Raw genomic sequence first — 62779 nt, forward strand, 5'->3', positions numbered from 1 at the left:
TTAACCTAGTTATGTATAATTGAATATTGATTTATGAACATATACTTTTCGTGTTTGCTTATCAGTGTTTATTCTTATTTTGTGGTTTTATTAAGTTTGTACAGAGTAAAGTTTCATTTAAGCTCATACAAACTGTTGAAGACCGGATAAGTGAGTAATCACGTATTAAAATATTCTAAACACTTATATCCGATTGCAAATCAAACTAAACTGTTTTATTTCATCTTATGTATCGCAAATTTTCGAAGATAAAACAAATGTAGAAGTTTACCAACTTGTTTGGTTATACAAAATTAAACACTTTATATTGTTAAAAAACGTAACTTTATGATAAAAGTTTATAAGTTATACTTTTCACCTAAAAATAATCTGACCAAATATGCTTTATGAAAATATTTAAATCATTGTTAAGTTAAAATTACTCTACTTTTACGATTTTATTAACTTTTCAACAAAAATTGATAGACTTCAAGTAAAATACATTCCAATAAAAACAAAAATTCTACTGTTTAATGTTTATTGAAAATTTTTAATTATATTTTAATTGGATGACTGAGCTATTTCTTTTAATGATTGAGAATCTTTTCTAGCATCTATTCTGGAAAAATACCAGGCATGGTTGAAGTATTAAATTAATTTAAAATATTTAAATAATTTTAATTTATTCAAATTTGATCTAACAAAACAGACTGAGATCTATACTTAAATACATCTGTTCGTCTAGATTAAACGTGTAAACTATTGTACATAAACATTAATTATACTTTATATGATAATACTAAAAGTGTTAAAACAACTTTGTTATAAAATGTTTATTTTAATTACGAATGATTAAACACCTAAAATAAAAATTATCTAGGTTCATAAGCTACGATTATTTTACTACTAACAATTTAACTTACTTATAATCAAGCAAAGTTTTATAAAATTTGTAAATCGAAAATTTTCTAATGAAGTTAACAAAGGCTAAAAAAAGATTAGCAAAAACTTAATTCTATATAAGATCTTTAGTGTGTGTAGATAACTTATACTTTATAATCAAATATAATCAGTGTTTCTTTCAAAATTAAAATCAAAAAATAATCCTTACTTCTAATCAATTTTTTTGATTCAAAAGCTATAAAGTTTATTTATTCGAGATTATCATTCATCTTCATCTTCTGATGTTTCTGAAAATAAATCAAACTTTTGCTATGAATAGTTTTGAACAAATATTTCAGACAAATTAACTAAAAAGCTTTTAATTAAAAATTACAACTCTATAATAGGTATTAGTTTAAAAACACAAGTAATTAATTTATTTATACTTTTATTGGAAGATCAACTTATGGAATAACACTTTATTATTACAAATATATTCTAAGTTAATTTTGGGTAGTCTGGAATAAAAAAACGCAATTTTAATTTTGAAACATGAAGAAAACTTAAAAACAGAACAGTAAATGGTTTTAATACACTCTATATTTAAAATTGTATGGTTAAATTGTTTTTTTTTTTACAATTGAAAACTTTTTGTAAAAAAACAGTTTTAATTTATGTAAAGAAGAAACGCTTTGGTTTGAAAAACTATGTTCTATAAAATGTTAGATTAAAATTTTCCCTAAAAATTTAAAATGATTTCAAAACAAAAATAATAAAGCCTTTCTTTCAACCTCAATATAAAATATAATAATTCTATTTTATTACAGATTAGAACAAAACTTTATAAAGAATATTATAAATGAATACTAGTTACAACTGATAAAATTAACTGAATCCAGATTTTAGTAGATAAGTATCGAATATATAAATTAGAAAAATAATTTATTTATTCAGCATTTTTTGTTTTTGAACGTAAATATCTCAAAAATAAATGTTGAGTAATGAACTTATTTAAATAATTTTTTCCTTATTTAGAAAATAATCTGTTCTGTTTAATTTTTTAAGAAAAAAATAATAATTAGAGTTATTAAAACAAAAAAACTACAAAAATTAACAGTCAACCAAGTATGTTAAAGGGATATTTTGAATATTAATAGAGTTTATATTGAAAAAAAACTTACTAAAATAAGTTGCCTTTCACTTCTAATTTTTTATAAAACTAAGTAGTTTTAGAAAGAAAAAACATTAAAACATTGTATAGAAATTAAACTTAAACTGTATTAAAGTAACAATAGTACAAAATATAAGATGACTACGTTTTTTGTCAACACATGTTTTCAAATAATCACATAGAAATTAATTAAATACAAACTTCATTTGCTACGATAGAACAAATAAATTAAGTTGAAATAACCTGATAAACTCCAAAAGCTACCTTCAGAATCTTCTGAACTGGACTCATCGGACGAGTCGAAATTTTCGTTGATGTCTTCGGAATTTGAAGATTCGACCGAATAAACGTCGTCCTCTTCATCGTCCTCGTTGTTTTCTCCGTCCTCTTCGTCGTCGTCTTGGATTAAAAAAAAAAGTAAAAAAGTAAACAAAAGGTTAAAGATGTAAAACTCAAGCTTACGGAAAACAAAACAAAACTGACAAGCAAGGAATACTCTATATAATAACCCATTTTTTGCAATTTATTTGAAACGAAAATTGGTATAAATCAGTTAAATGGTCAATATATATATATAAATATATATATAATAAGAAACAAAAACAAGTTATAACCGTCACCTTTATCGCAGCCGACTTGCAAAACTCGACAGTAAGAAGGTTCTTGTTGTTCCAGATCCCTCTAAAGTTTTAATAATAAGTTTTAAACAAAAACTTTTGTACTCAAAGTTAAAACTTCTTATGTTTGACTAAATAAAACGTAATTATAATATTTATTTTGAATAAAACAACATGTCTAAAATTTATTTATTTAATAACAATAAAAATTTTATTAACATTTCTTTCAAGTATCCCGAAAATCCAAAAACTTATGTATAAAAATTCTCTATCTAGTTGTCTGAATAAACAGTGTATACTTGAAATTCTAAAATAGTATCATAACTTTAAGTTTCAAAAACTACAGAAAGATATACTTTTAAGACTAACATAAGCTTTATTTATAAACTACATTGTTTTTAATAAAAATTTGCACATAAAATTTAAATAAGATTGATGTAAATACTCTAATGGCAACATAAACCAATTTTTATTAATAAATTAATAAATAATTTATGTTGCCATTACAGTGTTTACACCAATTTTTTAATTAAATTTATTAAAAATTTTAAAATGTTTTATTTGTTGTTGCTTTGCTTTCTAACAGTAACATAAGAGTTTTGTTACCGAAATAGTTATATTAAGATTCACAAAAAACAAGTTTTTTGTCTCACATCATAGATGTTTGTATTCTGTTTTTGTTAAGATTAATAAAAAATCCAATTCAAAAGGATATTTAATAAAAAATCTACTCTTCATAGTTTTCTGATCATTTTTTTTACTAAAACTCTATAGGCTAAATTTTCGTATTATGTTAAACTTGCTTAAAGTGACTTAGACACTTTCATGGTTGCCACTGATCAAGCTGAGAAAAATTTCCTGACTTTTTCCTGACTTTTTATCAAAATTTTCCTGACTTTTCTAAATCAAACATTTAAATTAAACTTTATCTAAAATACATAATCTATTACTTGAAACTATATAAAGCTTTCAATCTAATTTTAATACAGGTTAAAAACAACAGTTTTTTACTGAATTCTATCATTAAACTTCCAGTACACCACTTGAACCATCTGTGAATGATTGATGTTTGTAATAAACAGTTCTATCAGCAATATACTTGTATTATTACCTTATAAACACAGCTTATCTGAAAAAAGACACAATTTTATAGCATTTCCTAGCATAAATGTATCTAGATACACAAATGACATATAAGGAGCTTTTACAATTAAAACCTTAAATTAATAAGGAACTTTTACAACTCAAACCTTAAAACAATAAAAAACTTAATCAAATACTGTTTTTTTAACGTATGTACTAAAATTCATTTTCTTCGTTTTTTTATTATCACTTCAACCTCTTCATCTAATAAAGATATGGTTTCCTTCATCTGAACTGCATTCCGCTTCATTTTCTTGACAGTTAAAATCATTTGCCTCATTTTATTTAAATCGCTTTCATCTGCTGCCCCTACACTTCTTGAAGAGAACCTTTTCTCTAAACCAAGCCACAACTTGTGGGCTTCATTTCTTTTTTTTTTGGCACTCATTAATTTTACTTTCATTTATAAAATATTTCCTCTTATCATTTGGTATAAAATTTGTAACAAATAAATATACTCTTATTTACTTTGAAAACTTAAGTTACTCTACAAAAAATACAAATAATAAGTAAACTTAATCTTAGCATTTACCTCTCTTACAACTTATTTTATAAATTTAAACAACTTTGAAAAAATTATAAAGAGGTAAAGTATACACATTAACTTGTTACATAAAATACTAAACTAACTGCTTTGTTATAAAGAACTCAATTATTTACTCTTAAACAAAAACACTATGGTTCTAAAATTATGCTAGATAAACTTTTGTGTATAAATCACAGTTTCACTATGGAAGTGTCCTTGCTACAGATCATCAATACTAAAAAGCTTACAAAATCTGCTTGTTCAAGTAGGGTACTTGTTCAATATGTTAATAGAAAATTTTTGCAGCTTTGTAAAGAATATTTTACTTATTTATACCAGATGAAGGCATTGGAAATAAAACTAAATACTTATGTAAATTTCTAGGAAAATTTTGGAACTTTTTTCTGACTTTGAAGGACTTTTAATTAATTTTTACCATTTGAAGGCATTGGAAAACTAGGAATTTTGTAAATTTAAACTGACAAAATCTGACTTTTTTTTTTTTACTATAAAATTTCCTGACTTTTTTTCAAAACCCCCCATTTTTTCCTGACTTTTGCCATTTTTTTAAATTTTTCCTGACTTTTCCTGACCGAGTGGCAACCCTGCACTTTGCTTGATTTAAATGAGCTCATCATACTCTTGTGAAAAATAAACTAAGTATGTACACGAAATCATTGCTTTTAAGCTAAAACTGAAACAAATGAAAAAGCAAATAACCTCTATGATGGCAAGGTGATTGTCTTGCATGTCGCAAGACAGATCAGTAACAAGGTGCTTGGTCTGATAGCTATTCATTAAATTGTAGTTGAACCCATCAACAACTTTAATGGAATGAATCGAACCTTCAGCTTGTGGTGATGGAGCTGCAATTATTCTAGTTTTATTATTATAAATCTATATTTTCGGTTTTCGGGTTTTACATTGAAGTCAACGCTTTAAATAAAACCTTTAACTATTACAAACTGTAAAACAAATGTATTTCTAAACTTTTGTATTTAAAATTAGATAAAGCTAAAATTTGATCTTGTATATAAAAAATTAAGTACACAAGCTTTTCTAGCTACTAGTGTTAAGTAGTGTTCTAATAAAATTGTAAGTAAATCAATCTGTAACATGTATCTGTAACGTTCGACTGTCAATAGTTGATTTAACGACATACCAAAGCATGAGTTTTATCTTTTTATAAACTAATAGTAGACTAATAGTAGTGTTAACAAAAAAAGTAGACTGTATGTTATACCAACTTTATTCTTTCTTTGCAAGGAAAGTAAAAAAATTCTGCCTTGTTAGAACAATATAAAAGTTATAATTAGAAATTTTTAAACTTCAAATCTTAACAAAAGGAAGTCACATTTGACTGAAGTTTGAAAACAGTGTGGTAGCACATTATGTTTATGATAAGAACTAATTAATCTTAAAACAGATAACTAGTTAAAAAAGCAGAAGAAAATGTTCGGGTAATTACTAACTTAGAATTACTGTTAAGTTGACTAAAATAATTATTAATAAATGAGAAAATATTTAAAATAATCTTCATCCAATACTTCTTCGAGTGCAAATGTTAAACTTAATTCAAGTGTTGAAAATATTTGATGTGTAACAAACACTAACCCTGACTTGCGGATTTTGTGTTTGTTATGAAACATGAACATTTCACGTGGCAATTTTAGTGCAGTCAAGCGTGACTAATAGACAAATACGTTGTAATTAGTGTTAGTATATATGTTGTTTTTTCCTAACAAAATATATATATTCTGATTGCTTTTTCAGTATCAGCTGCATTATTGAATTGTGATTGGCAGCTTATAATTCTTTAGTAAAATTAACTTAGTTTATCTATTGTGTTTTAGATAAACTATTCTATAAAGAGTTATACATTACAGTCTGACTCTTGTATTTTGTATTTGGTATTTCAAGTAGTTTAAATTATTGGGTGTTTATAAACATATTAACTACTTGTTCAGTTTGACACCTTCCAGGTGTTTTGTTAGTAAGTATATTTTTAAATAGTGTCGCAGTATTATTTGTGTGTTTTTATTTTGTATATAAATAGTACCATTTTCAACTTCCTGTCTGTTCTTATATTAAATAATTATGAGTAAAAATAAGCTATGCAGTAATAACGAGCCCCTTGTTAAGCTATCCCCCAAGCGCAAGCGGACTAGGGCCTCTGCACGTTTACAGCAGGTGCATGAGGAAAAAAGTCAGGTCGACAATACGCCCTCTGGCGGTCAACCTGATCTCTCTGAATCTTTGGGCCATGAGGCACCATCATCCACTGCTTACAGATGTTTTTATATACACAACTTTTATTCAAACATTGATAAAAGTAGAAACATTAAAAAAAATTGTGTGCCAACAACAATTATATTTTGAGTATTTTTATTTGAAAAAAAAGTCAATTTAGTTTCCATAAGTACATAAGCTTTAAGTTTTTTTAACCTGCAAACTTAAAGTGTACAGTTAAAGAGCCACAAGGGGGACCATGAGGTCATAATTTGATATTTACACTGAATATTCTGAAGGTGTTGATAAAGAGCAAAAAAAAAAAACTGTAGATGTTTTTAATAGTAGTTTTTAAACTTACACTAGATATTCTGGAGTTTTTGATGAAGAGCAAAAAAAAAGGTCTTAGGTGCTTTTAATTGTAGTTTTTTGACTAATCTTGTTGAAGAGAGCCATAGCTTTTTTAATTTCTTTAAAGGGGATCATTTGAAAAAAAAGTTTGGGAAACCCTGATCTAGAGTGAGTTAAAAATTTCTCATAAATTGTGTTAGAGAACTTTCTGCTCTTCCTTCAAATCCAAGAATATCTAGCGTAAGTTTCAAATTTTGTATAGCGGGCCACATTTACATGCTGGCGGGCTGGATTTCACTAAAATTTTGTTAACACCGGTGGGACAGTCATTTTCACAAATTGGAATCAAAAACTAAGTACTGCAAAATGAATAAAAGATAAAGAAGATAAATATGTGTGTGTTTTCTTAAATGAAAATCTTAAGTTTTATAAATTTATAACTAGTAGTAGATACAACGTTTATGACCTATAATAGTTATGACTTACGTTTAAGTAAACAAACGTATTCATACTCTTTCTTTTTTATTCTTTTTTGCACTACTTATTTTTTACAGATTTCAGTGGAACTGTGTTAATTGTTTTGCACAGATAAAAATATGTCATTTAATAAAGAAAAGCACTGTGCAAATTGTTGTTGTTATTGTATATTCCAACGAACTTGTTTTTGAAGATAAGTTTCACAAACACTTGATTATCAAAACACCCATTTTGAAAAATAGTTAATAAATATTGACCTTTACCGAACAATCAACAACAACAACAGCATCCGAGACAACCTACGACCGGTTTTGTCCTAGGACACAAAAATCCTAGGACATCAGGAAGAATGGACACAAAAATAATTAGAAAGCGATGTTAAGTACATCGAATTAGTGAAAAAACTAAAGATTTTAGGAAGGGATGAGATAAAGTTCTCTTGTACATTGCGTAACTGTAAGCTAAAAAAGTAAAATGCTGCACTAATGATAAGTATGTTTAAGTAAACAGCTTACTTGAATATACTGCAGAGCCACGGAAGTTAAATGCTAGGTTTGACTCTTTAAACTCTTTTACTGTATGTAAAAGTTTGAAAGTTCTCAGGTCCCACTTTAAATGAAATTGTTATAAGTGAAAATTGCTAAAATAAATTCTAACACACACAAAAAATTTAAGTAAGATTTTAAACTAAAATTTTTGGTAGAAAACAGCGTAAACCCGTGGTGTTCGATATTGCATTAAAACATATATAAATTTATAAAAAAAAAACTTTAGTTTTCACCGTTTTTTAAAGTACACATTTGCATTTGAAAATAATAAAACACTTGAATTTATATTTTAACAAAGTAAACTCATATATTGCTTTAACATATTTTAGTCCAAAAAATACTATTAAGACAATTTTAACTTTTATGATTTTAATATTAAGCCTTAAAAAATACGTAACAAAAAATTACAAACTATCTAGACAATATTTTTCACTCAAAAAGGTAACAATATACGGTTACATGACAATTCAAATTTGGACAACTGAAATTCCGACAGTTCAAATTCTTAAAAAATTATTTATAAGACTATATCTTAAAAAGTAATATAGATTTGAAAAAAATGAAAAGTACAAATGTATATCTAATTAAAATCTACAAGCCACTTTTTGTTTTTTTGTAAAATCTTAAATATTTTTTAAGATATTTAAAAATAACTAAAAATTACTATGTTTTTTACTTTATTTGAGCCATATCTCAAAAAGTATTTAATGTTTTATAAAAAAAAAAAAACGGCTTTGAGATATTAATAGGACCTACATATGTATTTTTATTATTCAAAAAAAATACATTAATTTTTTAGTTGGGGCCCTTTCATTTTTTTAAGAATTTGAATTGTCCGAATTTGAATAGTCGTGCACCCCAATTTACGAATTAAATTTTAACTTGGACAAAATTTAGAAGACAAACTAGTTATATTTAAACCCTCTTATTATCCTCGAAAGACGAATTAACAACTAAATTTCTTTAACTTTTCTACTCTCTTAGTATTTTAAAAATATTTTTTTTATAAGACCTTACTTGCATTGCAACTTGTTATTACAAAAGTTTTTTTGTGCACGAAAAACTTACAACGTACTGCCTTTTGATGTACTCGATGTTGTTGGGGTGAAAGCAAGCGGTTTCCGTGCTTCCGAAATCCATGAAGCTGTGCACTTTCTTGCTCGTTCTGGCGTCGTAAACGGACGAGTTCACAGCAATCAGCTTATCGTCGTGTGAAAAACTCGCCATGCCACTTTTGCGGTCGTCTTCGGTTGATATTTGTTGCACAACGGCTCCTCTATTCAAACTAAAAATCTAAAAAAACTATAAGATAAATTAAGTTGTTGTAACAAACACAAGTTTAAAGCCAAACTTTGTTTTTTAATTCAGACAGACTTCAAGTATTTTCTATTAAACTTCAGGTATTAAAAATTTTATTCCAGAGTTTAAACTAATAAGTGAATCTATTATTCAGCAAAATAGAAACACAAAAGGTATTGTTTAAACTTATCTTACTTTAATTTTTTCGTTGCTGGTATCAATACCTAAAAGCCTATCTTGCTGCAAATTTGAAAACTTTAAGTTATTTGCTTCATCGATAGACCATCTGTTAAAGGTCAGAAATATTGCCAAACAGTATTTTTTTTTGAACTAAACTTATAATAAAGTAAGAAAGTAATATCTTGACTAAATATAAACTTAACATGTAACCTGGTTGATTTTTTAACTTATCATTCAACTATATAATTTTTTTTTATTAATATTTGTACTTAAGTTGCAGAGAGTTAGAAAAACTACATTCTTAGTCTGCAAAAGGTAAAAAAAAACACTCTTAATGAATGTTACATAATAAAATACAACTATAACATACTTGCACACAAAATCGTGAAAAGTGTTGATAAGAAACGAGTCACTGTATTCGCTGTAAGGATCGTAACACTCGCACAGAAGAAACTGTTCATCTTTAGTGATGTTAACAAAATCAACGCTCAAATCGCATCCGGGAATTTTTATTTCTTTCACGTCTGAGTCGTCGAAAACGTTTCTTCGAATCACGTGAGGGTGCTCTCCTCCAATAAAAAAGTGAGTTCCATCATTCTAAATTAAATGTTGGTTTTACCTCGAGAAACTACAAAAAGTAACTTAAACTTACATTTTTTTACTATAAACAAGTATACTATTAATTTTAGTTAGCCTAAGTTATTAACTTTACTGATCTTTTTTGCAAGTTATGTGATTGATTTTATACTCATAGTTATATTTTACAACATTGACTCATAAAATAACAACTTTAATTTAACCTTCAAACCAAATTAACTTATAAATCTGCATCATAAACTACTTAAAGTTGTACTAAAAATTTAAACGAAATAATACATTTCTTTTTCTCTTAGTATAATAAACTTCTTTAAAGAATAAAATCATATGTCAAAAGTATCTATATGTAGTATTTTTCTTAACAAGATGCTAAAAAAAAACTTACTGTAAAAGTGACACAGTTAAAACACTGAAAGCTGTCTTCGGGAATAACAGTCATTACTGAACGCATCCTAAAATACATTTATGGTTAAACTTTTTTTTATTCGTTAAACATCTTAAGAAACGCCGGGCAAATCTCATGCAGATAATAACTTCTTAACACTTTCTATTAAATATATTTTATAATACAGTTTATTTTATAATACACTGTATTTAATAATTCAACATTATTTACCAATAAAGAAAAAAAAAATTTCACTATTTCTTTTAAATTACGTTACTTGAATGTAATCAGAACTTTATACGCAACTTTTAATTGTTTGAAAACTATATGCTTAATAATTCTAAACTAAGGCGAAACTGGTCATGATTGTCTCAGAAACTTATGTTGATGGTCGTGCGGTTTCTATTGTATGTAGGTAACTATATACAATAACTTTACAATATGCTGGACAGTATGTCAGTCTATTAAAAATTATAAAACTTAACTATTTTGAAAAAATAAGTGTCAGGTTTACGAAAATAAAATCAATTATAAATTTCTAACTTTTAGTAAAACTGAGCTTTGAAAAACAAATATCTATAAAGAAACAAATTTAGCAAAATAAAAACAATAACTATATAACAAGATTTAAAACAGTAAACTTGTTCAATTCTAAAGTATTTGTTTTTACAAGAAAAAAGTTTAATTAAATTTCAAAACTTGCATTTAAATTGTTTTTTACTAAAAACAATATAAAAACAACTAGCTTTAAACTTCACTTTAGTCGATGGTTAATATACAGCAAAAAACAAACTTTCCGAACATAAAATGCCTATCGAGCTCAAAACCTCTCAGTCCACAAAATTTAGGCATTAGATTACGATAGTATGCGCGTCTTGCAATGTTAAAAGAGGTATTTCTATTTTTAAAACTTGAACTTTGACACTTATGGTTTCTGTATTAAAAAAATAGTATTTCATTACATTAACTTATTTGTCTAGTTATATGTAACTCAACAAAAAAATATTTATTATTTTATTCAACTGTAAAATAGACCTGTATTTATATTCAACCTGAAGGTTATTAAAAAGTATTTTGTTTTTAGTATGACGAACGACCATTAGTGACTGATTTAAGTTGTTAAGTAAATAAACTAATTTACTCATACAATTAATACTTAATATAGCCATAAAAGTGTGTATAAAATTTAATGTATTAACCATAACTTTGTAATTTAATCTAGTGTTTTAAACACATTTTATTACTTCACCAGATAAAATTCATAAACTATTGTACTACAAACATATAACAAAAAGATATAATTTTTGCAAAGATTAAACACTAGAAATTAATGGTCGGCCAACTTTAATAGTAAAAATTATAAGTAGAGCTATTAAGATACATGAAAACTTAAATTTTAATTTAACTGTTCACTGTACAACAACAATGAAATATAAAGATAAAATAAAGATAAACAAGTATCAATGATCAACGTGTAATTTTATAATGGTTCTAGCTTATATTTTTTCTTAGTTAATATATTTGACAACTGAAATTAAAGCTAAAACATCAAATTTTTTATTTAAATTTTGACTTACTTATTAGTTCAACATTCTATTAATATAATTTACTAGTTAAGAATAATCACTAACTTGTACAGGGAAAATTGAGGTACAGTAACGACAGGGTTGGAGCATTTCATGTGCTGCTGACTACAAAAATCACTGACTATATGTCTCAAGGTAATACAATTATTGCTTTTACAATTATTTTCTCCAAATTCACATTTCATTTTTCGTTGATCAACTATTGTTCCATTGTGGGACAGTTTAAAAATGTCTTTTTTTATAACTTTTTCTTTTAGTGCACCAACACTTTTTTTCATATGCTTCTGTTGATTAACAAAGTAATTCCTATATAACATTAAAACAGCTGTTTAAAATACAAAAACAAAAAAAAATTAAACACCTTATTTTTATTGAACAACTATACTTACTTTCAGTCTGAAACCTCATCTCATCATTATAAAAATATATTTATACTTTATTCTAAAAAAAATTTTGTAAAATTTTCTTAACCTGAACAGGGTTGCCACTCTTTAAGTCAAAAAATCTTCCCAGAGTAACCTTTAACTTCCCTGAGTTTTTTTAAATCCTTAAATTTTTTATTATTTATTAAAAAATACAATGTTAATTCTAAGAATATTGAAGAACTAGATGCAAGGCTAAACAATTTCTAAATAAGCACTTAAAAATAAATAAAATTAACTTTTTTTAACAAAATATTGAAACTGGATTATCTAAATCTCATTCAATTAATTAGATCTAGAAAAAAATTTCCTTAACATTTTTTAAAAAATCTTAAGATTTCTGTAAAATTTTCAGAAAAAACAAAAGCTGCCGTGAGTTTCCCTGAGTTGAAAAAAAAAATCAAAATTCCCTGAGTTTTCCTGAGTGTGTGGCAACCCTGCCTAAAGAAAAATATTAAAAAATAGTTTATTCTAGTTCAAAATTTAGACGCTTGCAATCAATAGTATTAACTAGTTATCAAAATATTTTGAATTTATGTCTTTAGATGTATCTATAACGGTTATAGGGTTTTTACCATTAGACATAATTAAAAGCACTAAATATTTTATATCGCATTAAGTATATTTAAACCTTGAAAGTCGTAAATTGCCTTTATTATAACTGGCTTTAAAAACTTTGAGAAACCAGTATCTAAAGAATGAAAAACTTTTAAAATGTATATGATCAAAACGGTCAATAACAGTGTTGCTAAGGAGGTCATAACATTAAAGTTTCAACGTAAACTAAAAACATAAATGTATTTAAACTACATAAATTTAAGTTTATAATCTATTGAGCTATTTGTTGCTCTGATAATAAGCTTTAATATATAAGTTCTAAATAGCAATTGGTATCTAAAGAGCAAGAGTTGACGACCAGCTTAAGAATATATATATATATATGAACAGTGTGCAGTGTACATCATAATCTTTTCTTTTCTCTTTTTATACACTCTCTCTCTCTCTCTTCATGACGTCATAAAGCCGCACACGAACAATAGCATTCACAACATAAAATAAATATACAAGCAACATTTGACAGTCAGATCCTTCTACAAGGTGAACGGAAATGAAGACGGTTTGAACACATAACTTGATGTGTGAAACGTGTCTTGCCGAAATTCTTGTTACGCAGAAAGGCACGAAGCACAATCTGATTCGTCCCTCAAAGAAGGATCTCACCTGATGTATGCATCATATTTAAACACTCAAGACAACGTAATAAGTGCCTTTGTCTATCACATAACAGGAGTATTAGAATTGACTGCGCGATAGCTGTATGCTTCATTTTAAAACTCTACCTAATACATTACTTTTGAAAAGTATAACAAATTAAAAATATTGATAAATTAAGTAAATTTTTCATAACAGTAATCAATATTAGTTGGGAAATTTTTTTAAATATTTGTATATATAAATTAAATATATAAAAACAAAAACATCTACTTAAAAAAGAAAACTTGAAGTCTTTAAGAAAATATTGTTCATTTATAGATTTATAAAATACAAAAAAACAAATTAAATATATGTAGCTATTTTAAACAATTTAAACTTTTATATTATTTTACAAAGGTATATATTCCGTAAAATTTCATTGAACGTAGTACAAAAAATTACAAATATGTTTTTAAATTAATAAATAGCCCCTCAAGGCTGGTTGTTTATCACTCAGAAAGAGAGATTTCCCTCCACTGTCGCCTTAACAACAGTGGAACAGTCATTACGACACTCAGCAAGCTGAGGTCATTTTCCTGCTCAGAAAACCGCTCCACAATTCATCATCGTGAGAGGTTGACCGTCATTGTTAAATAACGTTCGTGAGACACATACTTTAGAAATGATCCCTAAAAGTATGATCTTAAACATTAAGGTGCAGGTTTTGATTATAGCTGTAACTGTGTAAGCTACAACTTAGGTGTTTACTATTGTGACATCACAAACGATAGAGCTACATTGTGACGTCATATCAGATAGAGAGAGAGCATTGTTAAATAAAAACTGTAACTTAATAAAGTTAAATAGTTTTTGATTTAAATGTTAAAGTTTTAATAAAACTCAAAAAATTTCAATTCTTACTACGATAAAAGCTCAACATAAATTGAAAAAAAGTTTGTTAATGTTAAACTCAAAGCTTTTTTGTTTTGATTAAAAAAAAACAGCAAAAATATTTCTTAAAGAATAAGTTTTCTTTTTATCGCTCTATAGTACATAAAATAAACAAAAAAAAATTATATCATTTTTCAAGTAATAAATAAAAAAGCTAAAAATTTTACATTAAATTTTTGTTTATATGCTTTGCTTTACAAATCTAATTGTACTTGAAACTTGGAGTTCAAAAATAAATAGCATTAAAACTTGTTTATCTAAATGCAAATTTACTTTAAAATTTGTAATTTTTTTAAATAATAGCTAATAATAAAATTAAAAACAATAAAAAATAAGCATCAGATGTTTCCAAATTTTGGAAAGGCTGCTTTTTTAATTTCTAAATGAAATAATGCAATGATTAGAAGTGACGAAAACAAGAAAAAAAAACTAATTCTGTAAATAATATAATTATAATTTTATTGCTCTTGATTTTTAAGTAAAATACAAAAAGAAGTTAAGAACTATTAAAACTTAGTAAAAATAAAAACTGTTTATTGGTTTTGTTAATTATAGACAAAAATTAAAAAACTAAATACGGTTTTATTCCTTTTTTTTTTTCAATTTATTTTACTATCAATAAGCTTTAATAGCTTTGTACAAATAATTTATATACTTACACAATATATTTAACACTTATCAATTTAGTTTAACTACTATTTCAAATACACAGTAGGTGTAAAAGATTATGTTGTAAATAACAGTTTGAAAACCGAATGTATTTGTTTACTTACGAAAATTTTTAAACTAATAAATAATTTTATTTTAAAAAAATATATATAAATATAATATTAATTATCTAATTTTTACATTTCTTAAATACCAAAATGGTTCACACCCAAATATTAATATTTTTAGATAAACGGCAGAAAAATTCCTTGTTAAAAAGTAATTATATACTTAAAATACTTCATCTTCATAACTTTTGGCAACTTTTTAGGTATAACTATAGAATGATAGTTATAAGTTTGATTTCAAGCAAAGTCTTTTAAAATAAAAAACACTAAATAACTAAATCTATACATACTAAAACACAATGTCTGCCTTTGGACAAAAAGTAATAAGTACTTAAAACACATAAGAATTTGCTTAACAACAAATAAAGAAACCTGTTTGGGCAATGATGTTTTTGCAAAATCTCCTTTTCTGAAACAGATTTTTGTTCTTTCTTGCTGTTTAACCTAAAAAATAAGTTATCGTGTACAAACTATTATTTGAAGTTGCAATATAAAATTCGTTATTTACTCAACAAAACAAATTTGCTTCTTTAAAATTTACCTCCGTTTGATGGTCTCCCTTATTGTCAATGGGCAAAGGTTCGCGTAAGTTTTCTTTAGGTAGCTTAGCTTCTTTTGCCAAGGTTGCTGCGGTCTCTGACAAGCCACTGTACTGCAAATGCTCGTGAATAATTTTAAGAAGTTCTTCGTTTTTAAAACTGATAGGCGTACGACTGACTATCCGTTCCTACAAAGTTTGTTCTCAAGAACTTTGCTTTAAAAATAAAATAAAAACTAAGTAAGTTTTGAAATGTTTAAAAAAAAGGGGTTAGCAGTATTTTATGGGCAAGCTTTACTACAAAAAGTTGTTTGCGAGCAGTACTGTATGGAAAAATTATTTTTGTGCCACAGCTAACTAGAATAATTGTAGCTGGGTTGCCAAATGTTTTGACAAATTTTCTTCAGGTTTTCAAAGTTTCCTCAAGGTTTTTAAAAGCACATATTTTTGGGTCTATTTTTAGTTTAAAGTTAAGTTTAAGGTAAGAAACTGTGTTAAATAGTACAAAAACATTGAAAAGATACTGTATAACTATTTTAAATGTGTTTGTTAGTAAAAAAATTCTATTGATAATGACAATTTTTTCTATCTATACGATAGAATTTTTGTGTCAAATCGAAATTTTACTACTGAACATGTTAAAATTGTTAAAATTCCAGGTTTTTTAGCCTAAATTGTCAAATTCCAGGTTTTTTGGCAACCCTGTTGTAGTAATGAATATAATAATACTATTTGTAACCTAATATGTGATGAAAAAAAAAAATTAAATACTACAACCATTGAATATTGAAATTAAAATTCTTATCACAGAAACTTTTTTGTAAAGTTGAAAAGTACATCGCAAACCCTGGTTTAATAGCTTAGTTTTTTATGAAGCATATTTAGTATTTTAAATATCTGTAAGATTTTATATTCTTTACAAAGGTAATACAATTTAGTTTATATAGTTAAGACTTTTTTCAATAACTAACAAACTAAATTAAGTCAACTATAATAACATATTTTATAACAAACAATTTGTTTAGTGAAGCTAGTAAACTTACAATATATAAGCTAATAATCTACTGGAAGTATATAAGCGATATGTATAAAAGGGGAATGGGTCAAAATTGCACGAAGACAAAATTGCACAAAGGGTCAATTTTACACGAAGATGCTTTTGCACGATGACAAATTTGCATGAAGACAGTTTTGCACCAAGGGTCAATTTTGCACCGAGGGTAATTTTTGCACGAAATAAAAAAAAACAGAAAAAAAAACTAAAAGATAAATTGATAAAAAAGAAAATGAAAAAAAAAAGTTACTGACTGAGGATAAGGGGTAACAGTGATAGTAAAAATAAAAATAACTAACAAAAATTATTGTTAAAAAAACAAGAAAAAAGAATAAATAAAAGTAATTAATTAAAAATAAAGGTTACTGACCGAGGGTAAGGGTTAGAGGTAACAGTAAAAAAAAATAATAGAAAAATTAAAAATAATAAAAAAACTCAACCATTGAAAAATGTCTCCATGCAAAAGTATCTTCGTGCAATTTTGTGCACTCGTGCAAATTTGACACCTACCCGTATAAAAGATAAAATTAATCGAAAAAAATGTTACCTTCTTTTGTGTTTCTAAGTCTTTTAGTAAACTGAATGAGTTTCCAGTGATTCTTTCTGGATAGGTATTTTTGTCAGTAAACAAATTACAAAACAAAGTTGTAAATAAAAATTTAAAAAGTTAAACACAACTTAGTTTTTCTCAACATTTAAGTAAAGAGCAGTGTTAAATTAATTCTGAGACATACAGCTTATAACATGTTTATAGACAAACATAGAAAAATATCTAATACTTTGAACATGTCATTTTAAGATCTTTTTAATATATTTTTGGTTTAAATGTACTACTTAGTATGTCTTGATGATAAATAGCGTATCAAATGTATTTCCATTAAAATTAAAATAAAAAAGAAACTTTTTTTTTTACAAACTGTAGAAAAGTACACAGACTTCAAATAACTTTTTGTAGTTTACACTTCAAGTTTGATATGCGTTAAGACTGTTATAATGTATTACTTTAAACTCTAAGCTTACTTAATAATTTATCATTGTTTAAATTTTAAAATGTTAGAATATAATCTATTGTAATTTAACGCAGTCTAGTCTGCTCAAAACTACAACAGAAAAATAAGGTTTAAAATGCTTTTAAAATCGTTTAATTCAAATGATAATTAAAACCAACTGTAAAGGAGATGAATGTATTGTAGAAAAAGTTTGAAATGAGGCGAGCACTTTGTATTGTCTTGCCTCCGAACAACTTTCTGTAGCTTTTCATAAGTCAGACACGGCAGCTTCGACAAAACTTGTCTGATCCTTTCATCGCACGAGAGTCCACACAAAAGCTAAATTAGTTGATAAAATTTCGTTCTGATTCATAGAAAAAAAACTAAATTGTTATTTATTTTTCAAGCCTTAATCTTTTCTAAATAAGTTAGTTAATACTTTTGATCAAATATTAAAAGCATTGAGTTAATTTTCAAACTTATCATAACTATAATTACCCTGTACAGGGTTTGCAAAAATTTTCAAAAAATAATTATAGGGAAATCCATATAATATAGAAAATTTATAAAGAAATTGCCAAAAAAAAAACAATAAATTTTAAACGTTACAAACATATTTTTAAAGTACATAAAGTAAAATATTTCATTAACCGTTTATAAGCACAGTCTTAGTAAGAAATTTACAAAAGTTCGAGGGCTTTTGAGCTCTGATTTTAGTTAAATAAGCAAACTTTAGATAACTTGTATTTTATATTAAATAAAAAAAAAATTATCGTCTAGGTGGTGCAGTAGAATCACAGTTTTGTGCTGAAATTGAATTTGAAAATAATAATAAATATTTCTATGTGTTTCTCACCACGCAGTGTTGCTGTTTTGGCTTTCAAATTTTAATTACGAAGTAAAAAACGTAATTTCTAGAGGTTTTCACATATTTTCAATTTTTCCTAGGAATTTATAGGGATTTTTCATAATATTGCAAGTTAAAAGGGATTTATAGGAAATTATAGGGAAATGGGAACCCTGCGTGTAGATAGAACTTCACAACCTTCTTAAAAAAATATTACAAAATACTATTGTCGTAACCTGCATATTAAGTTTTAACGCCTAAGCTTTCACACTGTAAATTAAAACATTTAAACTTTTATAAGGTAGTAAAAACTTTAGTTGTGATTATTTCTAAGTATAAAACTGCATTGTATAGATAAATATTCAACTACTTTAAAAATATATTGACTAAGTATTTATTTTTTTCAAAAACATATTATAATACAGTAGTTATCATTTATTACATATACACTACATTCTAGATAGTTCCCTTTTTTCAAACTTTGTGAACAGGACTTAGTAAACACTTAAAAACTACTTGAAAAAAAAAAAATTAAACATAAAACAACGAATCAAAATCCAAGTTAGACCTAAACCACTTTGCTTAAAACTTTTTATGTAAGTGTTTTAAAGATAAATCACAATATACACGTTAAATCAAAATCAGTAAATACTTAAAAATTAACAAAAACAAACATGGCAAGTAAGTTGTGAGATCTCATCTTGATCATCGGTGAACATAGTGCTTTTTGGCAGCATCAAGTTTAATAAGTCCTAAAAAACATTTTATAGTAAGACTAAAAAAATCTAAAATATTACAAATTAAAAACTCCTAACTTTTAGTTACCTACTTTACTGGTAATAAATTTTTGGACCTCAAGTACTTTTTGTTTTTAAGAAAATTTATTATTAAAAAAATACTCTATTTTAATTTATATTTGTACTTATTTTTACTCCAATAATAACAGACTACTCAACTCAAAAGCAAAAACTTAACTATGTAACAAAAAAAATCTATCTTTATTTGTATTGGCTCCTTTTCATAGTGTAGCTCTTTATAAACTACGTGTAATTTATTTTATTATTATTCAATAAACATATCTGTTTTTATCTAAAAAGTTTTTTTTATAAATAGTTTACCTCGATTTGAAAACAAAATAAGTATTAAAAATGTTAAGTAGTGTAACAATTTTCGTAAGAAACAAATGTTACTCAGAACTTTATATTGTTTCCTGTTTATTATAGTAGTAATTAAAATTTTAAGTAAAAAGTTATCTATTGAGATTTAGATATAAATAACATTTTCTAAGTCGAAAGTTTATAAAAAGTTAAAGGAAATTTCAAGAATCATTTAAAGCTGTAGTGAAATCATAAAATTATAATTAACGCCTACAAATCTAGTTGTAGTTATAGTGCTGTTTTTTAACTTTGACAGTTTCTTATTTTGTTTAAAAAAAACTTTATTTCTTTCAAAAATTTTCACTTTAATAACAACAGCCTTAATAAGACTGAGCTATGTAAACAAATACAATTAAATTGTTGATTTAAATGTACAATTTACCCAAACAGCTTTATAAATAAACACATCTATACTGTAAAATTACATTAACAAAATTAAAAGTTATTGTTTGTTATAAATAATAACCCAGTTCAGATACATTAGTAGAAATATAGTAAAGTTTTACTGTTTAATGACTGACCTAAAAAGAGTTTTCTAAAAATCTCACAAACTCAATTTATACGTTTCTATAAAAATAAAAACTAACATTTAAACCGCTACCACTGGTGATAACTTCCCAAAACAATTTTCTGTTGTTCACAAGTCTTTCCAACGAAGTATTTTCAAACGATTCCATGTTTTGTGTGTTTAGTAAACTATCTGGTAGCATTCCGTACTTTTTCTAGTCAAAAATAATTGATATAGTATATTTAAAAAGGTAGTAAGTTTTTGTGTATATCTAAAAAATAGTTACTTTATTATTCTTGATGAAAAAGTTTTAACATTAAACAAACATTAAGATAGATACATTACTCCTGTGAGTAAAAAATAAAAAAAATCCGGTCCAAGACTGAAAACATTAACTTTGTAGTTTAGTTACGAAACGTGCACTACTTGTTTGCACTACTTAAAACAAAGTTTTTGTTTATTTTTGAAATTATTTAAATCTTTGTATAATTTGGTTTTGGTACTGGTTTTTACTAAAAAATTTAAACATAAGTCACTCATTTTCAAAAAAAAAAATTTACTAATTAATTTCGTTTAGCGCATCCTCAGAATAATATTGCTAAAAACTATTAATATTATATTGTAATTTTAGTTATATACAATGAATTTGAAAAGTCTAGCTAAAATTACTTCGTCATAAAGTATAAAAGTTTGTTTATAAAGTTTAGATTAGAATTGAGTTGTATTAAGCTAATTTGAAGTAATTTATAAGACATAATTGCTAAAACAAAAACATTTAAAATAGTAGAATTTTTTTACCTGAAACTAAATTAAATAAAAAGAACATTACAATAAATCTTTGTAAAAACACTAACTGTATTAGCTGTAAAAACACTAACTAAGTTTCAAAAGAAAACATCGAAAATAGATAAAATACAAAAAGCATTTAGTCTAACCATTAGCTTTGGACAACAAACGCAGTTGATCAGTATCAACAGAGCATATTTACAATATTCAGTGCTACTTGGCTCTTCACTTTGAAAAATTATATTCACAAGTAATCTGTAAAAAACTCCAAAATAAATATTCTAATGAAATTTATATTAGTGCACATATTCGCATTATACCAAAACTAAAAAGAAAATATATTCAAAGCTAATTAAATGCAGAATTATTAACAAGCTCCTTTTGATTCGAAAAATTAAATTTCTTTTAATAACATCTTTTTTGAGTATTTATGTTTTTTTTTTCAAATGTTGTAAAAGTTTAATAAACTCATACTTAAAAAATCCTTTGGTGCTACTCTAATAAAAGTTTAAAAAGTAAACTTTGATTTACTTTGAAATTCATTTAATTTTTAATGAAATTACTCTTTTAATAAAATTATCTCAAAGAATAAATTAAATAAATAAAAATAGTTTTTTGTAAAGAAATTATACTTTTGTAAGACACCTGAAATAAGGTTATTTTCAGTAACCTTTGAAACTTTTTCATACTAAGCTAAAATTTAAAACGATTATAAAGTAAATCAGCAGTAAAAGTTTATTCAAAAACTAAACTTAAGTATATCACTTTAAACAACACCAATTGAAAAAACTTGTAACGAAAAATTAAGCTGCTACATTAACTTTCAAAACGAAATTGTGATTTACAAACAACTTACTTTACAATTTCTGCCAGAGTAACACCAACAGTATCTTTGATCTGGGTCGACATGAGAGTCGATCTTACTTGAGGTGCAACTGTAACAATGCTCAGACAATTAAGTAAATGAATTTGTTCAATATAAACATACTTCACTGAGGCCGTCAGTATCTTAAAAAAGTTGAAATCTTTTTTAAATATAAAATATGAACTTTCTCAAACTGTTTTTGTTTAAAGAAAGTACTTCATTCTAAAAAATATATATTAAGTTACGAAAAAAACATCTTATACAATATTTTATAAACTCTATAAAATAATTTTTAATCATAACGTAGATAAAATTGTAGTTGACAAATTTAAAAAAATACCTTTAAAAGCAACTGGGCCCCATCGTATTTGTCAAATTTTTTAATTGGACACCAGTTTTTCTCAAAGTTTGAGTATCTCATGACATCAAGAAGTTTTAGCAGTTCAAGTCTATCATTGACTAGAACAATCTGTTAAAGTAAAAAAAGCTTATAAACTTATTCTATTAAACTTGTATTTAATTATAACATTTTAAATAACAATTGTTAAATACAATAAAATATTTTTATACTTCAATTTTTATACGAAAGTTCTAATCAATAAACTAACTTTAGAGCAATTTAATGACCTGTTTGAAACTAGATATCCATAGTCCAATTTCATATGTGTACTAAAATACCTGAAAAATAATTCGAATAAAACCTTTAAACTTTTACTAGTAAAATTACTTTCAAGCAATATGTTTCAGTTTATGTTTTCTAAAGTTTAAAATGACTTTAGTACTTTTTATTGTCTCGTAAAAATTATTAAACAATTGTTATATTAGCATGAAAACCTCATGAGAGCTCGGCTACAGTATTCGGCAACACCTCTGTCATTGTCATTGATCAAACTGTGCAATTCTTTATCTCTATTGTTGATAAAAGGAAGCACACTTATAGCATTCAACAAGTAACGAATACCATTCTGTAAAAAAACCTACGCATTTGTATAGTTGAACATATTCACTTAATTCAACTCATAGGGTATTTAATTGAAGCAAACTGAAATACTTTGAAACTTAAACTTAATGTAATAAACAGTTATGAAGGAAAAAATAATACATTATTCTCACCACTAATTCAAAATAAATTATCTGAGATTCTACTTAACCTTCGCCAGATTTGAGAATCTTATACAAACCTATACTGTCTTTTTGTACGTTATACATAAGTGTACAAGCTAGTATGATTCAGCCAGATTTAATAGTTCATTAAAAAGACTACATAGTATTGGTATACACTTTACAAAGTATAAATTTTTCAAACAAACCACTTTGTAACATAATACTAAATTTTTTAGCTTTTTGTTTGTTAGACTTATAAATATTTTCATTAAAACAATATTGAAATATATAAAAGCAGTACTCAGTTTAAATTAAGGTTAAGGGTGAATGAATGTTTTTTACATAAACTAACGCTAGCCATCGCTTAAAAGCACGAAGTATAGCCTATTAAATAATTTTTGAAAAATTTAATAACTTCAATTAAATTTTGATGTGTAGTCTGTTGTGTGAAATTTTCAAACACAAACGAAAGAAAGATTCACTTTTGCAGAGTTAACTCAATCAGAAACCTAATACGAAAAGCATATCTCCATCTTGGTTTTCGAAGCTAGAAACCTCACAATTTTTGATATTTACTTTTCAGAACTAAAAAAGAAATTGTAAGGAGTTGCAAAATAGTCACTTAAAAAATAATCATTAAAACTTAAAAAAAATATTTTTGTCAAATAAAGTACTTGTAACTTTTTTAATTCTATACGATAATCTGTTTTTTAAATTACTAAAATTAGATTAAGAAAGCTTTAAAGCGATTGTATTAAAACTGCAGGAAAAGACACTTTTTATTGAGATATTATTTGTTGCTGCTTTTGTTTGTGATTTTAATGGGAGCTTATTAAACTCTTAAACTTTAATCTGCTATGTATAATTTTATATGAATTTAAAAACGGTGTTTAGCAACTCAAAGCTTAACTAAAATTTTTATAATCTGATGAAAAATAGTTTCACACTCCTATGATCTTATCAATAAACTGATTCAAATCAAAACAAACTCATCATATTTAATTGTTGGTTTGTACTTGTTTCAATTTGTAATCAGAGAAATGATAACTAAATTTATGAACACTACGTTAACTTAAGTTGTAATATTTTTAAACCTTTGAATGATGATTGAATTGATTCAAATACAAAATATATTAATAAACTATCATAGGCAAATAGAAAATTTAATAAATTTAATACTTAAACTCAGTTCATTTGTGAATGACTGTGCTTAAAAATCCAACTTTGAGAAGACAGATTGTTGGTGATACATGTTAATTTGAAGAAAGTCAATAACAACTACCTTCAAAAAGTATAAACAAAACTTTTTTTAAAAACTAAACTCAAAAGTTTAATGAAAACATTATAACATAATTTAAAAAAACTATAGACTATTATTAAGGTTATCATACAAGATCAAATACTAATCAAAAACAGAAACTTTAAAACATCCTACACTTTCAAAGTTTCTGTTAATCTGTTTCGCTTAAGTTTACAACAACAAAAAACAACTATTTTCAGTTAGTACATTTAATTTATTTTACTTTTATAGGTATTAATATTGTCATAAATTTACTGCATACACAGTTTTTATTTCTTCCATTTTAGATTTAACTATATTTTCATTTACTGCACTAACCGGCCATAATCAGATAAAGATCATACTGTACTTGATAAATAAACAACTTACCATTGAATCAAATATTTTGAGAATACTCTGGTACGTAAACGAATAGTACAAGAAAAGAGCACAATGCCATTTGGTACATTGTTTAGATGCTTCCAAAAGCCATAAAACATACTTCATCATTGATGTAAGCACCTAAAAAATTTTTTTAATCTGAAATATTTTTTTTTAAGTTCATTTGTTCAACTTTTTTTTATCTTCAACAAAACAAAAACTAAAATTATTCATATATATAAAGGAAAGTTAAAGTTTTCTTTATTTAGATACTGCAAACAAATAAGTAATCAAAAATATTAACTAAAAGCAAAATTTAAACATATTTTTTTTGAACGGATCTGAAAATACCAAAGCTATTTTTATTAGAAATAAGATCTTATTTGTTTAAGTTTTGTATTTAAGCCTATTTTAGCCTCCTTTTTCTATCTTGAAATTATAAATATAAAGATTAAATAATAATCTGTAAACTGTGGTTTTACACTATTCATATAACTTTAACAAATTAGTTCAAACATGAAATATGGTTTCTTAGCTCTTGTTAAGCAGCATCTTACATGGATACTTGTTATTTTGACTATTTTTTGACCTTTTCTTTATAGGTTAAAATTTTGCAGTATATTAATACATTAAAAAATAATAAATATTTAATCAAGTACAATAGCAGACTAATGTTCAAAATAAATTGATATTCATCAACAACTCAATAGTTATCAAAGGTTTTAAAGATTTTTTTCGTACTCAGTTATCTTAACATCTCTTTCCTTTTAACTTGTGAATCTTTATATATAATAGACTTAAGAGTAGATTAAAGTGTTTTATTCTAAATTTTAAATATTACACTTTTTATACGGGCATGTCTCTAAATCTATTTAGAATATACTGGCCTAATCAATGTAGAACTTTTCTTAAAAATCATTAGTTAATCATTTAGTCTTTTTATCAATCTTTATCAGACTTTTATTTAGATAAATTTAAAACAGTTTTGCTTAATAATCTATAAAATAATCTATAAACCTCAAGTATAACTGTTTTTTTGATACGTTCACATTATTAGTATTACAAAAAGAAAGCTCTCCAGTTTTTTGTTATATGTCCTTTAAACTTAGTAATTATAAAAAATTACATAATGGTTTCCTTACAACAAATTTTGATCATAAAAAACAAAAATAACCCTTAATATTGACTGTAAATACTAAATTTTAGAAATAGTTAAGCTATTTGAATACACTTAGTAAGAAGTAACTATAGATCTAAATTATCTTTTTTTTTTAAGCTTCAAAAAAACTTTTTTTTTTTTAAATTTTTTAACGCACAGTTTTACACATAAGTTTTGAACCAATAGTATGTGGTAACAAAAGTTTTTAGATATTTTTAAACTTAATTCATGCTTTTACATAAACTAAACAACAAATAAAATTCTTTATCGAAAGCACTAGAATCATTGCCTTACAAATACAACAGCTATATATAAAAAAAAGAACAAACAGCTTTGTTAGAAAATGCTATTAGTGCCATAGCTTCTTTATTGTATGCTAAGTAGTACAACACCAAAGAAACTCCTCCAGAGCCGAGTGACAACCTTGGGATTTTCAACAACTTTTCAATTCCTCTTTTTTCAACAAACGTAACTGCAACCTAAAGTTTGTTTTGCAATAAACCAACTTTTAATTTGAAATATACTAAAAGTTAAGTGAGCTTTTTTGTTAAAAAAATTACACAAACTCAGCCGCAACAACAGTTTTTATATTTTTTGAAATATAAGTTTAAAATTTTATCTATTTAATCATTTAAGCTTTTAGAATCATTTTTAGCTTCTTGCCTTTCCATGACATGAGAGTTCTGCAAGAAGTTTAGCTGCAATGAAAGTAATACGCCCATTATTTATAGAACTTTTTTTCAGAAAAGTTATCAGTAAGTCAACAGCATTTTCTTCTAAAAATGTTCCTAGCATATTTTCAAAGGGAGCTGAATTTTTTTTTAATTTGTTTATAGTTATTTGCATAAGACGTTAGATGAGTCATAAATCTTAGTTTTTAAAGTGTGCTGAAGAAAAAGTTTTGAACATTTTATGAAAAACTGAAAAAAATATGAGTTTAATTGTATTTGTTATCTAGTAAACGTTTTTAAATTTTATTTTCAATTGTATTTTCACAAAAAATTTATTAGTTTTCCTTTTTTTATAATAGGTTTAAGTAATTATTGACAAATAATTTAAATAAGTTATAAATTAAAAAACTCACCAATATCAACTAAAAATTCTAAGAGAATCATTTGTATAGTCGACTTATCTAACGGATCATCAAGATTGGTTTTTAATCCAACCATAAATGGTTTTAGATTTTTCCTGTAAAAAAATGTCTATTAATCAACCACAATAATAGCAATTATTGATCAAAATTAATCTAAGTGAAAAAATCTTATTTTTTTGAGTAGAAAACGATTGTTAGTATTGTATATTAAATGTTAATGAGACCAGCTGCTGTTGCTCAAATCACTTTCTTGCAATTCTATTGAAGGTGGATTTTTATTATAATCATTTTGAATATCACAAGTAGAAGACATTTTTAAAATTTTGTTATTTTTGTGTTCTGTTAAGTTCAAAGTTCTTTTTCTAGATAGTTTTTCATTTTTTTGCTCTTGACTGTTTTTCATTGGTTTTCTTGGTAATGTTTGACGATTCGATTTCTTTGCATTGGTTTTTACCCCTTCTTCTGTAGTAATCAAAGTCCACAGTTTCTTTAACGTTCTTTTTGTCTAAAATTTAAATCAAGTTTGATTATAATTTGTTAAACAGGAAATAAATTTAAGTGCAGTACGCACTATGAAAACAGCAAAAATTGCATTTTTTTGTCTGAAAATGCGTGCTTAAGAGGAAGATTACTGTAATTGGAAATTTTATGTTTCACAGTGATTTAAAAACTAGCTTAAAATTCTAAATGTGATTTTCTTAAATATAATTTAGAGATTTAAAAATTAAAAAACATTAACTCAACCTTCAACCTATGTAATTTTAAATGAAAAAAAGGTTTAAACTTTTTTTTTCATTTGTGACTACTTATTTATGTCTTTACTATAGTAGTGATGAATATTAGTATTAATTTTAACAAAATTTAAAAGTTAGTCTTCAAACAATAAAATAATTTTTATGAAAAGCTTTTCTTTATTTATAGAATATTTAAGTAAATATTACTTTGAAAAAAGAGTTTTTATGTATTGCATAGTCACCTTTACATTTTGTTGACTTTCCTTTTTATCTTTGAAACTGGTGGTATCTATTATACATATATATATATATAACATAGAAAATAATATAGTTATATAAAATAGATCAATCACCTTCCACATAGCCCGCTTGAAGGGGTTTTTAATAGTGTATTGCAAAATTTATTGAACTTTAAAAGGAGTTTTTTCATAGGTTTCATTAATTAAATACACCACAGTGTTTTTTGTGTAAATTTTGTATTAATGTGAATTAAATGCAATTTAATTCGAACTTTAACAGCTGAGGATTAAACTGGGTTGCCACAGGTCAAGCTGAGAAAATTTCCTGACTTTTACTGATTTTTTACTAAAATTTTCCTGACTTTTCTAAATCAATTAATTTAAACTTATTATAAAACACATAATATAACACTTGAATGTATATAAAGCTTTCAATTAAATTTTAATACAGCTTAAAACAACAGTTTTTTTGCTGAATTCAATCATCAAACTTCCATTACATCACTTGTACCATCTGTGTATGATTGATGTATTTGCAATAAACAAATCTATCAGCAAAATACCTTATAAACACGGCTTGTCTGAAAAAGACACTATTTTTTTAGCATTTCCTAACATAATTGTATCTAAATAAACGAAACGACATATAAGGAACTTATACAATTAAAACCTTAAACTTACAACAAACTTTAATAACTAAAATCTTAAAACAATAACGAACTTTTACAATTAAAACATTAAAACAATAAAGAACGTAATCAAACATGGTTTTTTTTTTATATGTACTTAAATTTCCGTTTCTTTATTAGCACTTCAACCTATTTATCTAATGAAGATATGGTTTCCTTCATCTGATCCCCTCTATTTTTTAAAACCTCTCTTATAACTTATTTTACAAATTTAAAAAATTTTGAAAAAACTATAAAGAGGTAAACTTATCAACTTGTTACATAAAATACTAAACTAACATCTTAATTATATAGAATTCACCTATTTACTTAAATAAAAAACACTTTGATTCCAAAATTATGCTAGATAAACTTTTGTGTATATATCACAGTTTCACTATGGAAGTGTCCTTGCTACAGATCATCAATACTAAAAGGCTTACAAAAACTGCTTGTTCAACTAGGGTAGTTGTTGAATACTTTAATAGAAAATTTTCGAAGTTTTATAAAGGATACTTTATTAATTTTTACAAATTGAAGGCATTGGAAATTTAATAATTTTTTTAATTTCTAGGAAAATTTTGCAATTTTAGTCTGACTTTAGAGGATTTTTGATTAATTTTCTATCATTTGAAGGCTTTGGAATTTAAGGAATTTTCTAAATTAAAACTGAGAAAATCTGACTTTTTTTTTTGTCAAATTTCCTGACTTTTCCTGACTTTTTTTCAAAAACCCCCACTTTCTCCTGACTTTTTTCATTTTTTTTAGTTTTTCCTGACTTTTCCTGATTTTCTGACTTTTCCTGACCTTGTGGCAACCCTGATTAAAGCATTTAGCTTTATGAAACATTTGTACTGTTTTTTTTTTGACTTCAACAGTTTGCAATAAACTATATATACAAATTACCCATATATATTAAGTAATACTTAATAAGTATTGATATTTTTGATTGACTATTGTCCCAGTTGCCTAAGCAACATTTTTTGCAAAAATAAATAAGAATTTTGTATATAATTACTGTTTTATTTTTTTTTTGAAGTAATATTATGATTATAGAGATAGAGTTGTTCCCTTTCATTTATTTTGTTTAGTGCCAATCCTTTTTGATTTATTTTTATTTCCCAATTTTGTATAATTTTAATCTGCTGACTTACTAAACTTTATCATGGGAACAGAATTATGCGACATGATAAAACTTTCTGCTAAACAAAACTAAAATATCTTAGGGGATGTTTGGAGTTTGTAGAGATGACGGTCTCGCAGTCATACAATCCTAGTCACCCAGAAACGCAAAAATTACAGCAATGGCAAAATTTAAGAAATGGATGGGCTAGATAGTTGCGGCAGCACTAATAGAAACCGATTTTCTAGACATAGAACTAAACCTTAACAATAAAACATACACCCCATTTAGATAGCCAAATTCAGGTATTTTTTATGTAATCAAACAATCAAACCACCAAAACAAATCTTAGAACAATCACCTATAACAGTAAACGAAAGATTAAACAAACTATCGAGCAATGAAGAGTCCTTTAACTGCAAAAAAAGGTATCAAACAGCCTTCAAAACGCCAACTACAAATTTAATTTAATATTCCAAAAAATAAGAAAGCAAATAAAATAAATATTTTATCCGCCTTTTTCACTAACAATAGCCACAAAGATAGGTAAGAAATTTTAAAAATAAGTAAACCAACATTTGACATAAACCACCCATACCACAAAATATTCATCAGGAGTACATTAAAAATATCGTACAAGTGCATAAGAAGTTTTAACACAAAAATTCTTAAACACAACAACAAAATATTAATCAACCTAAACATCAAAACACAAGAAAAAACTTGCAGTTGTAAAAACAAAACACACCCATTGAACAGCAACCTAATTTCTCAAGCCGCATCAAAAATAGGCGATATAACAAAGTTTATGTAAGCTCCACCAGTACATTTAAAAGCAAATACCGGAGCCTTAAGGCAAGCTTCAAGATTAAACTAAAAAGATATAGCACATAACTATCAAACTATACATGGAAATTTAAAGACATGAATAAAAATATAGTTTGAAATGGGAAATACTGTGCAGAACTAAGGTAAAACTAAAAATAATAAAACGTGTAATTTATGCAGCTTAGAAAAATACGAGTCTAAGAAAAAAAAGGCACTAAACAAAAGAAATGAAAGGCAACAACCCTGCCTCCATAACCAAAACATTTACTTATAAAAATAAAACAAAATTACCTAAAAATAAAGCAAACTAAAACTAAGCATAATAACAGATAGTGCGAAAAAAAAACTTACTTGTGAAATAATAACTTTAAAATGGACTGACCAAAGTTAATTTATCTAATACTTCACATTATGTATACTTGTTAAATTTCATCAAATTATTCCAATAAACTTTATTTGCTTTAATAACTGATGTTATTTAAGTCAAAACAGCTGTCAGCAATACAAAAAAAAAAGATTTTCAATAAAAAGTAAATAAGAATAATAATAATAAAAAAAGGCTTCATTAACTCAACAAATACTCACTGGACCCAATTGGAAGCCTTTAATACAAGTTTAATGTAGAATTTAGAAAATATTTAATAAGTTCTTCTTGCTCTCAATTTTTCTTCGAAAATTCAAAACTTTTTTTTTTTGCATTTTTCTAAAAACTTACTTACTTTAATAAATAAGTAAGTATATATAGTTTATTGAGAAAACTCGAGTTTAAAAATAACAGAACATTATTTCATAAAAACAACATTTTTTTTTAATCATCAGCTGTAGTTTTGAAATGAATTGCACTTTGCTAAATAATAATACAAAAATTTTACCAAAAAAAAAAACTTTATGACGTAATTATTGATTATTGTAGAGTACAAATATTCAGTGCAAAACTAATCTTCCATCTAAACATACAACTAGATTTCACAAAAACCACAATTAAGTGACCAGGGGCGTAGCGTGGGGAGGGACGCTGGCGCATGCGTGCCACCCAAAAAAAAAAAAAGAAGTAAATAAAATGCAATATCTTATCCTTTATTGTTTATTTAGTCTGCTTAATTTGCCTTTTTTCAACTATGTTTTTCTAGTATTCGAAAAGTAAAACGAAATTTCGAATACAAATTAGTGACAAATTTGGGAAATTACCCAGTATACTGATTCGGTGCGTAATTGCAATTAGGCACCGATATTGATGAAAAACTCCATAAGGAAAAAATTTATAACTTCATTAACTTCATAAAAATTTAGACTCAAACAGTACGCAACTAGTTAGTGCACCGCAGTAGTATAACCTTATGACAGATTTTTTACAAGGACACATGCTAACATTTTGTTAACAAACCATAAAGCTAAACCTGTTTTATAGTGATAATGATTCAAGAATAAACAAATTATAGTAAAAAAAGCAATAAACAACTGCTATTAAAATAAAAATAAATTGATAATAAGAATAAAAAATATTAACAACATAATTTAAAAGATAAATAGCAAAAAACAAAAATAAATTAAAACAAATAATAAACAAACAATTCATACTGTGATTACAGTTTTATTTTACTTTACAAAAAGTATTGTTTAAATTATCTAAACTTAAAATTTTAATAAAAAGTAGTTTCTTTTTTTATTAAGATATCAAACAAATCAAACTTTGTTATTCTAACAGCCAAAAAGTTTAAAAATTAATCAACTTTTGTAGCAAATTATTTTAAAATTTCTTTAGTCACATCATGAATAAATTTATAGCAACTTGTAAAACAGAATTTTTACAATCAATTTTTAGTCTAAAAGACATAATTGATTAATTTTAAATTTAAATTTATTTACTTTTAAATCAAATTTTAAATGGTATTTAAAAATTTTTTTTATTCTATTAACTGTTTTTAGTATTTAAAAAATGCTATTCCCTAAAGATCTTAGAATAACTGATTTTAATATAAGTGAAAAGTTATATTTCTTGTGAATTTTTAAAAGCATTGAAAAAGTTGACCTTAAAAAAATTATCTTTTAAACATTTTGTTTTGTATCAGAAACATTTAGTAAAATCTTTCCACACACTCATAATAACTCAGGATTTTATGAAATTTTGGAAAACTTTAGTATGACTCGGTAAAAATCAGGATAACTCAGAATGTTTTAAGTATTTTCAAGCTCAGGCTGACTAAGCATAGATTTGTTTTTTTTTTAACTCAGGGTAGATTTAGTGGTTTTAAAAGATTTTAAATTTTATAAAGCCTAGTTTCTATTAGTTTAAAAACAATAAAAAAATTCTTTAAAAGAATTTAAAATGCTTATGATGACACATGACATTTTTAAACTAACTCAGGACAGTTATTTTGACTCAAAGAGTGGCAAGGCAATCCTGATTTCTTCAAAGTTAGTTGTTTTTTGTTTTTTTTTTTGTAAAATATGTTTTATAATACTAAAGAAAAAGTAAACATTTGTTTTCATTAGTTTTTAGATTATTATTTTAAAAAATATGCAAAGTAATATTGTATGGAATGTTGCAAGTCTAAAAATATGTCAGATAGGAAAATTATCTGAAGTTCAAAAGCTTTAATTGAAAAATAGCAGACCACTACAAGATATTAATATTACTCAAAACTGCAGTTCAAGTGGTATGAAATTTTTACTTTTAATTTCTTTTATATTTCAGATTTTCTTCATTTGTTAAGATTTATTTTTACAGTTTTATATCGTAATATAAGTAAAAATGAAGAAGTTAAAAAAAACTAGCTTTTTAGATTTTTTCTACAAAAAAATTTAAAACTTTCAATTTTAATAATGAAATTTTAACATTTTTATATAAAAGATAAAGATAGTATACTAAAAGCTGCAACGAACTAAAAATATGAGTTATTTTCAGTTTAATACAACACTTTTTTGTTGATTTAAAATAGATATTGAACATTATTTAGAAATTGCACAGAGAAAAATGTTTTGAGGTAATTGTTATTCTTAGTTGACTATTTATTTGTAGTTTAAGGCCATAGGGGGGGGTAAGCCATTTTTTTAGAAGTTGATCTTATTTTAAAGATTTTTTTTAAGCTTTAAGATTTTTTTAATTGTTTTAAAAAATTCGAATTATTTTTTGAGATATGACCAGTCAAAGTCGGGCCGCATAATAGGTTACCCATGGGAAGGGAAAACTAAAACAGCGAAAAAAGACTAGTTTTTTAAAATCTATCTCCTCCTACATTTTTCAAGCAATCTTCTTCAAACTTTAACAGTTTAATCTTTATACAATAACAAAAAAACATTACTTGTGAATTTAAAAATTTGTAGTAAAATTTTTTTTGAAAAAAAAAGACTTTGTTTTTATTTTTTTTTTATAAAATTTTTATTCATTTTAATTATCTAAATTCATAAGTAAGTTTTTTTCCTGTAATGTTAGGAACATTTTTTAAAATTTGAAGAAGACTGCTTGAAAAATGAAGTAGGAGATAGATTTTTAGTATTTTTCTTAATTTCGAAGAAAATTGACCCCGAAAAATTTGCGGCCCAAAAGTTTTAATTTAGAGGATTTTTTGAGAAAAAAAATTGCGCACCCCCTGACCAAAATACCACGCTACGCCACTGTAAAGGACCATTAAACACTTTAAAATTTATTTTATTTTAAGAGGAGCTTTTTCATATGTCAACAAAACGATATGAATTCACTCCTCTAATTAAACAACCTTCCTTTTGCAACTCATACCCAACGGCTGTTGATTCTTTTAAGCACAGCCTTCAAACAGGGTTATTACCATCTGCTATTGGCTGTGCTGTTTTTGTCACCAACAAATTATTTTAAAATCAATGCTTTTATTTATATATATTTATATAAAGCTAAGTTGAAAAAAGAAATGCTCTCCACAAGGAATAAATTATAAACGAAACTCTACAGTTTTCTAAATACAATAATTCACATTTGTCTATAAAAAAGTTCATAAGTCTATTTAATTAAATAATACATACATAAGTTAAAAAAACACAAAATAAGTTTAAAAAACTAAGTATTATTGAGTTTCTTACTCAAAATTTTAACGAAAGATTTATGTTTTTATTAGTATAAATTATTGAAAATAAAAACTAGATATTTTAAACAAAAATGACTATACTAAAAAGCTTAAAAATAACTTATAATATAATAATAAATAACTTTTAAATTGTATCGCTACCATGCTTTCTTTTTTAATATATCTACAACTAAAAACATACTAATAGCTTGACTTGTTCGTTATTTTGATTTTCTCTCCAGATTTTTCTGCTTTGTTTAGATAGTATTCCAACGGCAAACATGGACAGGGAAGTCTCAAAAGTTTCAGAGTTTAGTGCATGTTCACAGACTGTAGACTTCAATAGATCCTAAAAACACAGTTGAATAAAAATAGAGAAAAAACGACAACAAAACTGAAAATTCCAATACATATAACAAGTACTTGATAGGTTTAAGTAACAAAATAAGTTTAAATTAAAATATTTATTTTGGTATGTATATTTTTAAAACAAAAAAAAAGATGACATTAAGCATTTACAAAATTTGATTTTTTAAATGTTAAACACTTTATGATTTACTATTATAAAACTTTATTACAACACAAATGAAATTTTACAAATTATGAAGTTTTTTTATAATATATTTAGATAACTTAACAAATTGTAAGTTTTACATGCTGCAGGCACAATTAAATAACAACTTCATTTTATAATCTTTACAATTATAAAAGTTAAACAAATTATTGAACAATCAGATTTTATAAATAACTTTTTTTTTAGAAAACTGGCAAAATGATGTTAAAAAATTATTCAACTATTAAAAACTTAACTCATAGCTACTTTCCTTGGTAGAGTGTACACTAACTACTTAAACTTACTTTAATAAAATTATTATTTTTATAAAACAATTAATAATTTTTTATTTAATTTAATTTAATAAATATTTATTTTTGAATCAAAAAAATAAGTTTTTAAATTTACTTCCTTATTAGTTTTCATTTTAGCTACAAATTTTTTTTTGGGTCACAAAAGTAGGTATATAATACATAAAATAAAAACTGAACTTCTAAACTTTAGAGTAAACTAATTAAAAGGTATTATCGTAAATTATTATACTTAATTAAAAACAAGTTTATCTGAACTTAAACATATAAAAATTTTCTATATAAAGCGCTTATTCACTTATCCAGACACGTTGGGCAAGATTTTTCTGTAAACATGTCCGGATAACCAAAATTCCGGATAAGTACAAAAAATCAATTTTTTCATATAATAATACAACTGCTGCATATAATACGATGCATAATAAAAGTGTTATGGTAAACACAAAAACATAGTAATTGTGAGTAATATATAGCTAAATGATAAACAATAGAAGCTAAACTTAAGGTTAATTAATTTATTTTTTCTAAGGTAGTAAAACATCAGAATTACTAACCCTCTGCAACTATATACGTTTTTTGAGGATCAAGCAAGTAAAATTTATCATTTGCAATTCTACCTGCCCTAACTATTAATTTAAAAATATATATAAATTTTTGATCAAAAGAAAATATAAATTAAATTTACCTTTAAAAGCAAAAATAATGTAAACCTATCTCTTTAAATGAAAAAAAAAACTTAAAAAAATTAGACAGAAAGAAAACAAGAAATTTTGACTAAGTTTAAAGTCTATTCAACGGAAACATATCACTCCTAACAAACTAGTTTTTATTGGAAGTTATACTAAAATAAGAAATAATAGACGTTTGTTTTATAGTTTTTCCACGTTTTTCAGCATAAAACTCATTGAATTTAAAATGTTGTAAAACTTTTTGAAAATTTTTTTGATTTTTTATCTGACTGAAATTGTCCGGATAAGTGAAGTCCGGATAAGTGAATAAGCACTGTACTATAAACGATTTGGAATTAAAAGTTTAACAACTCAATTTTCTTAAAATTAATATTTTCCTAAATATGTTTAAATAGTTCAATTTTTGAATATGTTATAATAAAATAGTATTTTTAGCTTAAGTTGTAAAACGGTTATAAAGCTTCTACAGATATTAACAAAATAAATAACTATTGAATTTGGTCTTATGCTAATTATCTAAGTTTTAAGTTACAATAATGTAGTATGTATTTAATTATAAGTTTGAGTTAATATATTGCAATGTTTTTGAAATACACAACACAAAGTTAATGAAACCAGTAGGTTTTTCAATAGTTTATTAGTAGCTGTCGTTAAAACTTAAAAATTTAAATGCCAAAAACGTTTCAAAGGTATCTTTAATACTCAAAACTATGAAATTCATTTTTAAAACATTTATAAAGTTACACAATTAGAACTTATTACCAAAGCTGTAGAATCTAAACCACTGATGACAGTATGTGTTAAATACAAAAATCTGCAGGCAACTTCTGCTAGTGTTACGCATCTTCCATTTATTTCTAGACTAATACGTGTTGTTTGAATATCACGATTGATTAAATCATTTTTTAAACCATCACAATCCGGGCTATTTTGAAATAACTCCAACACAGACTTGTAATCACACTCAGGATAATTCGCAGCTTAAAAAAATATTGTTTGAAGTAAACTTCAAAAAAATATTAGTAAAATAACTTAAGTATGTTGTGACAAATATTTTGTTTACAATCTTGTCATGTTTTACTAATTTGTGAAACTAGTTATTTATTATGTTTTTTAAATAGTATTTTGAAATATACAAAATTTTATCATTACAGTATAAATTTGTTTAACTTAATAAAAATATTTTTTCTACTTTGAGATTAATTCAAAATAAAATTTCTGAATTTTTGCTTTGTTAGATATAAATAGTATGAAAATAAAAAATAATAAAAAATTGACCAATGTACTTTATATATTTTCATGTTGTCCTGCTTTTACTTTTAGCAGTTTTTATCAATAATGTAATCAAGGAAAATGTTTTTTTTAATCATAATAAAATACAAGTTAAACTTTTTAACAATTTGAAACAAATTTTGATAATTGTAATTATGGATTTTATAGTTCTAAAGTAAAAGATAGCTTGACTATAAGTAATATTATAGTTCTTTATAAGTATATGTCGAAATACTTTTAAATATACAGTAAGATATTTAGGTAAAACTATACATAAGACAATAAACAACATAATTTAAGATAAAACATTAAACTACTTTAAAGATTTTTTTCAAGTTGTATTAAATACACTCACCATGTCTCAAAGCTTCATTGGGGTCAGTGTCAAGTGCGTTAAAAGAATCTAATCCAGTTTCTAGAAACTGTGAGAACCTTTGAAAAACATCAAACGTTTTAAATCAGTTTTATTCTTTATTTTCATGTTTTTAGTTCAAGGTTTTTGCATTATGTTACATACTTTAATATAATTATTTCTCTTTATTTTAGACTTTATTTTCATATTTTTCAATTTAAGTGTTTAATACATTTTTACAACTTATATTAAATTAAAAGTTTTTACAATGATAATTTTAAAAAAACTATAAGTAATAACTTAGTATAATGAAAATATAAAATGCAATTGAGATAAATTAGAATACTAATTAATTAATATAAATTATATTTCATGTTAAATAATGATATTAAGTAGTTTTGAAAAAATTTAAGTTAAAAAAAAACACTTTGTTAACAGAATGAAATTCTACAGTTTTTAGCATTTTACAAAACATTGACTTTAAAAAATTATGTATTCTCCATGGTAATAATTTAGGAAAATTTAAAAGAAACAGTACTATGTTGGGAAAATAATAGGAAGGGTAAAACACTTTTTTTCAAATTTAGTCTTTTCAAATTTCAAATTAGGTAAAAGAAAAAAACATTCTAATAAGTTATGTTAATAAACCCTCAATACTCTTTTTGAAACTTAACTTTGTAATAAAAATTATAAATTTTCAAAATTATATTTGTGCTATAAAATGTTATATAATTAGTGAATGTTTTATGATCTTTTTATTTAGTTTATCTGACAGAATTCGAGTTTAATAGACTTCAGAGTTTTTAAAGAACTTTACTTTATATGTATTGTTGTATAAAGTTTATTTAATTTTGAAATACTAACTTGCCACTTATTTTAGATAAACAGATTTTACTTTTTTTTGTATCCTAGACATGGCTTTTTGACATTGTCTTTATGTTTGCTTTAAAGAATAAAAATTAACACAAAGTTACATAAAAAGTTGTAAGTTTATAAATTGATTTAAATATTATGAGTAAACAACAAAAAAATTTTAATAAAAAAAATAGCATGGTAAGGAAACAGAAATAAAGTAAAAATGTTCTAGTTAGTAGATAGTTAGTAGTGTGACTTTACAACTTGATGCAATTTGAATGTCTAACCCAGGTGTCTGTTCTTTGACTAGTATTACTTCAAGGTTGCAAAGTTCACTTTTTTACATCCTTAGTTTTGCACATTGTCTTTTATTTTTTCATTTTTTATCTATTACTTAAAACAAATATTTGAACAGCTTTTTTCCGGTGCATAACTTATTTTAAAAATATAACAGAACACATTTCATTTTTCTTAAATTTATTTTAGAACTTTCGTAGTAAGGCTCATCAGAAATTGTATCTTACTAATTTAGAATGAATACAATTTAAAATAAAATCATACTGTAGTTTAAAGTTTTGAAATATAAAATGACGTAATAATCGAATGTTAAAAATTAACTAAGTGTTTATGCTATATACATTTGGTAAACTAATAAAACTCGTTGGAATTAACACAATCTAAAATAAACAAGCAATAAAAATTAAAACTAAAACTATACTTTAAAATAAAATTTAACAAGAAACTAATTATTTAAAACTACTTAATACAAGGATTTTAAAAGTCAAGTTTGGTAAACTGGGCAAAATATAATCCCAGTTCATGTAAGCAGAAAAAATTAGTAAAATACAATTTCTGATGAGCCTAACTACGAAAGTACTAAAATAAATTTAAGAAAAATGAAATGTATTCTGTTATAATTTTTAAAACAAATAGTAGACTATTTATTATTAATTTATTGTTTATAAAGTATTTTATATTTTGTTTTATATTATAAGAATTTAATTTTTAAAACAAAGTTAAAATAAAAAATTTCAATAAAAACTTGTTTTCTAAAAAGTATGTTATAAAAGGTTAACAACTAAAACAATAGCCTGGTTATCTACCTAGACAAATTTACTTAAGATTAATTTTGGTATTAGCTACAAGATAACTTTTAGTTAATTTTTTGAGTTCTGGTTTTGGTAAATCCTTTAAGATATGAGCCTTAGCGTTTTCTCATAGTAACTATTATTTTTTCTAACAAATTTTATCCTGTAATTATTTACCAAACTATGTGCAAACAATTTATTTTCAAAAGCAAATTTGGTAATTTTTATTTTCAAGCTAACAACTAAACTTTGTTATTAAGAAGTAGAAAAATTTATGCATCATTTAATTTATTACATGAAAGAGAAGTATTTGGTGCTGCAATCAATAAAATAAACACTGATCTTTTATTACTATATAAAGTTTAAGCTTTCAAATCGTTAATTTTTGATACTTTTCCATTTAGTTTTATCATTTGTTCTACTTGACATAATCTTTAAAATAAAATAGAACTAAAAATCTCAGAAAGTTATGAATATAAAACAGTTAATTATCCTTACCTGATATTAACTTAATAAACAATGAACTTTACCGCAAGATCAACAACAACAGCATCCGAGACAATCCTACGACCGGTTTCGTCCTAAGGTAAAGTTCATTGTTTATTATCGATGGCATAAAACATCTCAACATTGTTGATAATGGCCGAAATAAATATTGGCTGATATTAACTTGTGAAATTTTAAATAATGACCCAACTAATATTGATTTTTTTTTTGAAAAATATTTGTACATATTTGTGAAGACAAACTGGATGAAATTAAATAAATATGTGTTTTATAATTGGTATACTATCAAAATCCACCCGTGTTCAAAATCCACATAATTTTTTTTTCTTTATTTATCAATTTATTTAAAATTTTTTTAGCATTTTTTAATTTTTTTTCACTATGACTGTTACCCCTAACCAGAGATGGTAAAATGCTAATAGTTACTATGGTCATTCAGCATTGAAGCGTATAAACTTTGGTTTGTTTTAAGTTAGTAATTTCACGCTCGAGTAAACAAAGCAAAGCTTTTTAACATGTCTGCCCCTAACCCTTACCCTTGATTGGTAAGCAGTTCTTGAACTGGAATGGGTCGATTTTGATCAGGTGGATTTTTTAAGCTGGTGGATTTTGAACGTGTCCCATTATAATTATGATATCGTGAAGATAAAAAAACCACTGGTAGTTAAATTTATATACTCTGTAAAGTATAAACTAAATGAACAGTCAAATATCCAACATAAACTTAATAGAAATATAGTTTAAATTTACTATTTTATACTTAAAATCCTAATTTTTAAATATACAAAGTACAGAAGAAACTATTTAAATTTCTAGGAAAGTTCTAAAAAACTTCTGATAGAAGAATTTAACTTACTTTCTATAAAAGTTTATTTTGCATGAAGAACTAGCCAAGGCAGCTTGATAGAAATTGTAATGAGTAACCAGTTGTTTGAAAATTTCTACAAAGGTTTTTTTACTCCTTAAAATATCTTCCAGCTCCTTATTTATAGCAACTTGGCAAGGTTTAGTAATGTCCATTTTTATTTTATGCAGTTGTGTTTATTAAATAATTTGCTGTATGTATTTATAAATTAGACTCCACTTGCCTTGCTTATTTTTAAAACAAAATGGTGTTTGCGTAATCAAACTTTTAAAAACTTTCATTTAGCTAGAACTAAAAACTCGTCGAAATTTTATACTATTAGTTTTTATTTAAATAATTACATTTTTCTACATTCTAAACTTATTTTAAGCTTTTTGTAAACGAAAAGAAAAGAAGCTATCTATTAATATATTACTACTCAAAAAACAACAAGAGTGAAAATAAGAAATATGCATCTTTAACTTTTTATTTTGTATTTTTTGTACTAAACGTGTTAAAGCTATAAAATAGTTTAGTTGTTTTGTTATACAGTGTGTACATTAAAACGCATAAAAACCATTTAAGTGTTTACAAAGATAACCTCAAATGTATATTTCTGTATGAGTTTTATTAAACTTGTTTAGTAAGAAGGTATGTAAGTTTAAAGATTATTTATCATTTAGGTTAAAGTTTATGATATGATTCTTAAAGATAAAAATATTTATAGAACCTTAATTTATATTTTTTTCAGTAAGATTCATATAAGCTTTACAACACACTACAACAGTTTCTATTTAAATACATCAATTTTTAGTAATGAAAAGATTTACTATAGCTCTAAAGTTTTGGTAGAATAACTAATTTGTTTGTGTAACTTGTTTGAAATAGTTATTGACTTCTTCAAAATAATAAAGTATGGTTTTGATTTAATATTCTATAACTTTTTTTTAACAAAATAAACTACTTAATATAAGCTTTTATTTATATCAATAGATAAGTAAAAAAAGCTTGAACTAAGCTAAATTTTTGTAATTTAGTTTAATGTTCTTTTTCATAGTTAATGCTCAGAGTATAATTGAGATCTTTTGTTTGAAAAACAGTTTTTTTCATTCTGTTCTACAATCAAAATATTTTTCTTTCTAACTATTTATTGAATATATGTAATTGAAAATTATTCATTTCAACGGTTTTTGAAATTAGATAACTTTTAAAGAAGAGTGTACAAAACACATAGTTAATTAAATACTTTTAAACCCTTTATAGAAGTAATATTACCTTTTTAAGAAACGAAAGTTTAAATAACAACAAAAATTAAGTTTTTTAGAGACAATTAAAAGAAAGTAATGAAAGATAAGTTATTAACTTATACTTTAGTTGATTTAGAAAAATAGCTTGATCAAAGAAAATAACTTGAGTAACAGTTTAATAAAATAAAATGCAACAGAAAATGTTATGAAATTTTGATTTTATTGATTAGTGGCTTTATACTAATGTCTAATTAATTTTTTTTTGTAATCATTTACTTTATAGTTTGCTTTTGAAATTTTATAGGAAACAATGTAGCTATATCAAAGTAGGCTAACTACATAGTTTATATAAGTAACATGCTCTTTATCTACCTACAATTATTTTTAAAACCCACTAAACTATTATAATTTTTTTTTATGGGAACACTTATAAACTAGTTAACCGTCAAAACTGACTTGAAAATAAACTTGAGAAATACCATACTGTTTTAGAAATCTTAAAAAAATTGAAGAAAAAAAAAAAAAAAATTTCTAGATAGTTTATTTATGTACAGTGTTTTAAAGCGGAATAGCTCGTTCATTCTAAAATTAATATTTTAAACCGTTTCATTCACAAAACATTTCAAGATTCATTGTTTCAGAATCAAGGTACGTACCGGGTGCAGTTGCAAACTTCGATGAATAGAAATTGAAATGTACGTAGAAAACCAGACAGAGAAGATGGACAACTGACAACGAGAACAATGTCGTAATTGACGAGAGTGACGTGGCAAATAGACTAAGACTTAATAACACGAATTATGACGTGGAAGATATACAATGACGAAGGGGTTAACGAAGAACTAGCAGAAGACGGAGAAGAAGAGGTCACAACAAGAATTATGACGTAACTGGTTTAAGAAGATGAAAAGAAAATATATGTGATGAGAGTGGTTGTAGGGAATTTTGGAAAATAACTTTTGTTCTTATCTACACACTTAAAAAAAAAAATTCATTTTGATTTCGGACGTATAATAACTTTAGCTTCAGTATTATGGATTAAAAAAAGGGTATTTCGTTTAGTTGTTGTAATATTTAACTGAACAAACTATATTTTTTCTATTAATTCTTTTTCATTGAAGAAAATATCAATTCAAGTCAAATTTGTCATCTTTTAAAGTTTATTTTTATTATAAAGTAAGATTTATTGAACGACTTTTAATTTTTTATACAGTCAATGTTTATAATTAAATAAATCTCATACTTAGTTATAACAAGCAAAAATTAGCAAAATTTATTTATTTGATTTAAATTGTTAATTAAATTATAAACTTAAGTTATTATACAGATCAATATTTTGACAGGTACCTTAAGGGCATTAATTTTATGAACATATTAAAATAAGTCAGTAAATAGCAAATTAGCAAATAAATTTTGTTATTTACCTTTTAATAGTATAGTGTATTTTTTGTTAAGAATTTTATTTAAATCTTACAGCATGTCAGAGTTGTAAACTGTGAATTGGTATGCCAAATGAATTTAAATATCAGGCTAATTTTGTAGGGAACAGGTCTAAATTGCACGAAGACAAAAATGCACGAGGTTACTAAATTGCACGAGGCGACTAAATTGCACGGGAACAAAATTGCACGAGTGTACAAAATTGCATGAAGCCAAATTTGCACAAAGCCAAAATTGCACGAGTGAACAAAATTGCACGTAGACGATTTTGCACCAAGGGTCATTTGCACGAGTTACATTTTTGCACGTGAGTAAAAAAAAAAAAAAAAAAACAAACAGAAAAAAAAGTTACTGACCGAGGGTAAGGGTTAGGGGAAATAGTAACAGTAAAAATGAAAAAAAAGTAGCTAACAAAAATTATAATAAATAAAAAATGTTAATAAAAAAATAGCTACCGACCGAGGGTAAGGGCTAGGGGTAACAGTGATAGTAAAAATAAAAATAAAAAAATAGCTAGTAAAAATTAAAAAAAAAAAAAAACGAATTGAAAAAACAAAATAAAATAAAAATAAAAACATTTAATCGGTGCAAAATTGTCTCCTTGCAAAATTGTCTGCTCGTGCAAAAGTGTCTTCGTGCAATTTTGTCTTTGTGCAATTTTATCCCCTCGTGCAAAAGTGTCTTCGTTCAAAAGTACCTTCGTGCAATTTTGTGAACTCGTGCAATTTTGTCCCCTCGTGCAATTTTGTACGCTCGCGCAATTTAGACAGCTACCCAATTTTCTAAACTACCAAATCGTTCTTAAAGAATTTTTACTAAAGGAGCTAATTGAATGGATAAAGTATTTACAGGTTGCAATGAGATATTAATATCATAAGTTTTAGGACTATACCGATAATTACTTTACCTAAAAATAGTCCCTCCTATGTTTGTTAGTAAGGTTATGATGACACTGATCCAGTCTAGATTTCAGCAAGTACTGTTATGTTTTAACTACATTTAGTTTGCTAAAATAGTATTTCTTTTATATAGGTACATTTAAGAATTCTTTTATACAATTGCTTTAAAAACTTTAAATAACTAAGTTACAAATTAAATTTTTGTAAAAATGAAAAGTAAATATGTTAGCTAGTTTTGTTTTTTTTTTCTTATAAGATTTTATAGTAGAAGCCAATGTTAGTGTATTAGTTTGCTGTTTTCTAACGTAGTTTATCTTGTTAAAGTCTTACATATAGATACATGTATATAACTGCAGTTATTGCCAAATTAAAACAAGTTATTATTCTAACAAATATTTATTCTACATTTCTACAACTAAAGCAACTTTGAGATATTTTTGTGCTTCATGATAAGCTATTCTAAGTAAAATTTTAAATTGTACAAATTCAAATACGACTATTCTAAGTAAATTTATTTCTTTTAATATATTTTGTATTCTTTTCATATATTTTATTTTTGTTAAATTACAAAACGATTAAAGACTAAAACTAGGCTAATAAGATTAAATAAACTTTACTGTGACAAAATAAATATGTAATGAAAACTGACATTTCAAGAGATTTAAATGTCCTTTTAAACATAGCTTGATATCTAAAACTATAATTAGTCTTTTTACACAGATAGTCCTTTTGAACGCCTAGATATAACCAGAAAATAGATAAAATAGAAAATGAAGTATTGCAAGATTTTTTTAAGCACATTTAAATCTTTAGAAATGTTAGTTTTCATTACATATTTATTTTGTCACAGTAAAGTCTTTTTTAATCTTAATAGCCTAGTTTTAGTCTTTAATCGTTTTATTCATCACACGTGCAAAATTATGCATACTTTTAGAGTAATTTTTAGGTTATAGTTTCTTTATTTTGCAACTGCTTTTGTCATAATACAGCATTTGTTTTAAATTGTAGCCAAGTATTGTTTTGTTAACCAAGTAGTGTATTAGAGGAGGCATTTGGTAGTCACGGGCCGAAAATAGAAATTAAAAGTATTCTCGAGTTACGATTGTAGTTTAAGTTTTCGCTCTTCCAAATTTTCTAGTGCAAGTTTCCAATTTCTGATAAACTTAGCATAAAACCTTTTTTTTCTTTTCACTTAAAACCTCAGAATACCTAGTGTAATTTAAAAAAGTTTTCATTTGCGGACCGCTCTTTAACCCTTATCTGCTGCCTACTACTGTTATATAGCAAAAGCAAACAACTGATGCACAAAATACAAATTATTAGTTTGAGCTTGAGATGCTACAGGTGATTTAAGCTTTAATAAAGTAGTTAAATTATACTTAATACTAAAAAACTGAATTGTAGTTAAAATACAAGTTTTGTTCAGAGAAATAAATAACTTAACTAGAACTGTATCTAAGCTTTTTTTATATTTAACAATTATATAGCGTTAAATCAAAAAAAAAGTTTTACAGAGTTTTAAAATAAACCAGAATTTAGATCAACACATTTTATAGCTAATAAGCGTTTGAATTACTGATAATTATTTTTTAAACACCAAGCTTGCAAAACAACTAGATTTGCACAACTTACCACATAATTAGAACTTAAGTATAATTAGTTGTTAAGCTTTGTATATTTCATTATTTCATAAAAATAATAAAACAAATTACTTAGCTTTGTTTCAGGGTTACCAAAGGTTTTTTGAAAAACTTTTTCAGGTTTTCTAAATTTCTTTTCGGTTTTTTTATGAAATTATTTCTGGTCGATTTTTAGTATCAAATTAAGTTTGAGATAAAAATCTATTTTAAGTAGCACAACAACATTGAAAAGATACTGTAAAGCTACTAAAAATTGTTAATAAAAAAAGGGTTGCAAAAGGATTTTAAATTTTTTTTCAAGATTTCTTCCATGTTTTTGAAAATACATTTTTACTTGTCTACTTTTAGTACAAAAATTTTAGTACAAAAGGTAAAAAAATGTAAAAAATAGTATAAAAATATTGAAAAGATACTTTAATGCTACTTTAAATGTGTTTTACAATTATTAAAATTCTAACTAACACAAAAAGTTGTAGTGCATGATAGATTTTTCAAACCTAATCTGAAATTCATCATTTTACATACAAAGTTAGTTTAAATCAGGGTTTCCCAAAGTGGGCGATATCGCCCCCCTGGGGGCGAATTTAGTAAGTCGGGGGGCGAACTTTAGTAAAGGGGCGATAACTTGTAAGGGGGGCGATTTAATAATTTTGGGCAATCATAAAGATTTTATTTTCTATCTTGTTATTTTACGAATTTTAGCTTGCCATTTAATACTGACCCTGAGGTAAAACTTTATGAAAAAAAGTCTATTTTGTTTACATAAAGTGTAAATTTCATTCCGAACATGTAGATAAGAATGAAGAGTTTTTCAGAAAACGTCAAGATGATAAAACAAAACAGTGTAAAATCACAAATATGTTCAAGAAATCTACACAAAGTATTGAAGATAAACAATTCGCTTCTTATTATCTATCTCTCATAATTGCTAAACAAGAAATGCCTCACAGCATTAGGGAAAAAACGTTTATTCCTATCTTTAAAACAGTTCTGGAAAAAGTAATACATTATAAAAACACCAGTAATGTTTTACGTTCTATTCCTTTAAGCAGCAACACTGTGGAAAGACTTATAGATTAAATGTCAGAATGTGTTGAACAAAAGTTACTTCGAATGATGTGCACTATTTTTTTTCAATGCAGGTTTACGAGTCCACTTTGCCAGAAAATAAATGTCATTTTCTTGTTTGCGTGCGTTTAATAGTTGATGATACAACATACGAAGAACTATCGTTCTCCCAACTAGTGGAAACGCATAGCACAGGAAGATTTGTGTTTAACAAATTAAAAATCGTTTTAAGTAAATAATATACCTTCAAAACATCTTATAGGAATTGCAACAGTTGGCGCTCTGTCTGTGATAGGAAAGTATCGTGAATTAATCACATATTACAAAGAGTTAAACCCTAATATATTTAATATTCATTGCGATATACATCGCCAACATTTAGTTGCAAAAAGTTTGAGCGTCCGTTTAAATGACTCATTAAACTTTGAGATAAAAGCTGTCAACAAAATGAAAAGGCATGCTTTACAAAGTCGTCTGTTTAAACAGCTGTGCAATGACAATGATGAGGTTTTTGATAAGTTGATAATGTATACAGAAGTGAAATGGTTATCAAAAGAAAACTGTTTAGAAAGTTTTTGACTGTTTTTAATTCAGTTATTGATTTTTTTTCTGAAAAAGGATAAGGTGTTGGCAGACAATCTAGACATTGCTTACATGCCAGACTTATATGGTAAGATCAACAATATGAACATAAATTTACAAGTTAAAAACTCAAATCTTATATAAGTCAAAAGTAAGATAACCCGTTTAAGAAACCAACTTGAACTCTATGGAAAAAATTTCGAAAATAAATAGTTTCACAGTTTGCAAGTTTGGAAAACTTCAAATAACTAAAGGTTAAATAGAAGTATTTTCATATTATCTGGAACAGCTTAAAAGTGATATTGATAAACGGTTTATTGACGGTTTTCAATTAAACGTCCCGAAGTGGATTATTGATACCTTCGAAGCAGATCTTTTTGAAGTAAACATTGACGTACAGAAAACTTTCTCAGACTTACAAACTGACCTTGAACTTAAAGTGAATTATTTTAAAGAACGATATGAAAGTTTTTGAACTCAACAAAAACTAAGGCAAAAGTATTCAATTGTTTGGAAGGAAGTTAGATTATTGTTTATAGCTTTTCTTTCTAGCTATGTTGTTGAAAAAGATTTCAGTTGAAATATTATTTAAATATTTGTAAAAGAGGTGACTTGAGGCTTTATTTGACTGATTTAAAACCAGATATAGAAAAACTCGCAAGCAGTTATGAAGCTCATCCTTCACATTAGATTAGACTTAATTTGCAGACATTATGTTCTGTAAGGTCTTCAATTTTAGTTCATTTTTAAAAGATTTCTTATTTAAGCTGGTTTGTATTGTAATTAAATAGTATTTTTATAACAACAATTTTATTAAGTTATTTTTCTACAAGAGGTTTGCTTAATGCCCAATGTATATTAATCACGGTAAATTTCCTCTTGTGTTCTCACTTTTTACCCAAAATAAAGTGCAAATTTATAATTTCTTAAATTTAACTTAAATAAAGTATGTAAATAACTAAGTATTAATAAAGCAAAAGTTTTATTATACTTAATAGCTTATACAGATTAATATTTTTTAATGAATGTTTGTTTTATGTTTTAGTAGATTCTACGTTTATTCATAACATTATTGCATTATAACATATTGAAATTTGCCATTTTGTAAAAGTTTTAGTTTTTTAAAGGTTAGTCGAAGTCATGGTATTCTACTAAGAAACATATAGTTTAAAAAGTTAAAATTTTGATTTTTAACTTTACAACTAACTTGCTTATAATCTTTTAGCATTGAAATTAGTAATTTTACTGCATTAACAGAAGCTATTGATAAAATAACTTTTCATTTGAGATAAAAAATCAGTCGGTGAAACTTCCTAAAATTAGATCCGCAATGATGTTTTAATATTTATTTCATTATGTGTAAAATAAGCTATTAATTTTTTTGCAGTTTTTTAATCTATAGTAAAGTAATTTTAGACTATGCCTATTTATAAAATAATTTAAGTATATTGTGTGGCTTAAATAAGTTACTTAGCATCCACTTCTAAATTTCCGAAATTCGTTATATAAGAGATTATTATAATTTCAGGTTTTAGTTAAGATTTTAGATGGGTAATGTAGGGTCCAGATCCAGTCAAGCTTCGGCCCGCTAAGTAACTTGAAAACTACTTGTGCAAAACAAATAAAATTTAGCTTTTTGATACTTAATACTCTGAAATACGCTTTCAATTTGGTTTTCAGTTCACAATAGTACTTCTTAGATCGCAATAATAGTGAATCAATTCATTACAATTTTGCTCCAGTTTTTTAAGTTGCTTATATGTTAGTTTTTTAAATTATGCAGTCCGCAAGTACATTTTTTTAACAAGTCTACACTAGAAAGGATTTTTTAGTTAAAATGAGTTGCTGACTACAAAAGTTGTCCACAACTAAGCTAAAGGTTTCATTAGTTTCAAAAAAATTCATATTTAAACAGAAATGATTACAGATTACAAAAGGTTTTTTAATATTAAAGTATTTATAACACTTTACTGGGCTTATAAGAAAAAAACGGTAATATAATTTTTCAAGCCTTGTAAATTTTTTTGAACAAAGCCCAAAAGTTTGTGCATAAGAAGTTCCAGACTAAATTATATTTCGAATACAACTTTTTTGGCTCAAAAGTGCGTACTTAAGAAGAAAAAATACTTTTTAAAATTATCGGGGGCGATTTTTTTTTCAAACTTCTGAAAAGGGGGCGATTTAGTAAATGAGTTTGGGAAACCCTGGTTTAAATAAAGGTTTTTTAAAGACTTTTCTTCAAAATTTAAGGTTTTTCCAAGTTATTTTTGCCTGAATTGTCAAATTCCAGGTTTTTCCAGGATTCTAGGTTTTTTGTCAACCCTGTTTTTTAATAAAACTTTGTTAACTCTATGTATAATAGAGATTTAAAAATCAATTTATATTTAAACAATTTTTTTTGCTCTTTCATTTGTCCAAAATAGCAGCATTAAGTGAAACAATAACAAACTTTTTTAAGTGACCTATTTAGCTAAAATAAGTATTAAAAACTATATTTTCCAAATTTTACTCAACCATTAACATTTAAATCAAAAACCATTAGGCATTAGATTTTACCAAATTTCAGTGTTTACAAAACAATCGTGCTCCTTTTCTATTATGACGTCATAATATAGTTCTACCATTTGTTACGTCACAATAGCTATTAGTCAAATTGCAATTACAAAATTACAAATATATTTAAAATCTGCACCATATTGTTTAAGATCATACTTTTAGGGATCATTTCTAAAGTGTGTGTCTCACGAACGTTATTTAACAATGACGGTCAACCTCTTACGATGATGAATTGTGGAGCGGTTTTCTGAGCAGGAAAATGACTTCAGCTAGCTGAATGTCGTAATGACTGTTCTGCTGTTGTCAAGGCAGCAGTGGAGGGAAATCTCTCTTTCTGAGTGATAAACAACCAGCCTTGAAGGGCTATTTTAGAATTAAAACTTTACAAAGCTTTTACTTGTAGTTATTTTAGACTATTTTTAAATTTTATAATAAGATTTATTAAGTACTAATACGAACACTAAATACACGTTTCAACACTGTGTTAAGATAAGTACTTCACCAATAGTGCGCACTCAAGCGGCAAGTTACTATACTGATATTATATTTAAATTGCTTAAAGTTAGCTACAAGTATTTGTATGAGGCTTATACTTTATAAAATTAAAGTGAATGATATTTACTAAATGACCTTAGGCGTTCTATTTTAAGAAGATAACTTTTGCTTTTTTGAAGAAAGTTAAAACGTAGAAATATTCAAAATAAAAGATACTTTTATATTGTTGTTGTAATGGAATAAAAGGTTCACTGGTTATTCCATTTAATTGACTATTGAATTAATATAAATTAAGTAACAGTTAAGAGAAAAAAAGTCTGATACAACAAAGAGAAAATTACAGTTAAGAGAAAATGAGTCTGGTGTAACTTTTCGTAGGCTATATTCAGCTATATATATACTGTGGGTGAATTTATCATTTCAGCCACCACCTTGCTACTGCTAACATGTAGATCCCGAAAATGACGTTTTGTTGTTTTATTTATAAACATGCTGTTTGTTATAGTGTAGTATATACAACGAGTACAATCTTTAACATTGCTGCAATAAAGTTTCCCATAGCAATGTATAAAGTCGATCAAATTTAAAAATGAAGCTCGTTGCGCTAATGTGCAGTCTTTTGTTTCTATTTTTTCACGTGTTTTGTATAATCAGTAAACAGACATATTTCGATTACATTGGTTCAAATTATTGAATATGATGCAAACATCAGGTGAGATCCTTCTTTTGGGACGAATCAGATTGTGGTTCGTGCCTTTCTGCGTAACAAGAATTTCAGCAAGACACGTTTCACACATCAAGTTATGTGATCAAACCGTCTTCATCTCCGTTCACCTTGTAGAAGGATCTGACTATTAAGAGTTGCTAGTAGAACTGATTAATACCCTGAATTCTAACACTTCTGAGAGGTTTTATGACGTCATAAAGAAAGATAGCACATGATAAGAGAAAAGAAAAACTTATGTTGTGCACAAAACAACATGTGTACACCGGGTTATGAGTGCAACCTGGAAGTAAAGACGACACAGAGCAGATTCCTTTCTGAAGCATTTCTGGAACGTTTCAAGCCGTGCACAAGTACCACGCAAAAGTACTTCAAACCCGATGAAGTATCAAAGTACTTCAAACCCGATGAAGCAGGGAACAAGAAAGCTGTGCAAAAAGAAACTGCTTCGTAAAAACTTCCGTTTGCAAGAGCTTTCGTGAGATCGTTGTCAGCAAGACTGGGTTAATTCAACACCAACAAAAGCGAAACTTTCAAGAATTAGAAAGCTTCTACTACAGTGGATAGGAAGCATTTGCCATCAAGCAAACAAAGTTCTAGGCAAGATAACCATAAATGGTACGTTTCGTCACAAGGAAGAAAGCAAAAGCTGAACAAGCAAATGACGTAATATACAAACGACTAAAACTAAAACCAGCAAAAACTTAAGTTGCTGAGCAAAAACGAGGGCCAGCTGCTTTAGTCAACAAAAGTTTAGACAAAAACCTGATCAAAAACGTGTCGTTGAAAATAAGTTCATCTCCAAGAAAAATTTCAAACAAGCTTTTACCTTTTACCGATTGACGCAAAATACAAGAGCTTAAAAAGTTCCATAGACAAAACGAAATCGATCAAAGACCAGAAGTCCTCGTCAAAAATAATCAAAAGGTTTCTCTGTCTAATTCTCGTAAGCAAAAGTTCAAGTCTAAAATCCAGCTCAAAAATAACAAATTTGTTATTTTTTTAGTTCACAAAAGGTTTCACATAATTTTACTGAACCGTTCGACCAATGTTATTACTTAAGTTACGCGGACCTGGCAATTAACTGACTTAACGCGCTATAACAATATCGGTGACGGTCACTTAAGCTAATGTTTAGAATTGACTTAGCTAAATAACTTAGCTGAGTCGATTTATCAAACGCGACTTAAACTTATACTATCATTTAAACATAAGCTAATTAATTAGTAAGATTGTTAGAATGCTTAAACTAATAGTATAAAGAAATCGAGTCCCAGAAACATAATGTATATTTACAAATTAATAAAAATACGATTAAACAAAATACAACAAACTGCTAAAAGAATAGCAAATAACTACTTTGGCTCAAAAACCAAAGTGAAAAACATCACCCTTTATAACAAAATGTCGTTAGTGCCAAGCTACAAAAACTCAAAACGTCAGCGATAAAAAAAGCTCAGCGACTAATTCACCTACGAGCGTGGCTCTAGCTCTTTTAAGGCAAAAAATCTGAGAAAAAAGAAAGAAAGTCATTTTCGACTGCAAAACACTATTAAGTGTTACATTACTTTTAAAGAATAAATTTCTTTATTAGAGTTTAGTAAACATTTTTAATTTAACTAATTTGACTTTTTTAGTAGTTTAAATTTAAATTCTAGGCTTAACTTTATTTCACAAGAAAATAACTCTTAAAAAATGTTAGGTGTTTTTTAACAGTAGGCAGTTGTTGTAAGTAGTTCTTAAATTGATAAATTAAAAAATATTAAATTTTAGTTTATATCTTATTTGAAACATGATTTATAATTATTTTATGGTATATGTTATTTAAAAACATTTAGATTAATACTTTTTTTTTAATCTGTTAAAATTAGGTATTAAAATTTAATAAGCTAGCTTATGTTGTAAACTATGAAAGCTTTAAGGTTTACGTTTAACTATTCTATGCACAGAAAGATAACAATTTTTCATAAATTTAGTTACGATTTTATACATATTATTGGAAATTTCAAGATTTCCCTTAAATATGCTTAAGACCTTATTTTGCTCTTCATTCTTAAATCCAAAATATCTATTGTATGTTTCAAAATTAATTTTGAGCACTTCTACATGAGTTTTATGCAAACTAAAATATTTTTTTTGCACCCTGTGAAGACCACTGGTATAGGCTATAGTTTAAATAACAAATATTTGTACAGATTTTTAAAGCAATGAAAACAAGTTGTAAAAGTTATAAGAATAATTGAAATGTGCAGTGGGTTAAAGGACAGTAAAGTTTACGAAATGTGGATGTACTAATAAAAGTAATATATTTAATTTACACAATAAAATCTTATCAAAAGAGTAGTTTTTTGTTTTATGAAATTTATTAAATAAATTTTATATTATTCACATAGTAAGAAAATTTTTTTAAGTTTGAATTGTCGGTTTAAGTTTTCAGAAACTCAATGGTAGCAAAAACAGTATTTGCCTTTTAGCTTTTAGAATTTAAAAATTATTACTTGTGTACAGAAGTATATTGTAAGGTTGTTTAATACTAATTAAGAATATACTTAACAAAATGTTTAAAATCTAACTTTATATAGTCAGCATCTTGTTGCCTACGCATTTTAGGCACTTTGAAGAGTGAATTCAAAGGAAATATATCTACCAAAGTTATTTTTATTTAAAATCATAGTGAAGTAAGGAGTAAATTGTAAGACAAACCTTGGCAGCCTTTTAAAATAAGTTACGTAGTAGGCAGCAATAAATTACAAAATATCTTTAGTAATCTTAAGAACTTTTTTAAATAATCTAATAAATTATTGGAGCTTTAAAAAAACACAGGAAATTTGTTTGTTAGTATTTATGTTATACTAACTAAAATTAATTTAAGCTTATCAAAATTGTTATAAAAAACCTGGAGCTCGTTTATGTTGCTAGGTTCCATTTACGTTATAATTGATCTACAGTAAAACTAAACATAAATAAAATGAAGACAGTGCTTATAAATGATACGAAAAAAAGAAAAAGTATAGTCAAATCTTTTTGCTTACATAAAACAGGTTTCCTTAACAAAATACAAATGGCTTCTAAATAATTCAAATCGAAAACATTACTACAAATTTTGTTAATTTTAAATCTATCTATATAATAACTGTTTGCACAAGTTGGATTATTAACTAAATGTTCTGCAATAGATGAACGTTTAGATGCGTTTAAAACCTTGACCGGTATGTCATCTTTCTTATCTGAAAGGCAAAAATTCTCTACACATTTTGGTATGTGTTCTTTTATTCTCTTCCTTAGATGTCTGTTGTTAATCCAATATAACTTGCTGAACAACAGCAACTGTACTGGTAGATTACCATACTTTTATTTAATTTTGATATTGGATCCTTACTACCTGGTGCTAATAGCGGCTTAGAGGTTAAAAACAATTCTAGGGTTCGCTGCATAATAAGTATTTCTTATTAATTGTCTAATTTTCTTTTCTAACATCTCTGAGATTTTAATAATGAATGGAATTTTTAAAGTAACTACTCATTTTTCCGGTCCTATTGTCTTTATTCTATCCAAATTTTTCACATGTCAATGAATTGTTTTGTTAACTTATTGTATATACGATATAATCCATATAAAACTGCCTATTGATCAACTTTTTTATGTAAAATAATACTAACACGAATAATTTCAGTTAAAACAACTATCAACTATTTTGGTTTTGTAGCAAATGTAAAATATTGAAAGAATGAAAAAAAATACAAGTTATAGTTTTAGAAACTAGTATAGGTCACAATTTTTGACAAAACAAATCACTTAATCACAGTTTTTGATTAAAACTTCAAATTTATAGAGGTTTATAATAAGTTCTAATTTTGGTGTGAAAAAATAATACTTCTAACATCGTTGAAATGATAATAAAGTATATACGAAATAAGTGTAACTGTGCAAAGAATATCATAAACTAGATCAGTGGTCGTCAAGTTGTACACTGGTGCACACTAGTGTAAACAAAACTTTTTTTGGTGTGCACGAAGTTTTTAGGGTACACGAAACTCATTAAGGGGTGCAATAATTTTTGAATTACAAAAAAAAACACATCGAGTTAGATTAAGTATGTAATTAATATTTAATAAGGTATTTAAAGAATACAGAACTGGGGATTTTGTAGAAATTGCGGAGAATTGTTCAATTAATAAGTATGTAAGACAAAGCAATATAACAAAAATATCATTGTGAAAATAAGGTAAAACAAACAAAGAGTTCAATTAAAAAGAGAATCATACAAAAAGTTTCAGCTTCAGTTGTTAAATGGTTTGCATGTAAATACAAACTGAGTTATGACTTTTAAGGAGAAATGCTTTAATAAAAGTGTTTACGTAGTCCCACCACTAGCGGCGCTTATCAAAATTAGATCTTGGGGTGAACCGATTTTATTTTTTGCAGCTTGGTGTACAAAAAACTTGATTAGCTTGACGACCACTGCACTAGATATATAAGAGTATACAAGTAGAAAATAAAAACTTAAGTAACATTAACATTAAAAAAATATTTTGTTGTAATTAAAACTTCCACCTGTTACACAAGTCTTGTTTTGAAAGAACTTTTTTATTGCTATAAAATGTTTGAATGCTGAAAGCTAAGCATTCGATGTGTTCTGAACTATTTTAAACTTAAAAATCAAAGAAAAAATGGCAGACTAAAGTCTAAACAACAAGAATGTTTAAAAAACCATGAATAAAAAGAAGTATTTTATTAATAAAATTTTTATGAATTTTAGTTTATTGTAAAACTTTAATAGTTAAATATTAGTTTAAAATTCTGCTGAATTTATTTGTTACTAAAAACTTAAAAAAGGGTATAGAAAACATTTATTATAAAACTATGATAAAAACATTTAAAGAAACGTGCAGTTTTTAGCCACTCTGTAAGTTTTCATTCGCGTTCAATTTTTTAATTTCTCTTATTCGTTCAATTTGATACCTCATTCTTCTGTTTCGTTTGTATAGCTCTATCCTGTTTCGTTTAAACTCACATAAATAAAGAATTAAATTTAATTTAAAAACTAAATATTTCACTGAGCTCACTTGAAAGGGCTTTTAAATAAGTAAGTTTGTTTCAAAGTTTGAAATTCCAAAATGGTACACATATGTTTGAAGCAAAGCAATACTTAGCCAATTCGTTTATAATTTACATCTAAACATACAAATTACACGAAACCAAAAAACACATGTGCTTCTTCTTACTATGAGCAAAATAAAAGTAGTCAAATTGGTAAAAAACAATTGAGCATAAATTTCAAATTATGCAAAAAACTTTTGATATGATTTACAGAATTTAAAATGCATTAGAAACCCAAATAGTTTTTATTATCATACTATGGTATATATAATAACGTTACATTCAAGTGTACATTTAAGAAAAAGTTAAGTGTACAAGATTATATTTACGGGGTTGTCAAGGTGTCATATAAAAAAAGTTTTAAAAAAGCTAAGGCTCAACTAAACGTTCAACTTGTCATGTTATAACGTTGTATGAACAATAAATACTACTCGTAAATATTAATTTATAGTTGTCTGACAAATAATAAACAAAATTACATAAAATACAAGTACATTAAATATTTAAAGTTTGTTAATCAAAACAACTGTTTTTTACGCATATAACTTCTAACTTACAACGTTTTACTACTTACAAATATGAACAGCTCTAAGAACTCAAATGTTAAATTATTATTTTTTCAATGGGTTTTGCTTGTTTAGATCTCTAGGACTGCCTTACTACGTTATATCTTATAATAAAGTACTATAAGTTTAACTACACTTTTGATGAAACACCTAAAATCTTTTCAAAACATCTAAAAGACTGTATTTATTCATAATACTAAATTAAATGCTTTAAAAGAAGAATGAACAATGAATATACTAAGTTAGAAATAAACTGGACAGTTATTTATGTAGTGAGACTAATGCAAAGCGCAAAAGAGCTATTTTGTTTTGTAATAGAATCTTATCTATCCAAAAAAAAGAATGGCAAAGTTTCATTTAAACTTTTTTAATAATAGATAGACATAAGTTTCTAAACACCTAAAGAATACTTTAAAAAGCGTATAAAATTTCAATTGTTATCTTAAGAAAATACCTTTCTTTTTCCTCATTAGGTGTTTCATTAATAGATGGTGTAATAAAATCTTTCCATCTTAACTTGTAATTGATTTTTGCTTCAGCTTCTATCGATATAGTTTGTTTGGAAACTATAAATATTATTAATTTTAATAACTATTTAGTTTCAAATGGTTTAATTTTATAAAATTAATAAGTTTTTACAGCTTTTATTATAAGTATATACAAATAATATGATGCTCTTAAATGTATTAAAAATGAGTGCATGACAATGAAAATTCCAAAAATTAAAATTATATTAACTATGAGTGTTAATGTCAATTATTTATTTTATTAAACAGTCAAAATTTAAAACAACTTACCATTTTAATCTAGTTAATTAGACTTACATGAGCTTTTTTACAAATACTTTCTGAGATAAAGCTAAAATAAATTTTAGAACTTTAAATAGTATAGTATTTTTTTTATAGTTATGAGCTTTACTATTTTATATGTGTTTTAAAAATTTAACCATAATAATATAAACATGAGCACTAAAAAAAATTACACTTTGTCACCTTTTAAATTTTTTTATCTAGAATTTTAGCTGTCAAAATATAGACTGTTGTAGTTTGAATAGTCAAGTCATTTAATCATTATAAGTAAAACAATATAACTACTATTATATAAAAAGGTTCTGAAGTGTTGTTAAATAAAAATACAAGAATACTATTATAATATTAAATATATATTCCTTCAAAACAAAAATTATGTGTAATAACTTGAAAACTTCAATAAGATATTCAAGCTAAAATATCAGAAATATAATTTAGTATATCATATGACTAATAACTTTAAAATGTATTAGTTGAATCTCACAATTAAAGAGGTAGGTTGTATTTGATGCTGTTGTTGTTAGTCGTGTAGAGAAGTGCATTGTTTATTATTATAATTAAAGAGTTCATGTATAAGTAATTAAAAATTAAGTTCTTCTAGTTGATAATCGCAAGTTGTAAACCGTTTGAATAAAAGGTTTAAGTAATCTAGTTTTTTTTATAACTTTATTTGAATAGTAACGGATCTCAAATATCTTAGGGTCTTCAAGCAAAAAAAAATATTTTAGACTTAATATGTACAACAACTATAAAAATAACTACACCTAATTTATGTGAAAAGTTTCTGTTAAAAGCTTGTTAAAGGCTAAGTTTAATGTCTGTCTGCTATATATTGTTATGCAACTAAAAAATTTTTTTTACATATTCTAACAAAAAATTGTAACTTAAAATTTTATTCCTAGTTCATAAGTAGTTTTGAAACCAAACATTTAATATCAGAAACTAACATATCATAAATCTATTATCAAAGATAGCCATTTTTAATAAGATTAGATAATAATTTGTTATAACTCCAGTTTTTACATGTTTTTCAGAAAATTTGTTAACCTGAGTGTAAACACTATAAATAAAAGTATGTTACTTAATGTTTACAGTAGTTTTAATATAAGAGAGGTAAAAAAGTAAGTTAGAAACTTTGTTTTGATTGCACTGTTTAAACAGAAAAAATAAGTTTTTGAGTGCGTTTATAGATTATTAGTACCTTGTATACATATATACTACCTTATACTTTTTTTTTTTTTTATTCACTTAAAGTTACTTAGCTTAATATAACTTTAATTCTAACTAATCGGAAATTAATAAGCATAATCTAAGTATATACCTATATTCTTAAGGACCATTTAATTAATAAAATAGACATCTTTATTCTTTTGATTAGAAAAAACTATTTATCTTATGTAGCAGTGTAGAAACTTACCAGTAACACTTTTGTTCTTTCTAGTTTTCTTTCTTTTCTTCTTGTTTTTTACAGCAGCTTCACTTGATGATGTACTTTTGGAAAAAGGTATTTTTTCATTACTTTTACTGGATTTTGAAATTAAGATATCATTTGTCATTGTAGTTAAGCCTGTTACATAATGCAGTAACATTAAACATTTTAAAAAGTTTTCAAAGAAATTTACAACACATAGATATAACCATTACAAATTAGGTAATTATTTTATAAACACTTTATAAATTAAATAAAAATATTTCTACATATGAATTTAGCTACATTGACAATTATATTTTTTCCCAATTAATTATTGTTTTTAAATATATGATCCATACAAGTTTTACCTAAACTCTTTCTGCACTTGAGCAAGAAATCCCTCAAAAAGCTTTGCTAAGAACTTAGATAAAACTTGTATGGGTCATATATTTAAAAACAATAATTAATTGGGAAAAATATAATTACATCATGAAACTTAACTATACAAGTCTGTTAAAAATAAAAACCATTAAAAAACAAATTATTTTTGCACAAAAGTCTGTAAACCTAAAAATTGAAAAACATGCAAAATTAGAATTTTTCTGAAAAATTTATTTAGGCTTATGGTATAAAAAAATAAATTGAAAAAAAATATTAGTTACAAGTTTTAACTTAGTTTCATGAGCATGTTTAACAAAAAAATGGTTTTTTAATTATTATTTTTTGGGAAAAACTTGTAAAACTAAAAACATAGAAAAAAACTCAAAATTTTTAAAGGGACCCGACTACAAAAGTAAAACCCCAATTTGAGGAAATTATTGTGAAAAGCAATGCAAAGAACGTTCTTTAGAATAATAAAAAAGTTGCAAATTAGCATAAAAAAATTTGAAAATAATTGGTTTTAAAGTTTGGTTTAAAAAAAAATTACAAAAAAAGTCATTGAAGCCAAGTTCACGCTCGGTGTTATATTCAAGTACTTTTGCTTATGAATTCGTATTTAAAACCATTGTGTATTCTAATGTTGAAACTGTAGTTCTTTTTGTATATTCTTCAATTGCTGATTTTGATCTTAGATCCTTCAATTTTTTGTTTTTTATGTAATTAGGAGCCCTACACCATCACAACACAAGCTAATGAGTGTTTTTAAATAATACACTAAAATAAGTTTCTTATTGTAGGTATAGTGTTCATTTTACTTTTTCTTAAATACATATAATCTGAAGTTTCTTCTAATTTTTCAAATACATTAAGCTAGCTTAGTTTTTTTCAATGTAAACACTTTATTATACATCTGAAAAATTATACATGTGTTGCATAAGTATAGCACATAATTATTTAAATAGTTTAATTTTATCCTAAGTTAGCTTTATTAGTTAGCATAGCAGTGGGGAACTTTTAAATATTCCATGTTCTAAAACTGGTAGAAACTCTAAGAAAACAAGAATACACATTTCACAGTTGTCTATTCTTTACAAACGCTAAAGGTATACTCTGCTCCAGCAGAGTTGACATGAATTAAAGTTTTGCTTGTTACAATGTTTTAAATACAATATTACCTTTATTCTAGACATGACATTAAACTGTTCTGTTGTGCAACTCGATAACTGAATGCAATTTTTTTGTACACCAAACCAATTTCTTGGACCAAACTTTTTAAGCGCTTTTTTGTCGTTTATTAAACTATATTCAAGTTTTTATGCGTATTGTATTGATTGATTCAATGCAGGGACGTAGCCAGCTAACAAAAATTTACAAATCTGCAAAAATTAAAACATCTAAAATGTGCATCATAACGTCTTAGCGGGAACATAACAATTTAAACTACCTCTAATGTTATTGAAATTAAAATGAATTTATGCAGTTGTGTTAATACTTCAAAATTTAATAAAATGTTGAAGTATGATTGATAGATGTATACAATGCAATTTAATTTTATCTATACTCCCTATAATTCTATTGTGTTGCCACTTGTGTAAACTCATAAAACTTTCATTGAAAATAAGTATAAGAAAATAACAATTTAGCTCAAAAACGTTTATACTGTTAACTGTACAACTTTTAAAGTTTTTGTTAACATTTTCAAAGCGTAGTCTATAAAAACAAAATTAAGTTATGCGAATTTAGTAACATAAAATTGTATGATTTTGATTTTTGAAGTTAAAACTGTAGCTTTTGTTAGAATCAATTTTGCAATGTATAGCTATTTGACAAATAAAATCTTAAATGCGCTAAATGAATGCAATTTAGATGTGTTTAATTCGTTTAATTTTTACGACACTATTTATTATTTTCTGTTTATTCTAAGCCTCTGTGTTTTACTATATAGGTAGTAAACTTTTTACAAAGTACTGGTATGTGTGTTAAAGTTTAAGTTGAAATAACCACTATTTTAAGTAAATAGCTTGTATCACAAAACAGCTAATTATCTTTTAACTACATTAAATAAAACTTTAATTTTATTTTTTAGTTTAAGTTTGTTGTTACACTTAACACTTTAGCTCATTTATTTATGCAAAATATGTATTCAAGAATAAAAAGATTAGTTTGTCCGTTTTGAATTGTCAGGTTAAAACTTAGATGTATCCTAAAGTATATAAGTAAAAAAAATAATAATGTTGTGCGTAGATAAATAAATAACATAAATCGTTTTCAATACTACATAAAAAAATATAAGTCATTTCGTATTTTTTAAACAAAATAAACAAATAAATATATTTGTTTTAAATAGTGTATTTTCTCTTTTAAAAATACCTGCCTATCTCTTTAACTCAATATAAATAAATATAAAGAAAAAATACTTTACAAACAAAATAACTTATTATCAATATAGTTTTTTAAAGATAAATAAATGAACTTAATTGTTTTTTAAGCTAGTCAAAAGAACCTACTATTTAAAAAAATTGAACATTATGGTTACCACTGACTCAGCGTAAACTTTTAGTTTCGAAAAGGCAAATAACCGATATAATTTGTTATATTAATTGATATAAGGTAAGATATAAAAAAAAAGTTCATTGTAACAAATATTTTTTAGATTAGTATTTAGGAAGGGAAATAAAAACCTATGAA

At 25.4% G+C, this 62779-nt stretch overlaps 3 protein-coding genes and 2 non-coding genes across 5 annotated transcripts; 1 reads left to right on the forward strand and 4 right to left on the reverse strand.

Moving 5' to 3' along the window:
* Positions 1-1073: 1073 nt before the first annotated feature.
* On the reverse strand, positions 1074-9073 carry LOC145841006 (DDB1- and CUL4-associated factor 1-like). The gene is made up of 6 exons (XM_082948365.1): positions 8992-9073; positions 7891-7984; positions 5039-5184; positions 2653-2713; positions 2276-2431; positions 1074-1169 (listed from the first exon to the last, which is right to left on the reverse strand). The coding sequence occupies exons 1-6, from the start codon at positions 9061-9063 to the stop codon at positions 1144-1146; spliced, it is 555 nt and encodes a 184-aa protein (XP_082804491.1). The 5' UTR covers positions 9064-9073; the 3' UTR covers positions 1074-1143.
* Positions 9074-9408: 335 nt separating this feature from the next.
* LOC145841489 (DDB1- and CUL4-associated factor 1-like) lies at positions 9409-41334 on the reverse strand. The gene is made up of 25 exons (XM_082948849.1): positions 41186-41334; positions 37883-37959; positions 37018-37235; positions 34905-35051; positions 27298-27578; positions 27065-27168; positions 26644-26789; positions 26310-26459; positions 24831-24962; positions 22892-23022; positions 22666-22735; positions 22398-22526; positions 22049-22200; positions 21342-21447; positions 20486-20620; positions 19416-19493; positions 18074-18233; positions 17453-17508; positions 15855-16040; positions 15686-15757; positions 12016-12254; positions 11178-11318; positions 10385-10451; positions 9773-9999; positions 9409-9508 (listed from the first exon to the last, which is right to left on the reverse strand). The coding sequence occupies exons 4-25, from the start codon at positions 34983-34985 to the stop codon at positions 9409-9411; spliced, it is 2943 nt and encodes a 980-aa protein (XP_082804975.1). The 5' UTR covers positions 34986-35051; positions 37018-37235; positions 37883-37959; positions 41186-41334.
* LOC145841797 (small nucleolar RNA U3) lies at positions 14095-14291 on the reverse strand. Its single transcript, XR_014370173.1, has one exon. It is a non-coding gene; the product is annotated as a small nucleolar RNA U3 (small nucleolar RNA).
* A 9417-nt stretch (positions 41335-50751) lies between the features above and the next one.
* Positions 50752-50948, forward strand: LOC145841803 (small nucleolar RNA U3). Its single transcript, XR_014370179.1, has one exon. It is a non-coding gene; the product is annotated as a small nucleolar RNA U3 (small nucleolar RNA).
* Positions 50949-55664: 4716 nt separating this feature from the next.
* Positions 55665-59858, reverse strand: LOC145840861 (uncharacterized). Its single transcript, XM_082948202.1, has 3 exons — positions 59717-59858; positions 57945-58056; positions 55665-56819 (listed from the first exon to the last, which is right to left on the reverse strand). The coding sequence occupies exons 1-3, from the start codon at positions 59853-59855 to the stop codon at positions 56720-56722; spliced, it is 351 nt and encodes a 116-aa protein (XP_082804328.1). The 5' UTR covers positions 59856-59858; the 3' UTR covers positions 55665-56719.
* Between the last annotated feature and the right edge of the window lie 2921 nt (positions 59859-62779).

This window comes from Thalia democratica, chromosome 7, assembly GCF_965202585.1.
Source record: "Thalia democratica chromosome 7, ktThaDemo2.hap1.1, whole genome shotgun sequence".
Classification (NCBI taxonomy): domain Eukaryota; kingdom Metazoa; phylum Chordata; class Thaliacea; order Salpida; family Salpidae; genus Thalia; species Thalia democratica.

Bases quoted from the DNA above. Each gene is read 5' to 3' on its own strand.
- LOC145841006 (XM_082948365.1), bottom strand. From the start codon at position 9,063: ATGGATTTCGGAAGCACGGAAACCGCTTGCTTTCACCCCAACAACATC. The intron at 7,985-8,991 runs GTAAGTTTTTCG...TTTCATTTAAAG, and splicing joins ACATCAAAAGGCAGTACGTT to TGGGACCTGAGAACTTTCAA. The intron at 1,170-2,275 runs GTTATTTCAACT...ATTTATTTTCAG, and splicing joins TAGCTTTTGGAGTTTATCAG to AAACATCAGAAGATGAAGAT.
- LOC145841489 (XM_082948849.1), bottom strand. From the start codon at position 34,985: ATGTTTGCCGTTGGAATACTATCTAAACAAAGCAGAAAAATCTGGAGA. The intron at 20,621-21,341 runs GTTAGACTAAAT...ATTTTTGACTAG, and splicing joins TTTGTTGTCCAAAGCTAATG to AAAAAGTACGGAATGCTACC. The intron at 18,234-19,415 runs GTTTGTTTTTGT...CAACTAATTTAG, and splicing joins TCTCACAACTTACTTGCCAT to CTTTTGTGTGGACTCTCGTG.
- LOC145840861 (XM_082948202.1), bottom strand. From the start codon at position 59,855: ATGACAAATGATATCTTAATTTCAAAATCCAGTAAAAGTAATGAAAAA. The intron at 58,057-59,716 runs GTAAGTTTCTAC...TAATATTTATAG, and splicing joins AAAGAACAAAAGTGTTACTG to TTTCCAAACAAACTATATCG. The intron at 56,820-57,944 runs GTATTTTCTTAA...TAAACGAAACAG, and splicing joins CCTAATGAGGAAAAAGAAAG to GATAGAGCTATACAAACGAA.